General features: G+C 48.6%; 1 protein-coding gene across 1 annotated transcript; it reads right to left on the minus strand.

Moving 5' to 3' along the window:
- Positions 1-9,404: 9,404 nt before the first annotated feature.
- Positions 9,405-47,899, minus strand: LOC309584639 (uncharacterized protein; the record flags this gene model as incomplete). Its single annotated transcript, XM_082300780.1, is given in 7 exon segments — positions 9,405-9,742; positions 10,573-10,677; positions 12,157-12,195; positions 12,197-12,578; positions 13,585-13,610; positions 13,678-13,773; positions 47,768-47,899. Coding segments are annotated over 7 exon segments (945 nt in total). The 3' UTR covers positions 9,405-9,577.
- Between the last annotated feature and the right edge of the window lie 24,190 nt (positions 47,900-72,089).

Genomic DNA, 72,089 nt, shown 5'->3' on the forward strand with positions numbered 1-72,089 from the left:
TACACACAGATTATTTTTCATGCAAGCTTAAATCTCCTTGAAGAACACACCTGGTATCCCCATCCTTCTGTGTTACCCACCAAGTATACCCTGGTCCTTGGGCAAAGGCAATCCCATTAATAGGTTTGCCTTTTCCCATGGGAGGAGAAATCCACACCGACTTCCCCAGCCACTTCCCTGTGTGTAGTATGGGGACCTTATCTCCTCCCACAGTATGTAGTGGTTTTGCTTGGGCAGGACCAGGGTGGTTAGGAGATCCTCTGGTGTTAACCCAGCAAGTGGCTTCTGCTAAATTTGCATCCCAAAACTTCCATGCCCCATTGCCTAGCACTCTTAAAATAATTAGCAGTCCATTATAACTCTCAGTCTTTCCAGAGGCTTGTGGGAGACAGGGGATGTGATATATCTATTCAATGCCATGTTTCTTTGCCCAAGACTTTAAGAAGTTGTTTAAAAAATGAGATTCTTTGTCTGATTCCATTCTTTCTGGGTGTAGCAGGATGGGCTTGCAACCAGGTGGAAACACCAAATTAGTGTAGTGGTTTGGTCCAAGATACTCATTACTGTTTATCTTCTGTGAGATAAGAATTAAGAGAAATGCAAAGCAGGCACCAAACTTGAAAGAATATAAAGAAGTTTATTAACAGACCTAAAAGAAGAAGAAAAAAAAAAATACTACACCTTCAGAACTCTCCTCCTCCCCCCACCTTTCTCCCTTCTCCCACTGACAATGTGAAAAGACAACCCTTAAGATGTTCAGTCTCTTTACCACTTCCATAATAACCTTGTTCAGTCCACTTAGGAAGAGGAGTCTCTCTTGTCCATGCTATGAACACATTATCACAACGAGACAGCCGCCCACTTCCAAACAACTTTGTTCAGTCCATTTAGGAAGAGGAGTCTCTCTGCTCGCATGCGAGTCCCGTCCCCCGACTTGCAGCTTTTCCCACAACTGCTTTCGAGGGTCCACTCTTGAAGGTTTTTGGGGTACAATTTTAAGGTTGAACCGTTCAGAAACAAAAGTTCTCTTCACCCATCTCTGGGAGCATTTCATCTCTAAGAACAGAGGCCTTTCTCCTTCCCTGGGAGCAAAGGGTCTTCCTCATCTTCGTCTTTAGGACTATCTCTGGGAGCATCTCTAGGAACTGAGGTTTTCTCCTTTCCCATTTGGAGCAAAAGTCCTCATCGCTTCCATCTCTCCCTGTCCAAAGTTCTCATGAAATTACAGCTGCATCAGCATCTGCCTATCTCAGCACAGGTGCTTTTGCTAACAAGCACGAGTTGAACCCTCCACCCCCCCATATCTTCATGAAATTACAATGGGTACTCTGACATATCATAGCTTCACAACAGAATTTCAGCTTTAAGCATCTCCTCTTTCTCTTCCCTCAGGTTTTCAGCTCTTCACAGCACTAAAAGCGTTAATCTCACCCAGGCCTTACAGCTGGAATGTGGCTTATTGCAGTGGGGGTGGGGGGAGCCGAGCTGCTCCGGCTGCCCACAGCAGGGCTTTGGGGGGGTTCCGCAGGTGGAACAGGTCCATCGGCTCCAGGATGGCCGTGGCCCGGCCCAGCCTGGTCGGAGCAGGGCCTGGGCCGGGCCCGCTGGCCCCCCCACGGGTCCCGCAGCCACCTGTCCCAGCACCGGAAACGAGACAGAGAGGCTCTGCCTCGGAGTTTCCTATTCTTAAGTGTGCATCACAGAGGCGGTCACAACTTTAAGTGGCTTAAAGAATTAGGAAGCTGTAAGCACCCCTTTGCACTTCTGGGACTATGCTTTGCCAACCCATGACACTGGGGTACCATGTCACCACAAACTGTGCCGCTCAAGACCTAAGATGGTGTTTCGAGCAGTGGCATGGTATAAAGGGTATGTTTCCAGCCAAGCAGTGGTTGCCTCCACCATGATAAGTATGTAGATCTTGGCTTTAGCATGTTCATGGCAGCGATCCAATATAGTCAATTTGCCAGGCCTCAACATATGGAAAACCCAGCCACGGCCCTCTATTCCAAGGAGACTTTACTCATGTGGCTCCCTTGATTGCAGCATGTTTCACATTCATGAGTGACCAATGTGATACCCTCCATGGTCAGTTCCACCCCTCAATCATTAGTATAGTGGGCCATCTGATCCTCTTGTCTTGGGAATAGTTTTTATCCCATATCCATTTTTTGGTTTTGGTTTTTGTTTATTGTCTGGAAATGGTCACTACTCCCCCCCCCCGCCAACTCGGGGAGTATGGCAACGGGTGAGACCCTCGTGGAATTCCTGTGAGAGTTGGGGGCAAGGGGGAGTTGCTTCCTTCCAGTGGGGCGATCGTCTCCACGGCCACATAGTGCGGTGTTTCTGGCTAGAGATACTGTTGCCTTGTGGTTTTTGCCCATTTCTTTTTTTTTCTTCTTCTTCCCGTCAGCACTGTGACTGGAGCTTACTGGCTTGCTTCTCTGCTCCTTTGCTTGCTTGGGAGCCCAGAGCCAGCTCGTGCTGTGCTGGGAATCCGCTGTCACCCCGCCGGGGCTGACCCCTCTGTGTAGCGCAACCCTGGGACCAGCCATTGCCAGTGAGCTATCCAGGAGAGCGACTCCCCGCCCAGCCCTGCTGTTCTTTGCTGCTGTTTCAGGGCTTCTTGCTACACTTTAACCCAATACCTGGACACCCTGTGGATTCTGGCACGCCCCAGAGTTTCTGCTACATTTTGTTTGCCACCCTTGGGTGTGCCTGCTTCTGCCATTCCAGCTTGCTGCTTCTGAGGTTTCCTGCTGCAGTCCATTCAGTTTCCTGAGTGGCACTGAGACCGGCTGCTTCCCATGAATTTGCAAAGGAAAGCCCCTTCTCTCCCTCTTGCCAGTTCGCCTGCCATTACTACGTGAAGGGAGACAGCTGAGCTCATGCCACAGTGCCCTCTGCAGCCATGGGGGAATCATCGCACCTGCCTTGCCCAGCCAGGAGTCAACAGTGCCCCTGCCGGCTGTGACCATAACTATACCATCAGGGAAAGTGACAGCTGAGAGAAGGCCGTTGTTGGGTTTCTGTTTTTGTTTGTCGTTGCTGCCGTTGTTGTTGTTTGTTTGCCTTGTTATATACTAGTATATATACTAGTAAAGAACTGTTATTCCTTTTTCCATATCTTTGTCTGAAAGCCCCATAGTTTCAAAGTTACAATATCTTGGAGGGGAGGAGGTCACATTTTCCATTCCAAGGGAGGTTCCCGTCTTCCTTGGTAGACACCTGTCTTTCAAACCAAGACATCTTGATAACCCTGGCTCCAAAACCCTAATGGTCAACCTTGGATTTCTCCTGATGTTCTTTGCCAGAAGCTCCAAGTGAGACCATACTACCCAGCTGCAGTGTAGAGAATATTTTGCAGGGCCAGTCCAGCCTGAACAGGCCCAAGAGCTACTGCACAAGCTATTTCCTGTTTGATCTGCTCAAAGGCCTTTTGTTCTTCAAGGCCCCATTCAAAATGGTTCTTCTTCTGGGTCACTCGATAGAGAGGCCTCACAAGCTGACTATAACCTGGAATATGCATTCTCCAGAACCCCAAAAGGCCTGCAAACGCTTGTGTTTCCTTCTTTTTAGCTGCTGGAGACACAGTTGCTATCTTGTTAACCACATCCATAGGCACATGATGACATCCATCCTGCCATTTGACACCCAAGAACTGAATGTCCTGTGCAGGTCCCTTGACCTTATGTTGGTGTGACCCAGCCCACTGCAGGGCTGGGGCAGCATGATGTCAATCAATCCCAGCCCCTCCCCTGGATCGAGTTTCCCAAAGAGGCAGACTCAGAGGGTGGGTCGATGGGCAGCTCAGAAGCCTAAGCCGCACCCCTCCTGGGTGGTGCCCGGGTACAAGCCGCCTCCCCCGGTTCGGGAAAATTCTCGGTTACTCGGTTGTTCACTGGTTCTCTGTTATAACTCCCGCCTCTCGGTTTCCCCCAGTGGCTGTTGTTACATTGTATCCTCCCCCTGGCTTGTAACTCATTGGTTGTTTTCCCCTTTCACCGCGGTTTTCAAATTCCCTATAAAACTGAGGACGAGCCTCGGGGAGGGATCCCATCACATACCTTTCCATCGGATTCCATCCCTCCGAGCTTGTTTGGATTGCGAAACTTCTAACAATAAACCTGTTAGAAGCCAGACCAGAACAGCCTCTCTCTTCCTTTGTCTCCGAGCTAACGTGAGCCGATCCCATCGGCTCCTGCCATTTCCCTCTGCAAAGAAGCCAGCTAGCTAGCCCAGCCAGCAGCTCCTTTCCTGATGCCGAAGTCGCTTCAGCGACGCCCAGAAGAACGCAGCTGGACTGCCTCTGAACTGGGGCACGCCAGAGCTCGTGCCTCGAGCACCAAGAACTGCATTAACCTTACTTTTCTTTATGGCAAACACAGCTTTCAGAACATTCTGAACTATTCTTTTTCCCTTCTCAAACACTTCTTCTGCCTCACTGCCCCACACAATGAAATCATCAATGTATTGTAAATGTTCAGGGATGTCACCCATTTCGAGTACACTTTGGATCCGACCATGAGAGATGGTAGGGCTGTGTTTCCACCCCTGAGGCAGTCAATTCCAGGTGTATTGGACACCGCTCCACGTGAAAGCAAACTGTGGTCTGCACTCTGCTGCCAAAGGAATTGAGAAAAATGCATTGACAATGCCAAGTGCAGCATACCACCTGGCTGCCTTTGACTCCAGTTCATATTAGAGCTCGAATATGTCCTGTACAGCAGCACTCAGTGAGGGCATTACTTCCTTCAGGCCACGATGGTGTACTGTTAACCTCCACCCTCCATCAGACTTTTGCACTGGCCATATGGGACTATTAAAAGGCGAGTGAGTCTTGCTGATCGCTCCTTGGCTCTCCTTATCTGCCTTTTCTTTGTCACTTCTGGGGGCAATTACTGTAGTTGTTGTTGTTGTTTGGGTCCCTGCCTCAGCCACAGTCTTCTGACAGTACTGAACTGTGGCTCTATAGGCACAGGCCAGGCCCCAGTACAGGACGAGAAGCTGCTGGGTTTCATTGGGGTAGGCAAGGCACACTTTTATCAGGTGACGTGTCAGTTTGCCAGGGTTCATTGCCTGTTCAGGTGTAAAGTCCCAGGCAATGGGAGATGATAACCACTCTAGGAACCTACCCAAATCCTTCCACACACACTGCCACCCAGGGACCAACCGCTTCAAGGCACATTTCAGTATCTCCTCACCTAGAGTTTGTTTTGTCTTACACCAGGATGACACCAGATTCCACAAACCCCATAGTGTACCAACAGTATTAGTTAATAGTATTAATGGTATTCAACAGCTTACATAAGGATGAACAAGGAACGCGGGAGCCTGCATTCTAAAACCATCCACATCAATCCCAGGTAGGGAGAGGGAGAGGTATTCCCTCATTGTCCCCAGAAAACAGATTCACTTGCATGACAAAGCCATTAATGTCACAGCAAAGCACAGAGCCATTGTTTGTATTAACATGTTCCCAAACTCAATAAAACAAAGAGATAAACGGTGCACCTGACAAACTCCATGTCCCGCACAGGAGCTTGCTACTCAATACCTCCTATTACTCTACCATGCAAGACATATAAGTGCTATTGTCTCAGCCCACATTGGGTTCCAAAAAGGACTGTGGTGGGTTGACCTTGTCTGGATGCCAGGTGCCCACCAAGCTGCACCATCACTCCCCTTCTCAGCTGAACAGGGGAGAGAAAATAAGATGGAAAACAATTCAAAGGTTGAGATAAGGCAGTTTACTAAAGTAAAAGCAAAAGTTTGCACACAAACAAGCAAAGAGGTGAAAGGGAAAAAAAAAATTATTCTTTACTTCCCTTTACTTTCCATCAGCAATCACTTTCCGGCCACTTTCTGATAAGTGGGGTTTCTCTGGAAGGCAAACACTGTAAATAAGAAATGCCCCCGCTTCCTCCTCCTTTTCTTAGCTTTTATATCTGACCTGATGTCATATGGTATGGAAAATCCCTCCAGATAGTTTGGGTCAGCTGTCCTGGTTGGGTCTCCTCCCAAGATCTCGCCCACCCACAGCCTACTGATGGGGGGCAGAATGTTGGAGAGACAGCGCTGATGCTGTGCCAACACTGCTCAGCAGTAGCCAAAACACTGGGGTGTTATCAACACCTTTCTAGCAACCAATGCAAAGCATGGCACTGAGAGAGCTCCTGTGGGGAAACGAGCTCCATCTCAGCCACACCCAATGCAGCACCATTGGTGCCTGATCCTCAGCTTTGGGTATCCTTTGCTGCTGAAGTTGCAGTTATAGAAGACGGATTGGTGCCTGCGCTTCAGTCAAACCAACGTTCTGTCCTAATCCCTCCCGACAAAAGGGTTGGGAATGACATTGTCAGCCTTACTTATTGTCCTTTTACCCTTCACATCCTCAAGGCATTGCCTTCCCTAAGGCCCTGTCTTAATCAAGGTTAGCCAGACCACCCTCACATATCCTCCATGGCATCTTTATAGCTGGTCCTGGGTTTCCAACACACACACACACACACAAACACAAACACACAAAGAGCACCCAACGGGCTCTGCTCAGTGGCATCCCTTTCAATGCAGGAGTTCCAGATCTTTGCCACTTGTATTACCAAGTGCAAAAAATGGAGACTAGATCCTTTTTCTCACAAGAACCTCTTATTGCTCAGAAAGAAGGCTTTTTCCATTGAAACTTTCCCCCTCTCAAAGTGACTGGATCCCCAGATATTGATGGACTTTGCTACTCCCAAAACGTCCTGTTCCTACCCCGATCACTATCAGTCTCTAAGCCACCAACCCCCTTCTACTTCTACCTTGACAAATCTGCTTTTAAGGCTTTCTGATGCCAGATCTTGGCTGACTGCCAGGGGCCCAACCAGCTGTTCTCTCACTGCCCCTCCCCAAAAGGACAGGGGAAGAGAATAGGATGAAAAAGTTCCTTCAGGACATAGCCACCTGCCAGATCTAAGGGCAGCAGGGAAATATCTGCCCCGGACAGTGTTTTGCCCTTTCTTAAATATGCTTACACAGGGACACCACCAGCTTTGTTGAGTTGCTTAGCTTTGGCCCTCAGGGAGTCCAGTGCCTAGCTGGCAGGAACTAGCTGTGTCCTTCGCAGGGCAGACCCTGGCCTCTTCTCAGAGGCCACCTCCTCAGGCTGCATCTGGAGCACTGTGTCCAGTTCTGGTCCCTACAATTCAAAAAAAGAGAGACAGACTGGAGAGGGTCCCAAGGAGGGCCATGAAGATGATCAAAGGGCTGGAGAACCTGCCCTATGAGGAAATCCTGAAGCAGTTGGGTTTTTTCTCCCTTGGAAAAGAGAAGGTTCAGGAGGAACGTCATCACAGTATTCTGGGTCTCAAAAGGCAGCTGCAAAGAGGACAGAGGCTGTCTCTTAACAGGGAGCCACGTGGAGAAGACACAGCGGGGGTGTATTCCTTATTTTTTTTTATACTTACCCTTTCCTCCCTCACCCCAACCCAGCTGCCACATAGATAATTTGTGAGTTGATTTTGGTTTTAGATTGATTGATTTTAGACTTTAGTTTAATTTTTCTGTGTGTGCCTTAAGCATTTTGTAGTAGTAAAATGAACCATGCCAACAAACTTTGTTGAGCTTTCACCTTTATACAAAACCTGCTTTTGCTGATACCTTTGCCGGTGATTCTTTAAGCGACCTAAAACACCTATTTGCACAAATTGGCATAGTTGGCAGGATGGCAAGCGATGGCTACTTACAGAAGCATGGAATAAGCCCGAGTCGTAAGTTCTTGGAAAAATGGGTTAGGCATGATCGGAAAGCTGTGGAGGAGCATCTAAAAGCAGCTATGGGCTGCATGAAGGCGAGCAAAGAGAAAGGAATTCGTTGCAAACTGTTAGGCACCTGCCTAGGCTCAGAGGGAACCTCATCACAGTATTCCAGTACTTAAAAGAGGCTACAAAGAGGACACAGGCTGTCTCTTCACAAGGAGCCACATGGAGAAGACAAGGGACAATGGGCAGAGGTTGCACTAGTCCCCATCGCTGAAGGTTTTCAAGATACTATTGGAAAGGGTGCTAGACAATCTAATCTAGGCTCCCTTTCCAAGAAAAGGCTGGACCAGATGATCTTCTGAGGTCCCTTCACACCTGGGCTGCTCTTGGATCCTACAATTCTCCAGTGGATCTCGGTTTCATAATGCTTGGCTCTCTTCAGTTCGGAGCAAAGTATCAAAAACCTTGCCTGTGAGGCGGGGCATAAAATTCCACAAGGCACCACAAATTTCTAAAGAGTATGGCAATCACCCAGTCTCTCGGAATGTATAAGCCTTACCTAGCTTTTCCAAAATTCCCCCACCCCCCTGAAAGCAGGAACACCTTCTAGGTACATAGACAGAACAATAGGCGTTACCTACCTCAGCCATTCAGTAAGCAAACACTGCACCAGTGCAGTTTCCATCTACTTCCGGTAAATCATTTCAATCTCCGCCCTGGGACGATTAAATAAAGGTGAAGTCCTTGGGTTATTTACACAACCGCGTCACCAAACTTCACCCAATTTCTTGAGGATCTTGAAGAAATGAAGATGCCTTTCAGTGAGTGCCTAACATGCCTCTGTAACATAGAATTCAAGGGCAATGAGGGACCGCCCTCCTTTCCAATGCCCATCTCCCTTTTTTAATAGCTGTTAAAGCAAGCTGAAATTTGCCATCTCCCTGCAATGTAGTTTTTGTTAGGGTCTGGCTTGAGATGGAGGTAACTTTCCCCATAGAAGTCCTCATAGTGCTCTGCTTTGCAGTTGTAAATAGAAGGGTGTTGATAACACATCAGTGTTTCAGCTACTGTGGAGCACTTCTCCCACAGCATGGAGGCTGCCACTCCAACCATCCCCACCCACAGAGTCAAGTAAGCTGGGCGTGGGGAAGAGGTTGGGAGGGGACAGAGCCAGGACAGCTGCCCCAAATTGACAAAAGAGAGATTCCACTGTGCTATGGAAGCACCACAGCTGCCAGTCAGACCCATTGCTTTCTCCTACCATATCCCTCCTCACCAAAAAAGGGATATCAGTGGGACCTTATCACACAGCTATTCATAAAGTAGGAGGTGAATGCTTCCAACACATTGCACCATGCTGAAAAACCACTTGGACGGCATGCCTGTAGCCTCACATACAGTATCTTCTACAGTGTTAGCAGCAGCCTGCATGGGCTTTCCGTACGTTGGTGTACCACTGCCAAAGAGCTAAGACTCTGCTTCCTACAAGACCTGGGAGACTGCTAAGCGCTTTCAGCATCATGCTCTAAATGACCGGACAAATCACTATCTATCAATGAAATGCTGTTACCAGGCTGAAACATTCCACATACTTGCACTCCGGGGAGACACTGTTTGAACTTGAAGAACTATTTCCCTTCAGTAAGACGCGCAAGACGGAGATGATATCCCCATGACAAATCTTTATTGTGCAACTGCTGCTCAAGGCTTTTATTACCTTCCACAGACACATCACAAAAAATTACACATCGACAGCGGCTAGATTGATGGGCAACAGACGAAATCCATTCAGTGGCAATTTGTACACGTGCAGCAACTCTTGCGATGCCAAAATCTTAGCCAGGTGGCCAGCCCAACTGACGGCCACCCAGAATAGGTAGATGTATACGATAGACAGACTGCCCACCCTCGGGCCCTTCATCCACAACCATCCGGAATCCATTGGTCAGGCCCAGGTGAGCAACACACTTCTCGCCAACAATCATTACATGCCCAAGAAGCTGGAGAAGGAAGTACAAACCCATAAATAAGTAAAAAAAAAAAACAACAAAAAAACTAAAAAAAAAAAGTAAAACACAAAGAGGGGAGAGGGCAGGAAGGGAAGGAATGAGAGCAGAGAAGAACCACCCAGAGAAAGCAGCTAGGCAATTCCTAGCAATTCAACCATTGCACGTCAAATCAATGTCCATCTGACCGCCGGCAACTGAAGCTTTCCAAGCAAAGCTACAAAGACCAATTATGCACACTACAGGGGGAAAAGAGAGCTAAGCAATTTTTTTCAAGCTAGACAGCAACAAGCAAAAAAGCAGCCACTGAAGCTGACTTTGTCTCCGGGTTAAAGCCCCCATTGTGTATTCAGGCAACATAAGCAATCCTGGTGGAAAATAAACTTTAGGCTGCCTTTTGCGTGGGTTTACAAAGTCTTTGAACTTGACTTTCATAGTTAAAAGCAAAGCATTCAGCACCTCTCAACAAGCTTTGTCCTTCCTCACCCCTGACGTGCCAAAAACCCCAAGCCCTCTTCTCCGTGTTAGAAGTACTACTACTCTTACTCTAAACCATGACAATAAGCACCAGACTGCGCTCCAAAACAACACTGCATTTTGCACCAGAAGTACATACCCAGGGATGAGCATTGGTTTATATCACTGCTTTTAGTCAAAAAGCTCAACTCCATTACAAGCTAGAGGCAAAAGATTATAGTGCCACAAAACCCAAAGTAGCCTACTGTGCCCTATTGAGAAGGAAAGGGGGAGTGGGAAAGAGTCTAGTAAACGAGAAACTAATTACAAGTACAGTTTAGTGTACAGACAGCTTCCACAGTACTTACAGATTCACCAGAATTTCCTGCTTCAGACAACCCGATAATCGGCTCCTTAGGCACGACTAGGAAAAGCATCCCAGCTTGCGGTGAAAGATCATGGAACGCACGGCACTGGAGGAAGAGTAAACAGTTAAAACATAATCGGCTTCAGAGAAAAGTAATAGTCTAAGGAAATCCATCTGCCCCACTGAACTCCTACAGAAGCAGATTACCAGATACCCCAAACACAGGCCAGAACATTGATTTTTCTTGTGTGATAGTAATTCTTTCTATACCCAAAACACAAGATATTTACAGAGCCCCCTGAAGAAGTGGGATACAGCATGGAAGACGATGGGTGAAGGAGATGGGACACTATTTGCCATTAACAACCTTCAGTATGTTTTAGTTTGGGCTGATTTGTTTCCTCAGCAGTTCTTCTATTGGATGTGGTCCACACAGAGGCAGGAGACAAATGGCTTAACCGAATCAGCAAAGAGGTTAGTGAAGTGGAAGAGCAGTAGCCATTCACTTTCCACGGTACAGGGAGCTCAAGCATTGAACAAACATATAATCACAGGAAGCCTGCAAGTGCATAGGACCAGTCTGTCTTCTACATTGCATGCAAACACTACCTTCTAAAGCAGAAGGCATCCTTAACTGTTAACCTTCAGCATTTTAATAACTAAATCATACGGGATATTACCTTAAAGTTAACATCGCATAGGCAACGGCTGCATTGTTTTCCCCCCCGGTCATAAGCAGCTCACTCTCGTTCCCAGCACCAGCACCCGTGACCCTCGCAAGCATGCTGTTATCACGGTCTTACTTCCCCACAGAAGGAAGATCAGGGAAGCTTTTGCAGCCTGCAGGATGACCCCTTTCTAAACTTTTTTTTAAAGCAAAACCGGAAAAAGCTGTAATTCCTTGCCCTAATTATCCAGTTTGGGGATTCAGAACCAAAGCCTAGCACAGCGCAGCTGTGAAACCTCTTCAGTGTTATTACATAACACATCAAGACCTGCATTTCTCCTAAGAAGAGCCAACTCATTACGGTCACTACTCAGACATTCACTGTTCACACACACGCGCGCGCGCGCGGAATCCCCGGGAGACTGACTGCGTGTGCCTAAAATAAGCTTTCAAAACTATCATCCTACACGAGGTAGGACCACTACCATTCCTCGGCAGCAAACTTTGCACGACTTGCAGTGCCAAAGGGACATCACGCGGCAAACACCAAACGCGTTAGCGTTGGAGGCCCTTCTCTACGCGCGCACGACACGGGGGGGGGGGGGAATCCGGGATGGGATCCGAGGCGAGCCCGGACAGCACCTGACAACCACGACGCGCCGCGGCAGCTGGAGGGGTGGGGGTGGGGGGCGGGCACGGAAGAAGCTTTGGGGTGGTGCAGTAGAGAGCGCCACAACCCAGAGAGGCCCCGTCTGTCCCCCGTCCATCCACCCACCCGCAGCAGCAGCGTCGCCACCCGCCCTGACGCGCTCCCGGGCACCGCACACCGGGTCCTCGGCTCAGGGTGCCCACGAAAGCGGGAGGAGGGGGAGAGGGAGGAGGGAAAAGGAACCGCGAACAGAGCAAAGCCGCGGCTACCTCCTCGCTCTCGTCGCTGACGGTACCGCTGAACCGCCTTGCCGATGATCTTTCCAAAGACAATAGTGGCGCCAACAGACCGGACGGACCGCACCCCGATACTCTCGTCAACCAAGGACAACGCCCGTTGTCGCCCCCGCGCTTCCTCCACTCGGTCAGGCCCTCCGCGACGCCCATTGGGCGGCCGGATCGCCGCCAGCCGATCCCGCGTCTCGATTGGCTGTCTTGTCTGTCGTTTTCGTTTGTCTCCGCCTCGTCTGCGTGTCCGCCCTCGTCGAGCTGGTGTCCTCGGGGCCGCGGAGGGATCCGACCTTGTCGAGTCCGCGGAGGGATCTTCCCCGTGTAGTGCTGCGACCCTGAGGGCGGGCAACAAGGTTGCAGAAGTTGTTGCAGTTACAAGTACTATTTCTTGTAATTTGTCACTGCATCAAGTCCACCCCAAAGGTGCCGGTGCCTGTGCCTTTTTGGTGCTGCTACCTCCAGTTAAACGACTGCTTTGGCCAGGGCAGGGCAGGCCTGGCCTTAACTTCTCAGGACATTTTGCAGAACCAACAGAAGTTTCTCTACATTGTTCCCTGAAAGCCCCACTACAATTGCAGACGTTTCTAAGGTGCACACCTCCTGGGAGAAAATACAATACAAAATGTGCGTTCGGCGCTGCTGCCTTGAGGGCTCAAGATAGTAGCATTTGGGCTAAGCTGGGTAGGAGGCTTTTAGAAAAATAGGCAGTGCCGCCAAAGCTGCCCAAGGGTGGTCTGTGGTGCCCTGCACCCCCAGGGACAGTGAGCACTTTGAGTGGTCCACACAACTGTCTTGTAACATATATAAACCCTGCTTTCCTCTATATTAGGCTAAGTATATCCTTTGCCACCTTTGCAGCAAGGGCACATTGTCTAATTTTGCAAAGCTGCTTTCCAGCCGATGGGCCTCCAGCATGTACTGGTGCATGGGGTTGTTCCTCCCCAGGTGCAGGACTGATGTACGTACAGGTTCCTCAAGTGGTGTCAAACCGGATTGTTTCCTATGACGGGAAGGACTTTGTTCCCCCAGTGCCTGCCTTGAGGTTCAGGGTCTCGAGAGATGTGGGAACAGCGATTGCCAGTGAAAACAGAGGAAAATAAATTGCCAAGTACCACAGCCTTCCCCATGTGTCTTGTCACTAAACTTTCTGGCTTATTTATTGGTGGGGAAAGGAACGGGGGGGGGGGGGGGAGGGGGAGGGGGGGGGGGCATGTGGCATATGGGTGGCGTACACTTTCTTTAGTCTTCCTTTTTTTACCAATGCACCCATGGAAGCCCATCTTATGATTCTTCACATCTCTTGCCGAATTCAGCTCCAGGTGTTCCTCAGCTTTCCTGATCCCATCCCTACAGACCCGGGAGACATCTTTAGATTCTTCCCAGGATGCATGTCCCTGCTTCCACTACCTATGCATTTCCACTTTGCGCTTCAGCTCGACCAGAAGAGAAGGCCCTTACTCAGCAACGCTGGGCTCCTGCCTCTCTTGCCTGGTTTCTTACGTTGACCTCCTCCTCCTCCTCTTGATTGGGCAGCCTATAGTAGACACAAACCACAAGGTTTCCTTTGTTGGCTTGTGTAGTGTTACAGTGGGGATACTGTAACACACATATATCAAATCAGGAGGCCCGTAGAAAGAAGTATATATATATGGACGGATTCTTGGTAGATGTTTCAGAGATGTTTATTTCTCCAGCCGCATGGCCGGAGCTCTGCCGAGGAACTCTCACAGTCTGGACCAAGGGTCCTTGCCCGCGCAGGGAAACACAAACCAACCAATGGGGAACGAGGCTGACCAGGGGCTCGGGAAACCACGTGCCTCCCCTCAGGGCCCCTCTCCCAGGGCTACATGGCAGCGGGGAGGAGACCCCGACAGTGTAGGATGATGACCATGGAGCCAGGAAAGGGCCTACGGCCTACACTGTGTATCCTCCACATTATCTTTGTGGATGGAGATCTGCATAGCTGATGTCAAGAAAGGACAAGTTGGCCGAAGGAGGAGGTCCCAGGCAGCTAGGATAGTCCTCTTTTAGCTCTGATGAATGGCACAGAATGGAACAAAATCTTATGACCAGAATTTGAAGGACACTGTCAGGAAAATTAATCCACAAACACCAGAGGTTTATGTCCAAGAAGGAGACAGAGGAGTCCTGTTACTTTATTTGAATAAAGGGAGAGATCGTGGGCATTTCCCCTGGGGTCTCTCAAATTGTTAGAGGACGCAGCCTCCTTTTTATCCTAATTTCCTGGCCGCATTTCCCTCTCTCTTTCCCCATTGGCTGAGGTATTTGAGAGGTACAGACTTCCTGAATCGCCTAATACAGACCCCCTTCTAATGTACACTCCCCCTTTTTCTTTTCCTTGTGTCAATCAGTGGAATTCTTATGGAATTTATGGTTCCTCCCATTGCTTCTTTCATCTCTCAGTATCTGGCTTTATCTACCAGCGGACCCACAGTTTGTTTGCAAAGAGAAATCCCTCTCTTTCCTTTCATCAATCAGTGTAATTCCTATGGAATTTATGGTTGTGGCAGGGCATATCACCCCTCTCCCCGCCACAGCTGGCTGGTGCAGATAGGAGAGATAACCCAGGCGGGCAAGGCCCAACAGGTATAATCTCCTGGCGCCAAAAGGTCTGCCATCTTAACAGATGTGGGAAGAGATAAAAAAACATAGGTGACCAAAAGGCCTGTTTTACACTATAAAAGTACAACAGATTGTCACAGAGGCAGAAGTCTCTTACACGCTCCCTGGGAACATGTGAGACGACTTCTCTCCGAAGCTTGGACGCAACTTCGCGGTTACTTTTCCGGAAATTGAGGGAAAGGATTTCAATGTGTGCCCCTTCAACAATTTGGTGGTAAGATACATTGAATCTGAATCTATACTATTTCTTCACTAGCCGTATTAAAAAATGGTACCTTATTGTGCACCGTATATTTAGCTATTAATAGCTTCTTTTGTGTTTTTTTCCTGTGTAGTAATAGCCTGATTTAAGTCTTATGTCTGTTAGTTTTGTGTCTATTAAATACTTCGTTCTATAATAGACTGAATCAGCCATTATTAAAGAACTTGCGGACAAGAGTGGGTTTTGGGGTGCTGGCCATCCCTATAAAGCTACTGCCTGCTGCCAGAGGCCTGGGCAAAAGGCAGGGATTTATCTAAACCCCTCACATCTAATTCATAACAACGGTTCCTCCCACTGTTTCTTTCATCTCTCAGTATCTGGCCTTATCTAGCAGACCCACAGTTTGTTTGTAAAGACAAATCCCTCTCATTCCTTTCAACACTACAGCCAAAAAAGTAACCTTTGCCTGATTAAGGGTCATTTAAGTATTAAGATGCAGACCCCTGAGTATGCCAATAAGCTTAATGAAGTACATGCTACCACATATGTGACTGTATTACTCCACTGTCCTCTTAGATCATGCTATATATAAGGAGGGTAGAAATTTCACCTAGTTAGGAGGACTTCCCAAAAGACCGCAGAGACAGTTGACGGGCTGCTGTCTTCTCCCAAGCAGGGACACTGTCTTGGGGTGACTTTATGATGTGTATCCCCTATCGCTGCTCTATGCCCAGAAATCAATCCTGTGCCTTTCTGTGCCTTTAAACTGAGCCCGAGAGGGGGGAGAGAAAAAACTGAGCAAACTTTTCAAAACAGTTGTTCAAGGACACAGATACACACTCCTCTGCATTCTGCTGCAGCAGCGAGAAGAGCGGAGGAAGCACCCTTCTTGCTTTTCAGCCAGCTTTCAGCTTTGTAGCGGGTTCAGTTCATAACCGGGCAGAAACACCAACTTAGTGCAGTGGTTTGGTCCAAAATACTCATTACTGTTTACCTTCTGTGAGATAAGAATTAGGAGAAAAACAAAGCAGGCACAAGACTTGAAAGAACATATAGAAGTTTATTAATAGACCTAAAAGGAGGGAAAGAAAAAAAATAAAATCATACCACACCTTCAGAACACTTCTCCTCCCCCCACCTTTCTCCCTTCTCCCACTGTAAAAAGAGAACCCTTGAGATGTTCAGTCTGTTTACCACTTCCATAATAACCTTGTTCAGTTCATTTAGGAAGAGGAGTCCCTCTTGCTCATGCTATGGAGACATCTCCACAAGAGATTCTCTCATGGCTTCAGTATCACGAGACAGCCGCCCGAGTTGGTTCTCTGCTCGCGTGTGAGTCCCTTCCCCCAACTTGCAGCTTTTCCCACAACTGCTTTCGAGGGTCCAATATTGAGCTACCGGGGTGCAATTTTAAGGTTGAGCCGTTCAGAAACAAAAGTTCTCTTCACCCATCTCTGGGACCATTTCCATCTCTGAGAATAGAGGCCCTCCTCCTTTCCTGGGAGAAAAAAAGCATCTTCATCTCTAAGACTATCTCCGGGAGTATCTCTAGGAACAGAGGTCTTCTCCTTCCAATTCGAGCAAGAGTCCTCATCGCTTCCATCTCTCCCTGTTCAAATTTCTCTTCAAATCACAGCTGCTTCAGCATTTGCTGGTTTCAGCATACCCATTGTAATTTCATGAAAGCATGGGGGGTGGAGCGTTCAACTTGTACTTGTGAGCAAAAGTACCTGTGCTGAAACAAGCAAATTGCACATGATCTTTGCCGGGAAGCAGGAAACTTCATCTGAATCTTCAGTGGGAGAAGGGAGAAAGGTGGGGGGAGGAGAAGTGCTCTCCCTGGTTCAAGATTACAACGGGTACTCTGATATATCATAGTCCATCACCACCATAGCTTTACAACGGAATTTCAGCTTTAAGCATCTCCTCTTTCTCCTCCCTCAGGATTTCAGCTCTTCTTTCTTTACTTAATGTCTGCAGGCTCCATCTGTTCTGGAGGAAGCTTACAGCACTAAAAGGGTTAATCTCACCCGGCTTTGCAGCTGGAATTTCGTTTATCGCTGTTGGTCACATGATCTTTGCCGGACAGCAGGGCAGCGTCAGCTGAATCTTCGGCCGTACTGGAGAGGGCGGGCCGCGCTGTCTGCATGGAGCAGGGTTGGGGGGGGGAGGGGTCGTGGGTGGAACAGAGCCCATTGGCTCCAGGATGGCTGTGGCTCGACCCGGGCCTGGCCCGAGCAGGTCCCGACAGGGCCCAGAAGGCCCCGCATGGGCCCAGCCCAGTTACCTGTCCCGAGGCCGGAAGCAAGAGAGGTAGCTTCCCGGGGTTTGTCCATTCTTAAATGTGGACCACAGAGGCGGTCAAAATTCTAAGTGGCTTAAAAAATTTGTCAATATTCAAACTAGCCAGCTGATAGGTTCTGTCAGGTCACAGAGGAAGCTGTAAGCACCTCTTTGCAGGAAAATCCAGAGGTATGCTTGCTAACCCATGACAGGCTCCTTTTCTCTGGAGGGAGAGTTGAATTTCGTTTTCCTGGGACTTCGGTTTCTCCCTTCTCTTTTGGACTCTTTCAACATCAGAACGCACCGGGAGTATTTTCCGCCGAGGCCCCGGAGGTGGGCCCACACCGACCCAGCTCCGAGGAGGAGGAGAGAGACCACACCTACAGAAGGACTCTGAAATCTTCCCAGGTTTCTCTCCACAGCGAGAGGTTTTATTATTCAGCATTATTATTCTTTTCCTGTGTGTTTGTTAAATAAATAGGGGTTTTTTCCACTTCGCTTTCCTCCGAGGAAAATTTTTTCTTCCCGAACCTGGTGGGGGAGGGATGGTTGTAACCTGCCTTCTATCAGAGGATATTTTCCTCCAAATTTGTCTCAAACCGGCACAAATAATTAGTGGCACCCAATGTGAGGCTCGAAGGAAAGTGAAAAAACCTGTACTAATTACATTTTGATTTGGTTTTAATTACTTTGTATTGGGGTAAAGTAGTCACCATGTTGTTGAGTTCATAATGTCTCTCTGGTTTGAGGTACTAATGTCTTTCTGGTCCCTAGGCCTGTTTGAGGTACTGATGCCTTTCTGGTCCGTAGGCCTGTTTCCACAAATTGCTCCGGTTTTGTCCCTGATATGTAACTTTTACCGAGCAGGGCCACGAATCCGGATTTCTATTTTGCTGTGCTCGGTGATAAGGATTTATAAGAAGTTAACAGAGGTACTGGCAGTTGTTCGAAGTGTGTATGATATGTGGTTTCTCCATCCTAACCCCAGTCCTAGCTTCAGTAGCCTGTTTTGGGAGTTTATTAGTAATTGCACCCAGTTTGTTAGAGGAGGAGGGGATGGGGTTTCCCAGCCTTTTATCTCCTTCCCCTTTAAATTTGATAGGTTATCTTTTGAGAATGTTCAGTTTCCCCTGGATGTTAAAGAGACCACCTTCCTGGTATTTTATCTAGTAAGCTTCCTCTATATGGTTTGCAGTTTGTCTAGGATGAGGACTCAGATTTCCAAGGTGACTGATGAGACACCTGACCCAGGCGTGGAAAATCCTGAGTGGTGTGGGGAATGGGAGGATGTGGGCCAAACCCTGAAGGAATTGTCTGACCCAATAGCTTGGAATTGCCCCCCTGAACAAATTCAGAACCCAGCTGAGGTAGGAAAATATCTGAAAGAGGAATGCAATGAGAATTCGAATGAGAAAAAGCTCATTGCAATATGCTGGGCCTTGGCATAAGCTTATCGCACTCTGCTGGTTACTGTAGGGCAGCAGATAAAGGCAGAGGGGCAGGAAGATAAATCAGCAGACACCTTAGTCACTCAGGCTGCAGCCAAACCAGACAGCAAGCCTAAGCCATTGACAGTTGCTCCTGTCACGAGAAAAATACACACAACCAAAACCGATCGTCCAGCAAAAGATGATGATGATGATGCGGGGGAAGGAACCTCAAAGCCACCAGCTGACTCAGGCGCAGAAATCATTACTGAGTCCATGTCCATGAGGACCTTCGTAGCCTAAGAAAGGACTACACCTGACGGTCTGATGAATCCATAATAAGTTGGATGGTCCATATTTGGGACGCTGCAGGTGATGATATAATGCCAGGCGGTGCTGAAGTGAGGCATTTGGGATCCCTGCCACGTGATCCGGCTATCGACCAAGTGATGATAAGGAGGGCTGACTCCGTCAGTCTCCGGACACAGGTCTTGAATGGCGCAAGGGAAAGATACCTGTGAGCAGACGATTTCTATATGCAGCAAACCCAGTGGAAGACCATACAACAAGGGATCCAATGCTTGAGAGAACTAGTGGTGGTAGAGGTTGTCTACACACACAACCCAGGATTAAGGAGTCCAGACAGGGTCCCAGTTGACCCAGTGATGTGACGAAAACTCATACGACTTGGGCCACAAGAATACGCTTCTGCTTTAGCAATAATGAAACCGGATGACGGTGGGAATGAGACCGTGCGGGATATGGCGATGAAGCTCCGAGCATGTGCAGATGCCGTGCATGGCCCAACACATGCAAGAATCTGTGCCGGTTTGGTCAAATTTAGAAATATATCCTCTGATAGAAGGCACAACCACCCCTCCCCCACCAGGTTCAGGAAAAAATGAATTTTCCTCGAAGGAAAGTGAAAGAGATAAAAACTATTCACTTAACAAACACACCGGAAAAGGATAATAATGCTAAATAATAAAATCCCTTGCCCTGCTGAGAGTAACCTGGGAAAATTTCAGAGTCCTTCTGTAGATCTCTCTCTCCCCCTCCTTGGAGCTGGGACGGGGTGGTGGGCCCACCTCCAGGGCCAAGGCCTTGGTGGAAAGTCCTCCCAATGTATTCTGATGTTGAAACCATCCAGCAGAGAGAAAAGGGAAAAAACGAAGTCCCAGGAAAACAACTCTCCGAAGGAAAAGGAGCTGAGGAAAAAAAAAACTGCCGAAAGCTGACTGGAAAGAAAAGCAAGCCAGGTGCTTCCCTTTCCTCCTGCGCTCCTGCCACAGCTGAAAAAAAGTCTCTATCTCTGTGTGACCTTGAACAAGCTGCAAACTGCTTTGAAAAAGTTTTGCTCAGTTTTTCCTCCCCCCTCTCAGGCTCAGTTTAAAGGCATAGAAAGGCACAAGAATTAATTTCTGGGCATAGGGCAGCGATATGGGATACACATCATAAAGTCACCCCAAGACAGAATCTCAGCTGTGGAAACACGTCTGCAGAAAGTGGAAGATAAAATAGAGAAGAATCACCAGGAACTCAAGAAGGAGATTAAAGAGGGCCTTCTCCAAATCTCGGTGGTACAGATCAGAGATTCTGTTACCAAATGCAGACGTCCCCCAGCTAGAGCGAGAAGGTACATCCCACAAGGTGAGCTGTGGGTCTTCCTGTGTGATAGTGGGGAAAACATGAGGAGGTGGGATGGAAAATCCACTGCTGCTCCGGCACAACAAGTGTGTGAATTGAAGGACGGCAAGACGCAGAGAGGAAGTTCCACCAAAAAGGAAGCAGCTCCAGTTGCCCATAGCCGAACTGCCAGATATGATGGAAGAGAAGATGACATGTCCAATCCCCTTGAAGGAACCTCTAAAATGTATGCCCAGGGAAAGAAGGATAACTAGGACTAGAGGGGCCCTACCTCTAGCCAGGTAGAGGCCAGGGAAAACCGTGGTTTTTTGACTGTGTGGATTCGTTGGCCTGGTACATCAAAACCACAAAAATATGATGCCTTGGCCGACACTGGTGCGCAGTGTATAGTAATCCCATCACAACATGTGGGGGTAGAATCTGTTTCTATTGCTGGCGTGACAGGTGGATCACAGGACTTGACCCTGGTGGAAGCTGAGGTGAGCCTGACTGGAAATGAGTGGAAGAAACATCCCATTGTGACTGGCCCAGAGGCCCTGTGCATTTTGGGCATAGACTTCCTCCGAAGCAGGTATTTCAGCGACTCAGAGGGACTCAGGTGGGCTGTGGAGACAGAGGGCATTAAGCAATTGAACACTTTGCCTGGGCTATCAGAGAACCCATCTGCAGTAGGCCTTCTGAAGGTGGAAGAACAAAGAGTACCAATTACCACCTCGACAGTGCATCGCCGACAGTACTGGACAACTGGAGATACTGTGATCCCCATCCACAAGATGAGATGGAGGAGATGCAAGCTTTCTTAGGTGCCATAGGCTTTTGGAGAATGCATATTCCTGAGTACAGCCAGATTGTGAGTCCTCTCTACCTGGTAACCCACAAAAAGAACAATTTTCATTGGGGCTCTTAACAGACATAAGCCTTTACCCAGATCAAGCAGGAGATTACTCACACGGTAGCCCTTGGCCCAGTCAGGACAGGACCAGAAGTGAAGAACGTGCTCTACTCTGCAGCCGGGAGCCATGGTCTGTCCTGAAGTCTTTGGCAGAAAGTGCTTGGTGAGACTCGAGGTCGACCACTAGGATTCTAGAGTCGAAGCTACAGAAGGTCCGAAGCCAACTACACCCCAACAGAGAGGGAATCTTGGCAGCCTATGAAGGAATCCAAGCCGCCTCCGAGGTAATCGGCACAGAAGCACAACTCCTCCTGGCACCCCGACTACCGGTGCTGGGGTGGATGTTCAAAGCAAAGGTTCTCTCTACCCACCATGCCACCAATGCCACATGGAGCAAATGGATTGCTCTCATCACACAACGTGCCCATATCGGAAAACTGAATCGCCCTGGGATTTTGGAAATAATCACAAATTGGCCCGAAGGTGAAAACTTTGGTCTCATTGACGAAGCGGAACAATAACAAGTGACACATGCTGAAGGAGCTCCACCGTACAACCAACTGCCAGCAGAAGACACACACTATGCTCTTTTCACTGACGGTTCCTGTCGCATCGTAGGGATGAAACGAAAGTGGAAAGCAGCCGTATGGGGTCCCACACGATGGGCTGCAGAAGCTACTGAAGGAGAAGGTGGATCGAGCCAACTCGCTGAACTCAAAGCCGTTCAGCTGGCTCTGGACATTGCTGAAAGAGAGAAGTGGCCAAAGCTCTACCTCTACACTGATTCATGGATGGTAGCCAATGCTGTGTGGGGATGGCTGGAAAAGTGGGAAAAGGCTAATTGGCAGCGTTGGGGAAAGCCAATCTGGGCTGCTGAAGAGTGGAAAGACATTGCTGCCCGGATAAAAAAGCTAGTTGTGAAAGTCCGCCATGTAGATGCCCATGTCCCCAAGAGTAGGGCTAATTGGAGCACCGAAACAACAAGCAGATAGATCATGGCTGATTCGGTCTATTATAAAATGAATTATTTATTAATAGACACAAAACTAACAGACATAAGACTTAAAACAGACTACTACTGTTGTAACCGCTGGACTCTGTCTAGCAGGCTGCTGCTGCCTGAAAGCTAAGCGAGGGTTTCCTAGGGCCACGCGATTAATCGCATTCCAGAGTCCATTTTGGACAGCCCTGCGATCTGGCTCCAGCAGCTAGCAGCGTTACAACGCAGTGGATGGTAATGAAGGCAGAGAAAGGTCTCTCATGAGGGTTTGAGATGGTTTTAATCACATCTTTTCCCTGCGATGTTCAGAGGTAGAGAGACAGCATGGTCTGAGTGTGGGGTGGTTTTGTCAGGGGCCCAGGGGCAGTCCCTGGGCGGGGTTGGGGTACAGAAGTAAATAGGGAGAAACCGAGGGAGTGGCCAAGGCTAGGGAGGGAGCAAGGGGAACATACAGAATCACAGGGTTAACAGGCCACCACATATTACTACACAGGGATAAAACAAAAGAAGATTATACTAGTATATACACGCAGAACTAAAGGTACCATTAAAATTACAGCTAGCTAAGAAATAGTATAACTTAGGATTCCATGTTTCTTACCATCCAATTCTTGATGGGGTACACATCGAAGTCCTTTCCCACATTTTCCAGAAAAGTAGCCTCAAAACTGCGTCCAGCTTTGGGGAGAAATCTTCTCACACGTTCCAGGGGAGTGTGTAAGAGACTTCTGCCTCTGTGATAATCGTGTGGGCTTTTATAGACATAAGAACAGTGTCCTTGGGTCAAGAATATTTCTTTCATCTCTTCCCACATTTGCTTTCCAGACTAAGATGTTGATTCTTAGCTGGGGGCGTGAGCCTTTTGGTGCCAGAGATACCCCATGCTGGGTCTGTGACCCGCCCGAGTTATCTCTTGCATATGTACCAACCATCTGTGGTAGAGAGGGGGTAGACATGTCCTGCCACAACACCTGAGGTTCCACCAATCGAGCTGGTTTAGCCAAATCTGAGCCCCTGCATACAGTAGACAGAGATAAGGTCCCAGTAGTGCATGTCAGAGGACTGTTAGGAAAGACTGTTTGGGTTAATTCTGCCTCGAGTACAGACAAACCCATTAGTGGGGTTGTCTTTGCTCAGGGACCTGGTTGCACATGGTGGGTAATGCAGAGAGATGGAACAACACGTTGTGTACCACAGGGAGATCTGCTTGTTGGGTGAAAACCATCTGTAATGTGGAATGCCTGTATACCACTGCTTGCTGAGTGTCACTGTCACTGTCACTGTGCATAGCTGTATATATGTATGTATTAATGTGTGTGCGTAGAGTTAGAATATATTAGTTTGGGCATGAGCCGACAATATGGGATAAGGGATGGAATGTCTTGGGGTGACTTTATGATGTGTATCCCCTATCGCTGCTGCATGCCCAGAAATCAGTCCTGTGCCTTTCTGTGTCTTTAAACTGAGCCCGAGAGGGGGGAGAGGAAAAGCAAAGCAAACTTTTCAAAACAGTTGTTCAAGGACACAGATACAAGAGCAGAGGAAGCACCCTTCTTGCTTTTCAGCCAGCTTTCGGCTCCTTTTCTCTGGAGGGAGATGGAGAGTTGAACTTTGTTTTCCTGGGACTTCAGTTTCTCCCTTTTTCTTCTGGACTCTTTCAACATCAGAACGCACCGGGAGTATTTTCCACCAAGGCCCCGGAGGTGGGCCCACACCGACCCAGCTCCGAGGAGGAGGAGAGAGACCACACCTACAGAAGGACTCTGAAATCTTCCCAGGTTTCTCTCCACAGCGAGAGGTTTTATTATTCAGCATTATTATTCTTTTCCTGTGTGTTTGTTAAATAAATAGGTTTTTTTCCACTTCGCTTTCCTCTGAGGAAAATTTTTTCTTCCCGAACCTGGTGGGGGAGGGGTGGTTGTAACCTGCCTTCTATCAGAGGATATTTTCCTCCAAATATGTCTCAAACCAGCACAGACACCTTCTTGGGAAGCTTCTGCATGTGATTGTTGTTATTCTTATTATTACCTGGGTTAGCACAATGTTATTAGAGCTCTATCACAGCTAGTGCATTTCTATTTCTGTAGCTCCAATACACCGCACTATTGGTGAATCTATGCTCATGAAGGTTCTTAGAGAACACAACCAGACTTATAGTGCCGAATTGGTTGTAATGGGAAATTAAGCCTAACCACACCCAGTCTTTCTGATCTCTGAGGACCAGCTGGAACGCAAGGGGCTTTATTTTCTGCCAAATTTCTTACTCTTAATGCAACAGCTTGGCCTCTAATTTTCACCCATGAGTTCTCAACCTGTTCATCACTGTCTTTCAAAGACAGCTCTATGCAGTCAATCCCTCTTGAGGCGAAGCAGCTGGGCTGAAGTCTCGGTGTTTTTTTCTCTCCTAGCTCGGCTCGCAAGGGCTTTGGACTGGAGAGGGGTCGCTCCGCTCTTGCCAGTGTGGTGTCCCCGATCTCCGAAGAAGCAGCTGCTCAGTTTGCCTCAAGGAAGTCCAAAGATCGCGACTACAGCTTCTCCAAGCCAAGGAAAGCTTTTTCTTGCCTGGGCCAAAAATCCCAAGCCAGCCAGGCAAAAAAAAAAATCATGCTGCACGGACCCGCAGAAAATCTGGGCAGCGAGAGTTTAAAAACACCCGCGCAGCAACAGAAGCTTCCCCGCCCCAGCCCCATACACATCCAGTCCCTGGGCCTTAAAGATACAGCAACCATTTTTGGGCACAAAGCAGAGGATCATGGAATATACATTCATAATAACTCACTCCAAGACACTGACTATTGACCGCCAATCCATCTATACTTATTAAAAATTTTACATACATAAATTTACTGACTAGAACTAAATAAACTAACTGCTAGATCAGATCTATCCGAGTGATCACCGACCCTTCTCCCGCAACACCTGGATGGCATCAAAAGCATCTGTGGTGGCTTGACCTTGGCTGGATGCCAGGTACCCACCAAGCTGCACCATCACTCCTACTCCTCAGCTGGACAGGGGAGAGAAAATGAGATGGAAAACAACTCACAAGTTGAGATAAGGCAGTTTACTAAAACAAAAGCAAAAGTGTTTGGGTGAACAAGCAAAGTGGAAAAAGAAAATAATTCTATCCTCTAATTCCCATCAGCAAGCACTTTATGGCCACTTTCTGGGAAGCAGGGCTTCAGCACTCATAGCGGTTGCTCTGAAAGGCAAACATTGTGAATAACGAATGTGCCCCCTCCCCCTCCTTTACTTAGCTCTTATATCTGAGCTGACATCATATGGTACGAAATATCCCTCTGGCCAATTTGGGTCAGCTGTGCTGGTTGTGTCCCCTCCCAGGATCTTGCCTGCCAACAGCCTACTGATGATTGGACAGAATGTTGGAGAGACAGCATTCATGTGTTGACAACACTGCTCAGCAGTAGCCAAAATACTGGGGTGTTATCAACAGCTTTCTAGCAACCAATGCAAAGCATGGCACTGATGGCCCCTATGGGGAAAATGAACTTCATCTCAGCCATGCTCAATACAATCTCCACCCCTTACTCCATACCATTTGTATCATAGATCCCACAGAACTATCTATCTATCTATCTTCTAACTATTCCACTGTATTTATTTGTCATGACCGAAATCCCTTCTTGCCAATGTTTACAACTTAAACTCCATCATTAAACCATCTTTATATCCAACGCATAGATGCATACATTTTCATTAACTACTGTCCCTCGTCTATTCACAGATAGTTATTATTTTCCCATTTCATGGGCTTCCTCCACTCCTACAGATGTTCAAAAAGAGGTTGTGACTTGGGCTCCATTCCATCAAGATGGGTGCTCAGGACAGGACAAGCAGCATGCTCGATCATTGGGTCCCAACACCGGCCCTGCCTGGGTCATCATCGCACTCTCCTCTCTCCTCATAAAATTTACTCATCGTCAGTTCATGTCACTCCTGCTACTTTACTTCCAGCAACAGACAATTTACACACAGATTATTTTTCATGCAAGCTTAAATCTCCTTGAAGAACACACCTGGTATCCCCATCCTTCTGTGTTACCCACCAAGTATACCCTGGTCCTTGGGCAAAGGCAATCCCATTAATAGGTTTGCCTTTTCCCATGGGAGGAGAAATCCACACCGACTTCCCCAGCCACTTCCCTGTGTGTAGTATGGGGACCTTATCTCCTCCCACAGTATGTAGTGGTTTTGCTTGGGCAGGACCAGGGTGGTTAGGAGATCCTCTGGTGTTAACCCACTGTTCCGGTTTGGCCAAATTTAGAAATATACCTCTGAGAGAAGGTACAAACCCCTTCCCCCCCCCCCCCTCCCCCCCCCCCCCCCGGGTTCAGGAAAAAATAAATTTTCCTCGAAGGAAAGTGAAGGAAATAAAACTATTTATTTACCAAACACATGGGAAAAGGAAAATAACGCTAAATAATAGAATGTTTTGCTGTGGAGGAAAAACCTGGGAAAGTGTTAGAGTCCTCCCTTTGGTCTCCTCGGAGCTGGGGCTTGGGCCAGGGCCAGGCCCTCTGTGCCGATTGGAAAGTCCTCCCGATGTGCTCTGAGGTTGAAAGCAGTCCAGTAGAAAAGGGAGAAAATCCCGAATTCCAGAGAAGGAAAAGCAAAATCCAACTCTCAGTCACTCTCCGGAGAACAAGAAACTGAAAAACAACTGGCCAAAATCTGACTGGAAAGCAGCAAGCTGGGTGCTTCCTTGCTCCCTTGCCGCAGCTGGGGGGGGGGGGAAGTCACTATCTCTACTTGACCTTGAACAAGCCGCAAACTGCTTTGAAAAAGTTTTGCTCAGTTTTTCCTTCCCCCTCTCAGGCTCAGTTTAGAGGCACAGAAAAGCACAAAAATTAATTTCTGGCATAAGCAGCAATATGGGATACACATCATAAGGTCACCCCAAGACATTCCACCCCTTATCTCATACTGTTGACTCAATGCCCAAACTAATATATTCTAATCCTACACACACATTAATACATCTATATATATATATATATATATATATATACACAGCTATGTACGAACAGTGACAGTGACACTCAGCAAGCAGTGGTATACAGGCATTTAACATTACAGGTGGTTTTCACCCAACAATCAGATCTCCCTGTGGTACACAACGTGTTGTTCCATCTTTCTGCATTACCCACCATGTGCAACCAGGTCCCTGAGCAAAGACAACCCCACGGATGGGTTGGTCTGTACTCGAGGCAGAATTTATCCACACAGTCTTTCCCAACAGACCTCTGACCTGCACTACTGGGACCTTATTTCCATCTGCTGTATGCAGGGATTCAGATTGGGCCGGACCCGCTCTATTGGTGGAACCTCGGGTGTTAACTAACCAGGTGGCCTTTGCTAGATTCTGTTCCCAATTTTTGAAAGTTCCCCCACCCAGTGCCTTCAAAGTGGTTTTCAACAATCCATTGCACCGTTCCACTTTGCCTGCAGCTGGTGCATGGTAAGGGATATGGTACACCCACACAATGCTATGTTCTCTAGCCCAGGTGTTAATAAGGCTGTTCTTAAAATGAGTCCCATTGTCAGACTCGATTCTCTCAGGAGTGCCATGCCTCCAAAGAACTTGCTTTTCAAGGCCCAGGATGGTGTTCCGGGCAGTAGCGTGAGGCACAGGGTAGGTATCCAGCCATCCAGTGGTGGCTTCTACCATTGTGAGCACATAGCGCTTGCCTTGGCGTGTTTGAGGCAGTGTGATGTAATCAATCTGCCAGGCTTCCCCATACTTGTATTTGGACCACCGCCCACCATACCACAGGGGCTTCACCCGCTTGGCCTGCTTGATCGCAGCGCATGTCTCACAATCATGGATCACCTGGGAGATACTGTCCATGGTCAGATGCACCCCTCGATCTCGTGCCCACTTATAGGTGGCATCTCTGCCCTGATGACCTGAGGCGTCATGGGCCCATCGAGCTAGGAACATCTCTCCCTTGTGTTTCCAGTCCATCTGTGACACTTCTATCTTTGCAGCCTGATCTATCTACCTGCTTGTTGTTTGCGTGTTCTTCATTAGCCCTACTCTTGGGGACATGGGCATCTACATGGTGGACTTTCACAACCAGCTTTCTTACTCGGGCAGCGATGTCTTTCCACTCTTCAGCAGCCCAGATTGGTTTTCCCCTACGCTGCCAATTAGCTTTTTCCCACTTTTCTAACCATCCCCACAGAGCATTGGCTACCATCCATGAATCAGTGTAGAGGTAGAGCTTTGGCCACTTCTCTCTTTCAGCAATGTCCAGAGCCAGCTGAACGGCTTTGAGTTCAGCGAGTTGGCTCGATCCACCTTCTCCTTCAGTAGCTTCTGCAACCCATCGTGTGGGACCCCATACGGCTGCTTTCCACTTTCGTTTCATCCCTACGATGCGACAAGAACCGTCGGTGAAAAGAGCGTAGCGTGTCTTCTGCTGGCAGTTGGTTGTACGGTGGAGCTTCTTCAGCACGTATCACCTGTTCTTCTTCATCAGTGAGACCAAAGTTTTCACCTTCAGGCCAGTTTGTAATTATTTCCAAAATCCCAGGGCGATTCAGTTTTCCGATATGGGCACGTTGTGTGATGAGAGCAATCCATTTGCTCCATGTGGCATTGGTGGCGTGGTGGGTAGAGGGAACCTCTGCTTTGAACATCCACCCTAGCACTGGTAGTCGGGGTGCCAGGAGGAGTTGTGCCTCAGTGCCAATTACCTCTGAGACGGCTTGGATTCCTTCATAGGCTGCCAAGATTTCCTTCTCTGTTGGGGTGTAGTTGGCTTCAGACCCTCTGTAGCTTCGGCTCCAAAATCCCAGTGGTCGACCTCGAGTGTCACCAGACACCTTCTGCCAAAGGCTCCAGGACAGGCCATGGCTCCCGGCTGCAGAGTAGAGCACGTTCTTCACTTTGGGTCCTGTCCTGACTGGGCCAAGGGCTACAGCATGAGCGATTTCCTGCTTGATTTGGGCAAAAGCTTGTTGCTGTTCAGGGCCCCAATGGAAATTGTTCTTCTTGCAGGTAACCAGGTAAAGAGGACTCACAATCTGGCTGTACTCAGGAATACGCATCCTCCAAAAGCCTATGGCACCTAGGAAAGCTTGTGTTTCCTTCTTGTTGGTTGGTGGAGACATTGCTGTGATCTTATTGATGACCTCAGTGGGAATCTGACGCCGTCCATTTTGCCATTTCACTCCCAGGAACTGGATCTCTCGGGCAGGTCCCTTGACTTTGCTCTTCTTAATGGCGAAACCAGCTTCCAGGAGAATCCGGATAACTTTCTCTCCTTTCTCAAACACTTCTGTTGCGGTGTTCCCCCACACAATGATGTCATCAATGTACTGCAAATGTTCTGGAGCCTCACCCTTTTCTAGTGCAGTCTGGATCATTCCATGGCAGATGGTGGGACTGTGCTTCCACCCCTGGGGCAGTCGGTTCCAGGTGTACTGCACACCCCTCCAGGTGAAAGCAAACTGGGGCCTGCACTCTGCTGCCAGAGGAATGGAGAAAAATGCATTGGCACTGTGTCATAGGTTAGCAAGCATAGTCCCGGAAGGGATGTCCTTGCTAAGGGGTGCTTACAGTTTCCTCTGGGAACTGATAGAACCTATCAGCTGGCCAGTTTGAATATGGACAATTCTCTAAGCCACTTAAAGTTGTGACCACCTCTGTGATCCACATTTAAGAATAGGCAAACTCTCCCTCCAAGCTCTCTCTTGTTTCCGGCGCTGGGACAGGTGGCTGCGGGCCCCGTGCGGGGGCCGGCGGCCCTGGCCAGGCCCTGCTTGGGCCGGGCCGGGCCGGGCCACGGCCATCCTGGAGTCGATGGACCTGTTCCAGCCATGGAACTCCCCCCACTGCCTTGCCGTGGGCAGCCGGAGCCGCTCGGCTCTCCCCCCTCTCCACTGCGATAAGAAAAATTCAACATTCCAGCTGCAAAGCTGCAAGGCCGAGGTGAGATTAACCCTTTTACTGCTGTGAAGAGCTGAAAACCTGAGGGAAGAGAGAGAGGAGATGCTTAAAGCTGAAATTCTGTTGTGAAGCTATGATAGAGTATCCTGTTGTAATTTCATGAAGATATGGGGGGTGGAGTGTTCAACTCGTAAGCAAAAGCACCTGCGCTGAGATAGGCAGATGCTGACGCAGCTGTAATTTCATGAGAAGTTTGGACAGGGAGAGATGAACCAGATGAGGACTTTTGCTCCAAACGGGAAAGGAGAAAACCTCAGTCCCTAGAGATGCTCCCAGAGATAGTCCTAATGATGAAGATGATGAAGACCCTTTGCTCCCAGGGAAGGAGAAGGGCCTCTGTTTTTGTTTCTGAATGGCTTAACCTTAAAATTGTACCCCAAAAACCTTCAAGAGTGGACCCTCGAAAGCAGTTGCGGGAAAAGCTGCAAGTCGGGGGAAAGGACTCACACGCAGGCAGAGAGACTCCTCTTCCTAAATGGACTGAACGATATTTGGAAGTGGGCGGCTGTCTCGTTGTGATAATGTTTTCATAGCATGAGCAAGAAGAGACTTCTCTTTCGAAATGGACTGAACAAGGTTATTATGGAAGTGGTAAACAGACTGAACATCTTAAGGGTTGTCTTTTTACATTGTCAGTGGGAGAAGGGAGGAAGGTGGGGGAAGGAGGAGAGTTCTGAAGGTGGTATAATTTTTTTTTCCTTCTTTTAGGTCTGTTAATAACCTTCTTTATATTCTTTCAAGTTTGGTGCCTGCTTTGCATTTCTCCTAATTCTTATCTCACAGAAGATAAACAGTAATGAGTATTTTGGACCAAACCACTCCACAATGTCAGTAGTGGCATACCACTTCGCTGCTTTGGACTCCAGCTCGTACTGGAGCTTCAACATGTTCGGCACAGCAGCGCTCAGTGGTGGAGTCACTTCATTCAGGGCACGATAGTCCACAGTCAATCTCCATTCTCCTTCTGATTTGCACACAGGCCAAATGGGGCTGTTCAAGGGTGAGTGGGTCTTGCTGACCACCCCTTGGCTCTCCAGCTCACGGATCATCTTGTGGATGGGAATCACAGCATCTCGAGTTGTCCGGTACTCTCGGCGATGCACTGTCTAGGTAGCAATTGGTACTCTTTGTTCTTCCACCTTCAGAAGGCCGACTGCAGATGGGTTCTCTGATAGCCCAGGCAAAGTGTTCAATTGCTTAATGCCCTCTGTCCCCACGGCAGCTATTCCAAAAGCCCACCTGAGTCCCTTTGGGTCTCTAAAATACCCGTTCTGGAGGAAGTCTATGCCCAAAATGCACGGGGCCTCTGGGCCAGTCACAATGAGATGTCTCTTCCACTCATTTCCAGTCAGGCTCACCTCATCTTCCACCAAGGTCAAATTTTGTGATCCACCTGTCACACCAGAAATAGAAACAGATTCTACCCCCACATGCTGCGATGGAATTATTGTACACTGCGCACCAGTGTCAACCAAGGCATCATATCTTTGTGGTTCTGATGTACCTGGCCAACGAATCCACACAGTCCAAAAAACACGGTTTTCTCTGACCTCCACCTGGCTAGAGGCAGGGCCCCTCTATGCCTGGTTATCCTTCTTTCCCTGGGCCTGTATCTTAGAGGTTCCTTCATGGGAATTGGACATGCCATTGTCTTTTCCATCATTTCCGGCAATTTGGCTACAGGCAACTGGAGCTACTTCCTTTTTGGTAGATCCTCCTTTCTGAGACTTGCGCTCCTTCAATTCACTCACTCGTGCTGCCAGAGCAGAAGTGGGTTGTCCACCCACTTCCTCATGTTTTCCCCACTGTCACACAGGAAATTCCACAGCTCACTTCGTGGGATGTACCTTCTCTCTGGGGAACGTCCACGGAGAAGGCACTCTTTAATCTCCTGGTGATTCCTTTCCATCTTATCTTCCATTTTCTGCATACATGTTTCCACAGCTGCGATTCTTGCATGTGTTGGGCCATGCACAGAGTCTGCATATGCTCGGAGCTTCACTGCCATATCCTGCACGGTCTCATTTGCACCGTAGTCCGGTTTCATTATTGCTAAAGCAGAAGCGTATTCTGGTGGCCCAAGTTGTATGAGTTTTCGCCACATGTATGGAATAACTCTGGCCCGGTCTGGACTTCTCAATCCTGGGTCATTTCCGAAGATAACCTCTACCACCCCTAGTTCTCTCAGGCGCTGGATCCCTTGTTCTATGGTCTTCCACTGGGTTTGCTGCATGTAGAGATCATCTCCGCACATATATCTTTCAGCCACGCCTGTCAAAACCCGCCTCCAAAGACTGGTAGAGTCAGCCCCCCTTTTCATCACTTGGTCGATCACGGGATCATGTGACAGGGATCCCAAATGCCTCGCTTCAGCACCATCCAGCATCACATCATCACCTGCCGCATCCCAAATACGGACCATCCAACTTATTATGGATTCATCGGACCGTCGGGTGTAATCCTTTCTTAGGCTGTGAAGGTCCTTTATGGACATGGACTCAGTAATGGTTTCTGTGCCTGAGTCAGTTGGTGGTTTTGAGGTTCCTTCCCCTGCATCTTTTGAGGTTCCTTCCCCTGCATTATCCTCATCTTTCACTGGACAATCAGTTTTGGTTGTGTGCTTTCTTCTCGTGACAGGAGCCACTGTCAGTGGCTTAGACTCTCCATCTGGTTTGGGCTTGCTGTCTGGTTTATCTGCAGCCTGAGTGACTGGGGTATCTGCAGGCTTTGCTGATTGATCTTCCTGCCTCTCTACCATTACCTGCTGCAATGTGCGATAGGCATATGCCAAAGCCCAACATATTGCAAGGAGCTTGTTCTCATTGGAATTGTCATTGTATTTCTCTTTCAGATATTTTGCCACCTCAGCTGGTTTCTGAACTTGTTCAGGGGGAAACTTGCAAACCATTGGGTCAGAGAATTTCTTTAAGATTTGGCCTATATCCTCCCATTCCCCACACCACTCAGGATTTTCCACCTCTGGGTCAGGTGTCTCATCAGTCACCCTGGAAATCTGAGCTCTTATTCTAGACAAGCTGCGAGACATACAGAGCACATAGAGGAAGCTTACCAGATTAAATACCAGGAGGGTGGTCTCTTTAACATCCAGGGGAAACTGAACATTCTCAAAAGATGACCTATCAAATTTAAAGGGAAGGGAAACCCCATCTCCTCCTCCTCTAACAATCTGGGTGCAATTACTAATAAATTCTCAAAACAGGCTACTGAAGCTAGGACTGGGGTTAGGACAGAGAAACCACTTATACACACTTCGAACAGCTGCCTGTACCTCTGTCAACTTCTTATAAATCATTATCACCGAGCACAAGAAGATAGAAATCCTGATTCATCTCCCTGCTCTGTAAAATTTACATATCAGGGACAAGATTGGAGCAAGTTGTGGATAGGCAAACAACCCTAGGGACCAAAAAAAATCAGTACCTCAAACAAGCCTAAGGACCAAAAAGACATGAGTACATCAAGGCAGAGAGACATTATGAACTCAACCAACATGGTGATTACTTTACTCCAACACAGAATAAGTAAGTTCAAACCAAAATGTAATTAGCACAGGGTTTTTTTTTTTTTCACTTTCCTTCGAGCCACACAGTTGGGCGCCACTAAATTTGTTCTGGTTTGGCCAAATTTAGAAATATACCTCTGAGAGAAGGTACAAACCCCTTCCCCCCCCCCCCCAGGTTCGGGAAAAAATAAATTTTCCTCTAAGGAAAGTGAAGGAGATAAAACTATTTATTTACCAAACACACGGGAAAAGGAAAATAACGCTAAATAATAGAATGTTTCGCTGTGGAGGAAAAACCTGGGAAAGTGTTAGAGTCCTCCCTTTGGTCTCCTCGGAGCTGGGGCTTGGGCCAGGGCCAGGCCCTCTGTGCCCGATGGAAAGTCCTCCCGACGTGCTCTGAGGTTGAAAGCAGTCCAGTAGAAAAGGGAGAAAATCCGGAATTCCAGAGAAGGAAAAGCAAAGTCCAACTCTCAGTCTCTCTCTGGAGAACAAGAAACTGAAAAACAACTGGCCAAAAACTAACTGGGAAACAGCAAGCCGGGTGCTTCCTCGCTCCCCTGCTCCAGCTGGGGAAAAAAAACCTGCTATCTTTTTGTGACCTTGAACAAGCAAAAACTGCTTTGAGAAAGTTTTGCTCAGTTTTTTTCCTTCCCCCTCTCAGGCTCAGTTTAGAGGCACAGAAAAGCACAAAAATTAATTTCTGGGCATAAGCAGCAATATGGGATACACATCATAAGGTCACCCCAAGTGACTTCTGCTAAATTTGCATCCCAAAACTTCCATGCCCCATTGCCTAGCACTCTTAAAATAGTTGTTAGCAGTCCATTATAACTCTCAGTCTTTCCAGAGGCTTGTGGGAGACAGGGGATGTGATATATCTACTCAATGCCATGTTTCTTTGCCCAAGACTTTAAGAAGTTGTTTAAAAAATGAGATTCTTTGTCTGATTCCATTCTTTCTGGGTGTAGCAGGTTGGGCTTGCAACCAGGTGGAAACACCAAATTAGTGTAGTGGTTTGGTCCAAGATACTCATTACTGTTTATCTTCTGTGAGATAAGAATTAAGAGAAATGCAAAGCAGGCACCAAACTTGAAAGAATATAAAGAAGTTTATTAACAGACCTAAAAGAAGAAGAAAAAAAAAAAAATACTACACCTTCAGAACTCTCCTCCTCCCCCCACCTTTCTCCCTTCTCCCACTGACAATGTAAAAAGACAACCCTTAAGATGTTCAGTCTGTTTCCCACTTCCATAATAACCTTGTTCAGTCCACTTAGGAAGAGGAGTCTCTCTTGTCCATGCTACGAACACATTATCACAACGAGACAGCCGCCCACTTCCAAACAACTTTGTTCAGTCCATTTAGGAAGAGGAGTCTCTCTGCTCGCATGCGAGTCCCGTCCCCCGACTTGCAGCTTTTCCCACAACTGCTTTCGAGGGTCCACTCTTGAAGGTTTTTGGGGTACAATTTTAAGGTTGAACCGTTCAGAAACAAAAGTTCTCTTCACCCATCTCTGGGAGCATTTCATCTCTAAGAACAGAGGCCTTTCTCCTTCCCTGGGAGCAAAGGGTCTTCCTCATCTTCGTCTTTAGGACTATCTCTGGGAGCATCTCTAGGAACTGAGGTTTTCTCCTTTCCCATTTGGAGCAAAAGTCCTCATCGCTTCCATCTCTCCCTGTCCAAACTTCTCATGAAATAATGCTTGGCTCTCTTCAGTTCGGAGCAAAGTATCAAAAACCTTGCCTGTGAGGCGGGGCATAAAATTCCACAAGGCACCACAAATTTCTAAAGAGTATGGCAATCACCCAGTCTCTCGGAATGTATAAGCCTTACCTAGCTTTTCCAAAATTCCCCCACCCCCCTGAAAGCAGGAACACCTTCTAGGTACATAGACAGAACAATAGGCGTTACCTACCTCAGCCATTCAGTAAGCAAACACTGCACCAGTGCAGTTTCCATCTACTTCCGGTAAATCATTTCAATCTCCGCCCTGGGACGATTAAATAAAGGTGAAGTCCTTGGGTTATTTACACAACCGCGTCACCAAACTTCACCCAATTTCTTGGGGATCTTGAAGAAATGAAGATGCCTTTCAGTGAGTGCCTAACATGCCTCTGTAACATAGAATTCAAGGGCAATGAGGGACCACCCTCCTTTCCAATGCCCATCTCCCTTTTTTAATAGCTGTTAAAGCAAGCTGAAATTTGCCATCTCCCTGCAATGTAGTTTTTGTTAGGGTCTGGCTTGAGATGGAGGTAACTTTCCCCATAGAAGTCCTCATAGTGCTCTGCTTTGCAGTTTGTTCTGGTTTGGCCAAATTTAGAAATATATCCTCTGAGAGAAGGCACAACCACCCCTCCCCCACCAGGTTCAGGAAAAAAGAAATTTTCCTCGAAGGAAAGTTAAGGAGATAAAACTATTTATTTAACAAACACACAGGAACGGAAAATAATGCTAAATAATAAAATCTTTCGCTGAGGAGGAAAAACCTGGGAAAGTGTTAGAGTCCTCCCTTTGGTCTCCTCGGAGCTGGGGCTTGGGCTAGGGCCATGCCCTCTGTGCCCGGTGGAAAGTCCTCCTGATGTGCTCTGAGGTTGAAAGCAGTCCAGTGGAAAAGGGAGAAAATCCAAAATTCCAGGGAAGGAAAAACAAAGTTCAAGTCTCAGTCTCTCTCTGGAGAACAAGAAACTGAAACAACTGGCCAAAAGCTGACTGGAAAGCAGGAGGCCGGGTGCTTCCTCGCTCCCCCTGCCGCAGCTGGGAAAAAAACTGCTATCTCTGTGTGACCTTGAACAAGCTGCAAACTGCTTTGAAAAAGTTTTGCTCAGTTTTTCCAGTTTTTCCTTCCCCCTCTCAGGCTCAGTTTAGAGGCACAGAAAGGCACAAAGTTAATTTCTGGGCACGGGCAGCGATATGGGATACACATCATAAAGTCACCCCAAGACATTCCACCCCTTATCCCATATCGTTGGCTCAATGCCCAAATTAATATATTCTAGCTCTACACACACACACATCAATACATACATATAAATACACATCTATGTACAAACAGTGACAGTGACAATCAGCAAGCAGGGGTATACAAGCATTTCACACTACAGGTGGTTTTCACCCAACAATCAGATCTCCCTGTGGTACACAACGTGTTGTTCCATCTCTCTGCATTACCCACCATGTGCAACCAGGTCCCTGAGCAAAGACAACCCCACAGATGGGTTTGTCTGTACTTGAGGCAAAATTTATCCACACAGTCTTTCCTAACAGACCTCTGACATGCACTACTGGGACCTTATTTCCATCTACTGTATGCAGGGATTCAGATGGGGCTGGACCAGCTCTATTGGTGGAACCTCGGGTGTTAACTAACCAGGTGGCCTTTGCTAGATGCTGTTCCCAATTTTTGAAAGTTCCCCCACCCAGTGCCTTCAAGGTGGTTTTAAGCAATCCATTACATCGCTCAACCTTCCCAGCTGCTGGTGCATGGTAAGGGATATGGTACACCCACACAATGCCATGTTCTCTAGCCCAGGTGTTTATAAGGCTGTTCTTGAAATGAGTCCCATTGTCAGATTCAATCCTCTCAGGGGTGCCATTCCTCCAAAGAACTTGCTTTTCAAGGCCCAGGATGGTGTTCCGGGCAGTAGCGTGAGGCACAGGGTAGGTATCCAGCCATCCAGTGGTGGCTTCTCCCATTGTGAGCACATAGCGCTTTCCTTGGCGTGTTTGAGGCAGTGTGATGTAATCAATCTGCCAGGCCTCCCCATACTTGTATTTGGACCACCACCCACCATACCACCGGGGCTTCACGCGTTTTGCCTGCTTGATCGCAGCGCATGTCTCACAGTCATGGATAACCTGGGAGATACTGTCCGTGGTTAGATCCACCCCTTGATCTCGTGCCCACCTATAGGTGACACCTCTGCCTCGATGACCAGAGGCATCATGGGCCAATCGAGCGAAGAACAACTCTCCTTTATGTTTCCAATCTATCTGTGACACTTCTATCTTTGCAGCCTGATCTACCTGCTTGTTGTTTTGGTGTTCCTCATTAGCCCTACTCTTGGGGACATGGGCATCTACATGGTGGACTTTCACAACTAACTTTCTTACTTGGGCAGCGATGTCTTTCCACTGTTCAGCAGCCCAGATTGGTTTTCCCCTATGCTGCCAATTAGCTTTTTCCCACTTTTCCAGCCATCCCCAGAGAGCATTGGCTACCATCCATGAATCAGTGTAGAGGTAGAGCTTTGGCCACTTCTCTCTTTCAGCAATGTCCAGGGCTAGTTGAACAGCTTTGAGTTCAGCGAGTTGGCTTGATCCACCTTCTCCTTCAGTAGCTTCTGCAACCTGTCGTGTGGGACTCCATACAGCTGCTTTCCACTTTGGTTTCATCCCTACGATTCAACAAGAACCGTTGGTGAAAAGAGCATAGCGTGTGTCTTCTGCTGGCAGTTGGTTGTACGGTGGAGCTTCTTCAGCACGTATCACTTGTTCTTCTTCATCAGTGAGACCAAAGTTTTCACCTTCAGGCCAGTTTGTGATTATTTCCAAAATCCCAGGGCAATTCAGTTTTCCAATACAGGCGTGCTGTGTGATGAGAGCAATCCATTTGCTCCATGTGGCATTGGTGGCGTGGTGGGTAGAGGGAACCTCTGCTTTGAACATCCACCCCAGCACCGGTAGTCAGGGTGCCAGGAGGAGTTGTGCCTCTGTGCCAATTACCTCTGAGACGGCTTGGATTCCTTCATAGGCTGCCAAGATTTCCTTCACTGTTGGGGTGTAGTTGGCTTCGGACCCTCTGTAGCTTCGGCTCCAAAATCCCAGTGGTCAACCACGAGTCTCACCAGACACCTTAAGCCAAAGGCTCCAGGACAGACCATGGCTCCCAGCTGCAGAGTAGAGCACGTTCTTCACTTTGGGTCCTGTCGTGACTGGGCCAAGGGCTACTGCATGAGCGATTTCCTGCTTGATTTGGGCAAAAGCTTGTTGCTGTTCAGGGCCCCAATGGAAATCATTCTTCTTGCGGGTAATCAGGTAAAGAGGACTCACAATCTGGCTGTACTGAGGAATATGCATCCTCCAAAAGCCTATGGCACCTAAGAAAGCTTGTGTTCCTGTCGCGGGTTCGGTTTGTAACCAGGTGGAAACACCAAATTAGTGTAGTGGTTTGGCCCAAAATACTCATTACTGTTTATCTTCTGTGGAATAAGAATTAGGAGAAAAGCAAAGCAGGTACCAATCTTGAAAGAATAAAAAAAAGTTTAATAACAGACCTAAAAGAAGGAAAAGAGAAAAAAATTATACCACACCTTCAGAACTCTCCTCCTCCCCCCACCTTCCTCCCTTCTCCCACTGACAATGTAAAAAGACAACCCTTAAGATGGTCAGTCTGTTTACCACTTCCATAATAACCTTGTTCAGTCCATTTAGAAAGAGAAGTCTCTTCTTGCACGTGCTATGAAAACATTATCACAACGAGACAGCCGCCCACTTCTAAATATTGTTCAGTCCATTTAGGAAGAGGTCTCTCTGCTCGCATGTGAGTCCCTTCCCCCGACTTGCAGCTTTTCCCGCAACTGCTTTCGAGGGTCCACTCTTGAAGTTTTTTGGGGTGCAATTTTAAGGTTGAGCTGTTCAGAAACAAAAGTTCTCTTCACCCATCTCTGGGAGCATTTCATCTCTAAGAACGGAGGCCCTTCTCCTTCCCTGGGAGCAAAGGGTCTTCCTCATCTTCATCGTTAGGACTATCTCTGGGAGCATCTCTAGGAACTGAGGTTTTCTCCTTTCCCATTTGGAGACAAAGTCCTCATCGCTTCCATCTCTCCCTGTCCAAACTTCTCATGAAATTACAGCTGCGTCAGCATCTGCTTATCTCAGCGCAGCAGCTTTGCTTACGAGTTGAACCCTCCACCCCCCCATATCTTCATGAAATTACAATGGGATACTCTGATATATCATAGCTTCACAACAGAATTTCAGCTTTAAGCATCTCCTCTTTCTCTTCCCTCAGGTTTTCAGCGCGTCACAGCAATGAAAGGGTTAATCTCACCTCGGCCTTGCAGCTGGAATGTAGCTTATCGAAGTGGAGAGGGGGGAGAGCCAAGCCGCTCCGGCTGCCCGCAGCAGCGCTGTGGGGGAAGTTCCACGGGTGGAACAGGCCTATGGCTCCAGGATGGCCGTGGCCTGGCCCGGCCTGGCCCGAGCAGGGCCTGGCTGGGCCCGCTGGCCCCCACACGGGGCCCGCAGCCACCTGTCCCAGCGCCGGAAAACGAGAGAGCTTGGAGGGGGAGTTTGCCTATTCTTAAATGTGGATCACAGAGGTGTTCACAACTTTAAGTGGCTTAGAGAATTGTCCATATTCAAACTGGCCAGCTGATAGGTTCTACCAGTTCCCAGAGGAAACTGTAAGCACCCCTTAGCAAGGACGTCCCTTCCGGGACTATGCTTGCTAACCTATGACAGCAGGTCCCTTGACTTTGCTCTTCTTGATGGCGAAACCAGCTTCCAGGAGAATCCGGATAATTTTCTCTCCTTTCTCAAACACTTCTGTTGCGGTGTTCTCCCACACAATGATGTCATCAATGTACTGCAAATGTTCTGGAGCCTCACCCTTTTCTAGTGCAGTCTGGATCAGTCCATGGCAGATGGTGGGACTGTGCTTCCATCCCTGGGGCAGTCGGTTCCAGGGGTACTGCACAGCTCTCCAGGTGAAGGCAAACTGAGGCCTGCACTCTGCTGCCAGAGGAATGGAGAAAAATGCATTAGAAATGTCAATAGTGGCATACCACTTTGCTGCTTTGGACTCCAGCTCGTACTGGAGCTTCAACATGTCCGCCACAGCAGCGCTCAATGGTGGATTCACTTCATTCAAGGCATGATAGTCCACAGTCAATCTCCATTCTCCTTCTGATTTGCACACAGGCCAAATGGGGCTATTGAAGGGTGAGTGGGTCTTGCTGACCACCCCTTGGCTCTCCAGCTCACGGATCATCTTGTGGATGGGAATCACAGCATCTCGAGTTATCCGGTACTCTCGGCGATGCACTGTCCAGGTAGCAGTTGGTACTCTTTGTTCTTCCACCTTCAGAAGACCTACTGCAGACGGGTTCTCTGATAGCCCAGGCAAAGTGTTCAATTGCTTAATGCCCTCTGTCTCCACAGCAGCTATTCCAAAAGCCCACCTGAGTCCCTTTGGGTCTCTGAAATACCCGTTCTGGAGGAAGTCTATGCCCAAAATGCACGGGGCCTCTGGGCCAGTCACAATGAGATGTCTCTTCCACTCATTTCCAGTCAGGCTCACCTCATCTTCCACCAGGGTCAAGTCCTGTGATCCACCTGTCATGCCAGCAATAGAAACAGATTCTACCCCCACATGTTGTGATGGGATTATTGTACACTGCGCACCAGTGTCGGCCAAGGCATCATATTTTTGTGGTTTTGATGTACCAGGCCAACGAAGCCACACAGTCCAAAAAACACGGTTTTCCCTGGCCTCTACCTGGCTAGAGGCAGGGGCCCTCTATGCCTGGTTATCCTTCTTTCCCTGGGCCTGCATCTTAGAGTTTCCTTGATGGGAATTGGACATGCCATCGTCTTTTCAATCATTTCCAGCAGTTTGGCTACAGGCAACTGGAGCTACTTCCTTTTTGGTAGAACTTCCTTTCTGAGACTTGCACTCCTTCAATTCACGCACTCGTGCTGCCAGAGCAGAAGTGGGTTGTCCACCTGTCATGATCCGCTAATGCAAGCGGGGGTCGTGATGGTTCGTTTATAGATCTCAGAGTGCAAAAGGACACAAAAGATTTCAGTTTTAATCAAAACAGTGCACCTTTATTAAGTCCCCACAACACAGTAATGCAGTAGAGAAGAGAAAGAGAGAGAGAGAAAAACAAAGTAGAGAGGAAGAAAAAGGGGGGGGCAATAGCTACCAACGGATGAGACGAAGTCCTCATGGTCTTCTGCCAATAGATTCGTCTGTCCGTGGGGAGATCTTGGGCTCAGTTATTTCAGAAAGTCCCTTTATAGTCCTTTTCAGAAGAGAGGGGCAACTGGCCAAGAGGTGGGGAAATCTACAGCCGTTGTTATGGGGCCCGTTGCTTTGGGAAACAGGTACAGGACAGGTGTACAGGACAGGTCATTCCTTTCCGCTTCAGCGCAGTCCTTCCCACCTGGGCAGCAAGAACAGCGCAGTCCATTGCGACCTGCACTCATTTTCCTCAGGAATGCGTACCAGTTCCCAGTGGGCACACCCGTAGGCAACACTTGGCAGACATCCAACCTCAGCCAGGCCAGGACTGCTGTGTTCAGTCTCTGTCCTCAGCGATGATCGTGAGGCAGATGAGGGATCTTCGGACCGTCTCTTACACCACCCCACCTCCTCATGTCTTCTCCACTGTCACACAGGAAATTCCACAGCTCACTTTGTGGGATGTTCCTTCTCTCTGGGGAATGTCCGCGGAGAAGGCATGCTTTAATCTCCTGCTGATTCTTCTTTATTTCATTTTCCATTTTCTGCATACATGTTTCCACAGCTGGGATTCTTGCATGTGTTGGGCCATGCACAGAGTCTGCATATGCTTGGAGCTTCACTGCCATATCCTTCACAGTCTCATTCGCACCGTAGTTCAGTTTCATTATTGCTAAAGCAGAAGCGTATTCTGGTGGCCCAAGTTGTATGAGTTTTCGCCACATGTATGGAATAACTCTGGCCCGGTCTGGACTCCTCAATCCTGGGTCATTTGTGAAGACAACCTCTACCACCCCTAGTTCTCTCAGGTGTTGGATCCCTTGTTCTATGGTCTTCCACGGGGTTTGCTGCATGTAAAGATCATCTCCACACATATATCTTTCACCCACGCCTGTCAAGACCCATCTCCAGACACTAGCAGAGTCAGCCCCCCTTTTCATCACTTGGTCGATCACTGGATCATGTGACAGGGATCCCAAATGCCTCGCTTCAGCACCGTCCAGCATCACATCATCACCTGCCGCATCCCAAATATGGACCATCCAACTTATTATGGATTCATCAAACCGTCGGGTGTAATCCTTTCTTAGGCTGTGAAGGTCCTTTATGGACATGGACTCAGTAATGGTTTCTGTGCCTGAGTCAGTTGGTGGTTTTGAGGTTCCTTCCCCTGCATCTTTTGAGGTTCCTTCCCCTGCATTATCCTCATCTTTCACTGGACAATCAGTTTTGGTTGTGTGCTTTCTTCTCGTGACAGGAGCCACTGTCAGTGGCTTAGACTCTCCATCTGGTTTGGGCTTGCTGTCTGGTGTGGCTGCAGTCTGAGTGACTGCAGGGGTGTCTCCAGGCTTTGCTGATTTATCTTCCTGTCCCTCTACCATTACCTGCTGCAGTGTGCGATAGGCATATGCCAAAGCCCAACATATTGCAAAGATCTTTTTCTCAGAATTTTCATTGTATTTCTCTTTCAGATATTTCCCCACCTCAGCTGGGTTCTGAATTCATTCAGATGGGAAATCCCAAACTATTGGGTCAGAGAATTTCTTTAGGGTTTGGCCGATGTTCTCCCATTCCCCACACCACTCAGGATTTTCCACCTCTGGGCCAGGTGTCTCATCAGTCACGCTGGAAATCTGAGCTCTCATTCTAGACAAGCTGCGAGACATATGGAAGAAGATTACCAGATTAAATACCAGGAGGGTGGTCTCTTTAACATCCAGGGGATACTGAACTGTAGATACAAAAATGCTGCTAGCAAGGATTTTCTTGCTATTTTCTAAGTCCGTGAGAGACTTTTCTCTCATGCAGAAGAGGTAGCAGGGAATCTAAACAACCAAGCCACCTGCAACCTTGAAAAGTCTTGTTTATGGTATAGTAGAAAAATATTTTGACAATGGATGTTTTAGGATTTTGGCCAATCACCCCCAAGGGGTGGCTGGTCCTTTGTCCAATTAGACTATGAAGAAAAAAGTCTATAAAAGAGTTTGTAAAATAATTAAATCAATCAATCTTGCTGCAGAATTCCTGCCTGCTGGATCTTCTCTCCTCCTCCTCCCTATGGCTGCGGGACACGGTGATATACCCTAGGGCCCAGGCCTGCGGTAATATTTGGTGCTGCCCAACGTGATCTGCACTCTCTGACGTCCTGCACGCTGCGAGCCAAGCCGAATTCCTCTAGGGGTACGCTGCTCCCCTTCCCCCCTGGGACCGGGAGGTCCAACGTGACTGAGAAATGGCGAACAGCAGCTCACAAACTGACGCTGTGCTAATGGTCTGGAAAGGTGTGTTTAGTATAATGCATACCTCCATTTCTGAAAATTCAGTTCGGGAATTATTAGATTGGACTACCTTAAAAGGGATTTCCATGGACAGAGATACTGCCCTGGACTTTGCCTTATGGCAGGAACTTGGCTGTGCTGTCCGACACGAGCTCCCATCTGGGGAGCCAGCAGTGTTAGAATTATATCAAACCAGGCGTTTGTTATTTTTTCTGCTGACAGACCTTGACTGTAGCAGCCTAGCTGGCTCGTCTATTTCGGTGGAGTGACAGAGGAATGTCCAAGGGGGACCGCGCTGACTTGTCTTCCGGGGCAAATGATGGTGGATTCGGAAAAACCCCCCCGGCTCCACAGGCAGAGCCTGTGCCGCCTCACCCTGCACAATCGCAGGACTCCGCGGCCCCCAGGGACCCCGCGCCAGCAGAGGCAGGGGGGGTCAGGGCAGCGGGAGGGCGCACAGCCTGCCTTACCGCTCAGCTTGGCGGTGGCCACGGCTTATCCAGGGCCGCAAATTAGCGGCTTAGCGAATTGGATCCCCAGAGCAGCTCCTAGCCCGGTTGCGTATGCACCTGGAAATAACTTCTTAGCTGGCGTAGCGCCGGGCAAGACTGCACCGAGACTGCCTGGGTGTGGCCCGCTGCCCTCCTTGGCGCTGGACTGTTCTGCACAGTCACAGAACCAAGCCATCGACCTTTTAATTCAGCATCTGCCTTTGCTGACAGAGTTACCGAACATATCCCGAAGGTTAGAGGACCTGTTCAGCTTGCTAGAGCGGCTGCTGCTGATGCCAGAGCCACCCTGCCGTGCAGGGCGCCCCGAGCCCGCGCTGCCAGCACCACTTGCGCCGCCCGCGGGAGCCGTGGCTCCAAACCAGGAAGCGGCATGGCCAGTGGCGAACCCAGAAGTAGTGCTGCCGTGGGAAAACCCGGAAGCGGTGGCGTCTGCGGAGCGGCGGCCGGAGGTGGCAGCGCTGAGCGCGGCCGGGGAGCAAGAAACAGCAGCGGGGGGAGCGGTGCCGAGCGCGGATGCGGAACGAGGGCCAAGCGCGGCGCAGGGTGCGGCTCTAGCCCCAGAGATGGCGGCAGTGGCTCCAGTACCGGTTCGGTTGGAACTGGCCGAGACGGCCTCCCATAAATAAGCTGTTGTTCAAACTGCAGCGCAGACAACTGCAGTCTGTACTGTCTGTTCTGGCTCTAGCGAACTTAGCCAAAGTGCCCCTCTCCGTCCATCTCTGTTCACTCCCAGCATCTCTGAGTTGCCTTTGCCTGATGACTCATCGTCGGGCAGTGAGGCAGATGAGGTTCTGGCCCCAGGTCGTCAGGCGGCTGTAGCCGCGCGGCGAAGAAAAAGGTTGCGCCGGTCTCACCCCTGGACCTTTCAGGACTGCACGGTAACAGTGCGTCCAACCCACTACAGTCGCTTCTTAGAGTCAGTAAGGATGCGAGCATTGGAGGAGGGTGACTGGAGGTTATTGGAAACACTTGGAATGCCAAATAGATTTGAGGATTCTGGGCGTAACCGAGAAGCTCTTAAACTTCATCCACAGGTTGTGCCAGAAGTTCAGGATGGTAGGGATTCCCCAAAAGGGGAGATCCAAGCTTTCCCAGTGTATAAGGCTCTCCCAAATTCAGGCGAGCATGATAAGCATGAGGTGATTGCTTGGAAAGTTGCCCAGGACCTGCAATCCAAGGTGGCACAATATGGGCTAGGTTCTGCTGAGGTTATGCAGATAATAAGGGTGATAAATACAGATTTGCTTTCTCCATTTGATATCAGACACTTAGGTCAAATTCTATTTCAACCTGTACAATTTACAGTTTTTGAGAAAACCTGGAGAAAGCTGGCCGACAAGGCTGCATTAGCAAATATGCAGCTCCCTGCTGCCGATCCTAGACAGACAGCAGGAATGGATGCTTTGATGGGGACTGGTCCCTTCTCTGATCCCAGTCTAGAGGGTACCTTGTCCTCTAGCATCCTGCAGCAAGCTCAACAGGTCGGCATGGCTGCCCTGCTGAAAACCATAGAGTTGTCTGTGCCTAGAAAACGATATACTGAAATAGTTCAAGGGAGATCACTCTCTCGAGAAGCAGGTTGAGGATGACGGGTTAAGACAGATGTTATTAAGGCAGTTAGTGAGAGATAACGCAAACGAGGAGTGCAGAAAAATCATAGATGCCTTACCAGGGGATCCTGAGGTAACAGACATGGTCGAAGCCTGCTCTAAGGTGGGATCTGGGAACCCGAAAAGGTCTGCTTTGGCTGTGTTCCTGCAGCCTGTTCACACATCTTCTGGTCGTGAACCAAAGCAACCAAAACAGGCAAAAAAACGGAAGCGGCCTAAGCCAAACCAAAAAGAGAACACACCAATCCCCCAGTGCAAGAGGTGTGGCAGGCCAGGGCATTGCTCAGACTATTGTAGATCCCAGACCCATGCCGATGGTCGGCCATTGTACGGAAACTTCCGCCGGGGTGCAAGGAGGGGGAATTGCTCTCCAATGCAGTCACTCCCCCAGAGAGTGGCACAGGTACAGACACAGGCCTACTCAGCCACCCTAGAGATGGCACCCAGGGATCAGATGGGTTTGACGTCCACACTGTTGCAGTAAGGATACTGCAACATGCATATATCAAACCAGGAGTCCCGTGGAAAGGAAATATATATGGACAGACAGATTCTTGATAGATGTTTCAGAGATCTTTATTTCCCCAGCCGCATGGCCGGGGCTCTGCCGAGGAACTGTTACAGTCACGGGACCAAGGGTCCTTCTGCCCGCGCAGGGGAACACAAACCAACCAATGGGAACGAGGCTGAGCAGGGGCAGGGGAACCCCGTGTCTGTCCCCTCAGGGCCCCTCTCCCAGGGCTACATGGCAGGGGAGGAGACCCCAACACCTCACCCGTTTTATTTTAATAAAAGGAGAATGAAAACAACTGGATAAACATAACAAGAACAGTTTCAAAACAAAACAAGCCACGCTCCTGAGTCTTTAAATGTCCAAACAGGTTCTCTGGAACATCTTAGGGCTGACAGAAGGGAGACAGAACTCTCTGAGCATGCTTTGTGGGGAAACTGAGGCAGGAGAGGGTTTAACTTCTTCCCTCCCCCTTTTCATCCCCCACTAGGCATTGGAAAGGGATTTTTGGGGAAACAATTGGCAAAAGCATGGTTTTGTGAGGGAAACCATGGATGAAAAAACAGATTAGGAATACACTGGGGGTAATAGGACATAGGGTAAAAGGGAAAGGTGGGATTAGGAAAGGGAGACTGTAGGGGGGACTTACAGTGGAGATACTGTCTAACATGACTACGATTTTTTGCATATATACTGCCTTTTACAGGAACACCATCAGGCCCAGTGACCTGCGATGCTTGTAACCCTTTTCTCCCTAGCGCAATTTTGAATTCTACCACGTCTCCATCTCCCAAGCTTGGGATGCATTTTTCAGGGTTATTCTTTTTAATAGCAGTTCTATGCACGAATATGTCTTGCTGGTTGTCACACCTTGTTATAAAACCATAATTTTGCTTAACATTATACCATTTTACTATCCCTAAGATCTTAGTTACTATGATCTTTTCCTTTTTCCGAGTGGCTGCTGTTTTCTGTCTCGCTGCGTCTTTGCTCTCTCTTTCGGTGGCTCCTGTGTTGGAATTGTCGGGGCTGCTCGTGCCTGCGCGCTCTTCCCGGGGTCGCGTTCGGGGCTGCGCGGGCCGGGCCTGGCTGCACCGCTCAGTTCTCCGTGCGTCACCTCCTCTGGTCGCCGCTTCGCTGCCGATGCCAGGCGCTGTACCCACATCTCGGCCGGGCCCCCGAGCGACGACTCCCCCGCGCTCCGCTCCAGCACGCGTCTCGGCTGGGCGCGGCTCCGTTCTACCACCATCGCCGCCAGCCGCCGCCCGCGCGCCGCCCCTCTCGGTCGGGCGTTCACGGGGCTCGCTCCACCACGCGCTGCGCAGGGCCGTGCGGGCACCGCCGGGTCCCGCTGCTCCCGCCGCGCCTCGCTCCGCCACCGGCACTGCGGCTCGCTTGGCTCCGCCCGCACGTGGGAACTGCCTCGCTGCTGCTCGCAGAGCACTCGGTGCACGTGGCCTGGGCCGCACGGTCCCTGAGCCAGGCTTCCCTTCGCCAAGACACAGCTGACATTGCTCAACAGTCTCGGTAATTAAATAATATTCACGAAAATATTCTTCCATCGGCATATATTTTGACTCCAATATTAACTGTGTCCAAACGGTTTTCCAAAAGCCCTTGGTAAGAATTAAATCCCAAGAAACATAGAAAAAGTTCTTAAACAACCATGCCAGGAAGTGTTTCAGTTCTTTTTGAGCTTGAATCAAGCTAAAATTTACAAATCGTTTTTCAAGAATCTTTTCAAGTTTAAGATAAATGTCCATATGCGGCTCTGAGAGCCAAGAGTCTTCCCACCGTTCCTCCATAGTTTAGATATGGAATAGCAAAGCAAAAACAATAAGAGGAATCCAAAGTTTCCAGGGTTTACTCACACAAATCAGTCGCTTAGGGATTGGGGATCGTTCTGCTCACAAATCGCCACCATTTATTGCAGTGGGGATACTGCAACATGCATATATCAAACCAGGAGTCCCGTGGAAAGGAAATATATATGGACAGACAGATTCTTGATAGATGTTTCAGAGATCTTTATTTCCCCAGCCGCATGGCCGGGGCTCTGCCGAGGAACTGTTACAGTCACGGGACCAAGGGTCCTTCTGCCCGCGCAGGGGAAACACAAACCAACCAATGGGAACGAGGCTGAGCAGGGGCAGGGGAACCCCGTGTCTGTCCCCTCAGGGCCCCTCTCCCAGGGCTACATGGCAGGGGAGGAGACCCCAACACACACCACAGCCACAGTCGTCTTAGACTCTAGCGGTATTTATGAGGTGCCCTTGGATGCATATGGACCCTTAGCCCAGGGATCCAGTGCAATGCTTTGTGGGAAAACCTGATGTTGCCCATCAAGGAATCTTAGTTCACTCAGGAGTTATTGATGCTGACTTTAAAGGTCAGATTTGTGCTATGGTCTCCACGCAAAAACCCCCTGTAACTATTCCTGAAAAGACCTGCCTTGCTAAATTAGTGCCTTTTAAGTCTTGTGTCCCCAGGATAGAACAACAAACTCACGAAGATAACGGCAGTGGATCTACGGGACTTCCACAGGCCTTCTGGACTGCAGATATCTCTGACCAAAGGCCACAGATGATATGTACCCTGGTCCTGCCGAACCCTGGATTCAGCTTCGAGGTTTGATTGATATGGGTGCTGATGTAACTATCATCTCCTTCTCTGCGTGGCCTCCCTCATGGCCTTTAGCCCCGGTGGGATCGGCCATCGCAGGAGTAGGAGGAACCACACAAAGCTATTTAAGCGAACGGCCTGTGGTGGTGAAGGACTCAGAGGGGCACACAGCTATGATTAGGCCTTATGTTGCTACCACATCCCTTAACCTTTGGGGACGGGATGTGTTAGCAGCTTGGGGTGTATGGATTGGGACAAATTTTTAGCAGGGGTCACTGTGCGTAAGGACGCACAGTATCCTACACAGCCTTTGCGGTGGTTGACTAACACACCAATCTTTGAGCCACAATGGCCCCTACCAAAAGAGAAGGTAGACGCCCTTCATCAGCTGGTTCAGGAACAGTTACAACAGGGGCACCTTGAGCCTTCTACTAGCCCCTGGAACACTCCTGTTTTCGTAATTAAGAAGAAATCAGGGAAATGGAGATTATTGCAGGACCTCCGGAAAGTTAATGCAGTAATGGAAGGTGTGGGGGCATTGCAGCCAGGCATGCCCTCTCCCACCATGATTCCTATGGGGTGGGACATCCTGATAATTGATTTAAAGGATTGTTTTTTCACAATTCCTTTGCATCCTGATGACAAACCAAATTTTGCCTTTACTGTGCCTGCCATTAACAATGCTGAACCTGCTAAGAGATACCAATGGAAGGTCCTCCCTCAAGGGATGAGGAACAGCCCAATTATCTGTAGCGGGGGGGGGTCCCGGGAGCAGGAGAATCCAGCCAGAGTCACGATACGAACACCCATACAATTTGAGCATCGTGCTCCAGTTTTATTATTCGGTTACACCAAGTTATACTTTTTCCCAAAGTTCACACCCCTTTCCCATGAGAAAGCCTCTAAGCAGCGGGGGAGCTGACCAGTGTATACCTTTCCCAAGGCTGTTCAAGGCTGCCAGCTAGCAGGTGCCTTGCAAGCCTGCTTTCAGCCTGAGGCCCCATCAGGGGTACTTCTGCAACAGCCCTGGGATGCCCAAGCCCTCCTGGGGTATCCTATATTCCACAAGGAATCCCTCTACACATCCCCCATTTTCTTTTTGGGCAACCCAGGTCTGGTCGATGATCTATCGCAGCCCCGCTTTAAGGCAAAAAAAAATACACCCAAGTATTATTAAACCTAATATAACTACAAATAGCAATTGGCAGCCTTCTACTACCAAGGTACACAGCCATCTGGTGAAGCCCAGACCCTTAAGCCAATCTCCAATAGGGTCGTCTGTCTCCTGAAGGATGTGTAGGCCCCTCTGGAGGTCAGAGAGGTGCTTGTGAATTGGGACAGAGTGGTCAGAAAGATTCATACAGCACATACCCTGGAACTCTTCGCAGCCGTGGCTGTGAGCTAGTAGTAGAAAATCAATGGCTGCTCGATTTTGTAATACTGTATGTCTAACACTAGTAACATCTACGCTTAACTCATCAAGCATCTGCGAAGTTATGTTTAACTTATCCCTCTCCCAGCAAGCAAGTTTATGCAAAATAGCATGAGCCCTGGCTGCCGAAACACCAGGTAACAACATAGATGCTAGCCAAATTGACTGCCTTCACTTGATCTAAATGGGCAGACAGCTGATTGAAAATGTCCACTAATGCTCCTGTCTCAAGACAGTCAAAAACCAATTTCTCATTCTACCTCTGTGTTTGGTGCTATACCCCAAAATTTATGCAATTCTTTTTCTTAATTTTGTCTTTGAAGAAAGTTCCCCGACACCCACCACAAGTGACTAGCAGCCACCTAGGGCAGCTGTTACATTCACCCCAGAGTCTCACTGTTTCTCCTGCTATGGAGAGTGGTGGATCTGGCAAGTCCTCAGCTCCTTCACTCAGCCGCGTCTGCAGCCTCTCCCAAGGCTTCTCGGGACAGGTCTCAAGAGTCCCAGATGTTGAAGTAGTGGCGTCACTTTCCTCAGGAGCTGATGCTGACTGTGCTTTCTTGTTTCGGGGTCCTGTAGCATGGCACCACTTTGCTGGGCACAGCTCTGGGCAGTGATGCAGCGATGCCTTGTCCCTGTTGTTGCAGGACATTCTGTAGCATTGCAGTCCACGTTCGTTCCCAGAGCAGGAACTATGAAGGGGTTAATAACAACTGTATGATGCTGATGTAGTAAATTGAACACAGGACACCTGCTGTAAAGATAGACTGCAAAATGCTTTGTGTAGATAAGTCAGCAAGCTTTTTGATTACTTTTTGCGTTATTTGTTGGTACTTCTCCTTCTTTTGGGGCTGCTTCCGGACCGCCCCGGCCGGCTTTGGCTTTGCAGGAGACGAAACCGCAGAAGCCGCGCTGCTGCCGGACGTCCCGCTGTTCGGCGAGGGGGGTGAACTCTCTTCCGCTTTTGGCTGGGTTTTAGGACCTCTCTGTTGCTCTGCCGCTTTCGGCAGGACAGTAGGACTGCCTGTGTCTCCTTGGCCCGCCTGTGCCCCGCCCCCTGGGTCTGGCGGCTCAGCTTCCGCTTTCGCAGCCATTTCTCCCTCAGATGTTGGAGGGGTAACATCCTGCCCTGCTGAATTCAGCAACTCCCCCAGTGAGCGGACGGATGCTGCTGTGCCTTTAATCGGTCTTCTCGCAGCCAGCCCAAAGAACCGTGCTACCCTGGACTCCACCCTGGTCTCTGGCCGCTGCTCCATAAGACCCCTGTCTGTTCTTTTCCCTGAGCTGCTACTCCCTAAAGCCTCTATGGCAGCCTTAGCCACTGTCCTCTCTGAGTTCATCTCTGCGAGAGTGCTAGTTACTGCCCTCCAGGTTAAGCCGAGGGCTTTAGCTCCTTTAGCTGCCTTTCCTCCCTCAATCGTGGACAGCCACAATTTATATCCAACTTCCCCCCACGCCTCGGTTGAAAACAAAAGCGAAGTGTAACTCAATAATCCATGTTCCCGGGCCCACGTGACGAGGGCATTCAGATCTCGGTCTTTCACGATCTCGCCTCTCTTAGAGAGGATGCTAGCTAGGAGTCGAGGTCCTCTCCCGTAGTCCATAGCTTCTGTGCTGTGGGTATTCGCTCGGCCGCGCGAAAATATGGTCTCCGGCCACTCAGCTTTGAGGTTTAGCCCCTGGCTTTACTCAGCTTCGGGACTTATCCTCCGGCTGGCTATCCTGCTTTGAGACTGGGCCCTCAGCTTTACTCGGCTTCGGGGCCACCCGCTCTGGTTCCCCTGGCTCTGCCGCACCGATACGATGAAATACGGAGTCTTACCGCATTGAAGTGAACCTGCCTGAAGCAAAACTCACCCGGGTCCCTGTTCCGGCGCCACGTGTAGCGGCGGGGGGGTCCCGGGAGCAGGGGAATCCAGCCAGAGTCACGATACGAACACCGATACGATTTGAGCATCGTGCTCCAGTTTTATTATTCGGTTACACCAAGTTATACTTTTTCCCAAAGTTCACGTCCCTTTCCCATGAGAAAGCCTCTAAGCAGCAGGGGAGCTGACCAGTGTATACCTTTTCCCAAGGCTGTTCAAGGCTGCCAGCTAGCAGGTGCCTTGCAAGCCTGCTTTCAGCCTGAGGCCCCATCAGGGTTACTTCTGCAACAGCCCTGGGATGCCCAAGCCCCCCTGGGGTATCCTATATTCCACAAGGAATCCCTCTATAATTATTTGTCAGTGGTATGTCACCCAAGCTTTAGCTGGAGTTTGCAAGCAGTTTCCTTATGCGCGCTGCTACGATTACGTGGATGATATCCTGGTGGCAGCGTCCACCCAGGACGAGCTGCTGAGAATACAGCCTCAACTGCTCGCTGCTCTGCATGCCTATGGATTAGAGGTAGCTCCGGAGAAAGTTCAACAGCATCCTCCTTGGAAATATTTAGGAGTGAAAATTTTGGACCAAACTATCCAACGCCAGGAGGTGCAATTCCCGGATTCGATTAAAACCTTGAAAGATGTTCAGAAGCTGTTGGGTGTCATCAGTTGGTTACGACCTTATCTAGGTCTAACTGCAAAGCAACTTTCCCCGCTTTTTAATACATTAAAAGGGGATCCTGATCTGAATTCACCTCGGGAGTTGACTCCGGAAGCGCGACGAGCGCTGCAAGAGGTCCAATGGGCTGTTTCCGCTCGTCAGGTTTATCGAGTGGATCCCTCCATTGCTATCACTGTTTTCATTACTATTCCAGACCTCCATCCTACAAGTATCATTGGCCAGTGGAATGCTCAATGGCCTGATCCTTTGCATATCCTAGAATGGGTCTTTTTGCCTCACCAGCCGAAAAGGACTGTGACCACAGTGTTTGAATTGGTCGCTTCTCTGATAATCAAATGCCATCAATGGTGTTTGCAACTGATGGCTGCAGACCCTGCAGTAATTGTCATTCCAATCTCAAAGGAATACTTTGAGTGGAGCCTCATCCATAGTGCTTCTTTGCAAAGCGCGCTGCAAAACTTTTCAGGGCAGATCGCTTACCATTTGCCCAGCCATAAATTATTGCAGCTGGCAAAATCGACCGTACTTTCCTTGCGGCCGAGAAACAGCCGAGTGCCAGTGCAAGGACCCACCGTCTTTACGGATGGTTCAGGGAAAACTGGGAAAGCCATTGTTACCTGGAAGGAGGGATCGGAATGGCAGGTGCTGAAGGAACACAAGTCAGGCTCTGCTCAGTTAGTTGAATTAAGGGCTGTTACCATGGCTTTTCAACAATTCTCACAGGAGCCTTTGAATTTGGTTACTGACTCTGCTTATGTAGCAGATATCACTCAACGCTTAGATTGTTCATTTCTGAAGGAGGTGAACAATGCGGCTCTGCTTTCGTTGTTGCAAACCTTGTGGTCTGCAATTCAGGCTCGAGTGCATCCGTATTACATTCTGCACATTCGAAGCCACACCAATTTACCAGGGTTTCTAACAGAAGGCAATGCCAGGGCTGACATGCTGGCCAACCCTGCGTGGGTAGGGCCTCAGCCTGACAAAATTGTACAAGCCAAGGCATCGCACGGTTTCTTCCATCAAAGTGCACATACCCTGCAGAAGCAGTTTCATTTAACGCCAACCGAAGCACGCGACATTGTCAGCGCTTGTGCTGACTGTCACGGACTCGCTGTGCCTTTGCCAGCGGGGGTAAACCCCAGAGGGCTAAAAGCCTTGCAGATTTGGCAAACGGATATAACTCACATCCCAGAATTTGGTTGGCTGAAATATGTGCATGTCTATTGACACTTTCTCCTCGGCTATGTGGGCTACTGCTCACACTGGAGAGAAGGCCCGTGATGTCATTGCCCATTGGAAATTGGCTTTCTCAGTCCTGGGTGTGCCAGCTTCTGTGAAAACCAATAATGGTCCTGCCTACGCCTCGGAGAAGACGCGGCAGTTTTTACACCTATGGGGTGTAGACCATACCTTTGGTATCCCACATTCTCCTATTGGCCAAGCCATTGTTGAACATGCTCATGGTACCTTGAAGCGTGTTTTGGAGAAACAAAAAGGGGGAATGCATGGAGAAACTCCACAGAGCCGACTAGCAAAAGCTTTGTATACAATTAATCACCTTACAGTACCAACAAATTAAAATAATCCTGTTATTCTGAATCATTTTCTCTCATTGCAATCTGCAGGCAAGAGACAACTGCCCCGGGCAAAAGTCTGGGTACGGAATTTACTCACTAACTAGTGGGAAGGCCCTCATGAGCTTATCGTTTGGGGTCATGGGTATGCTTGTGCTTCCACAGATACTGAGGTATGGTGGCTACCTTCAAAATGCGTTTGCCCTGACCTACAGCACCAGAGGCAGAACAGGCAACCTCCCAATGATGACCAGAAGGCCAACCACCCAAATGGCGACCAGAATGTAGATCATCAGCCTAATGACTCTTCTGATGATGACCAGGATGTCAACCATCAGGCAGATGGTCCTTCTACAAGCAGAGACTGGGACGGTCCTTCCACAAGCAGAGACTGAACGTTAAATTTCTTGTTATGGAGTCAGATAGTTAAAGCCTTAAGGACATATTTAGAATTAATAACTGATGTAGATTTCTATTTAGGATTAATAGTAGAGTTGTTATCTTATAAAACAAAAAGGGGGAATTGTAGATACAAAAATGCTGCTAGCAAGGATTTTCTTGCTATTTTCTAAGTCCGTGAGAGATTTTTCTCTCTCACAGAAGAGGTAGCAGGGAATGTAAACAACCAAGCCACCTGCAACCTCAGAAAGTCTTGTTTATGGTATAGTAGAAAAATATTTTGACAATGGATGTTTTAGAATTTTAGCCAATCACCCCCAAGGGGTGGCTGGTCCTTTGTCCAATTAGGCTATGAAGAAAAAAGTCTATAAAGAGTTTGTAAAATAATTCAATCAATCAATCTTGCTGCAGAATTCCTGCCTGCTGGATCTTCTCTCCTCCTCCCTAAGGCTGCGGGACACGGTGATATACCCTAGGGCTCAGGACTACGGTAATACTGAACATTCTCAAAAGATAACCTATCAAATTTAAAGGGAAGGGAAACCCCGTCTCCTCCTCTTCTAACAATCTGGGTGCAATTACTAATAAATTCCCAAAACAGGCTACTGAAGCTAGGACTGGGGTTAGGACGGGGAAACCACATATCATACACACTTCGAACAGCTGCCTGTACCTCTGTTAACTTCTTATAAATCGTTATCACAGGGCAAAGCAAGATAGAAATCCTGATTCGTCTCCCTTCTCTGTAAAATCTACATATCAGGGACAAGATTGGAGCAAGTTGTGGGTCGGCAAACAACCCTAGGGACCAAAAAAACACCAGTACCTCAATGAAGCCTAAGGACCAGAAAGACATGAGTACATCAAGCCAGAGAGACATTATGAACTCAACCAACATGGTGACTACTTTCCCCCAACACAGAATAAGTAAATTCAAACCAAAATGTAATTACTACAAGTTTTTTCACTTTCCTTCAAGCCACGCAGTTGGGTGCCACTAAATTTGTTCCGGTTTGGCCAAATTTAGAAATATATCCTCTGAGAGAAGGCAGGTCACCACCCCTCCCCCCACCAGGTTTGGGGAAAATAAATTTTCCTCAAAGGAAAGTGAAGGAGATAAAAACTATTTATTTACCAAACACACGGGAAAAGGACAATAATGCTAAATAATAAAATCTCTCGCTGTGGAGAAAAAACCTGGGAAAGTGTTGGAGTCCTCCCTTTGGTCTCCTCGGAGCTGGGGCTTGGCCCAGGGCCAGGCCCTCTGCGCTCGATGGAAAGTCCTCCCGATGTGTTCTAATATTGAAGCAGTTCAGTGGAAAAGGGAAAAATCTAAAATTCCAGGGAAGGAAAAAATTCAACTCTCGGTCTCTCTCCGGAGAAAAAGAAGCTGAACAACTGGCCAAAAACCTGACTCGGGAAACAGCAAGCTGGGTGTTTCCTCCCTCCCCTGCTGCAGCTGGGCAAAAGTCGCTATCTCTGTGTGACCTTGAACGAGCTGCAAACTGCTTTGAAAAGGTTTTGCTCAGTTTTTCCTTCCCCCTCTTAGGCTCAGTTTAGAGGCATAGAAAGGCACCAAGTTAATTTCTGGGCATAGGGCAGCGATATGGGATATATGTCATAAAGTCACCCTAAGACACTCATCATATTTTTCCAGTCAGCAGGAGTGAGAATATAGGCAGAACTTAATGTCTGTAAATATGTAATGAGTTGCTCAGAAGTTGCACCCGTGTCTTGTGCCAGCCTGCGCAACTCCTTCAAGACAGAGTACTCTACATCTTTATAGGATGGAGGCCTGGCCTGCTCGTCGACAACTGGGTATGCAGTTAGATATGGGGGGACCCTGTCTCGATCATGTGTAGGGTGCAGTTGCTGCCTGGGCATTACAAGATGCCGTGTCTGAATAGCTATTCAAAGTAACAGTCTCCGGAGGGGCAGTGGAGCTGGCGGGCAACTCCTGGCATGGCCTAGGTGGGGGGGGCGGCTTGGCCCAGGGGTCCACATGGGAGAGGGGTAGCTGCAGCATTCTAGAGGCCCTGCAAGGGCGGGGGATTATTCGGAGAGGCCTTGATATTCACCACGGCTGTAGGGATGTCCACATCCAAGGCCGGGAGGCCACAGTTGGCGGCAGAGATTGGCAGAAGTGAAGTAGCCATGGAGGGGGCTGGTGAAGCAGCCGTAGGGGGGGCTGGTGACACAGCCGTAGGGGGGGCGTGTGCCAAGAGGGGGGGTGGCGAAAAAGGAGGCACCGGGGGAGAAGCCGTGGGCGGTGCGGAGGCCGTAGGAGAGGTGGGCGGTGCAGAGGCTGTAGGAGAGGTGGGTGGTGCAGAGGCGGGGCCAGGAGGGCTAGGCAGCACAGAGGCTGTGAGAGGAGTAGGCAGCACAGAGGTGGGGTTGGGTGGGGCGGAGGTGGGGAGGGCAGGCAGTGAGGGAGCTCTAGGACCCGGGGGAGACTGGAATGAGGGGGGGAGAGACAGGTTCCCAGGATAGCGGGGCTGCCAAACCTGCGTTGGATTCTGTAAGAGCTGACATTATAATTCCCCAAGTCGCGAGATGCCTGGATGCACAGACGTCACTCGCACTTGCAAGATAGAAAAGTTTTTGCCCAACCGTTTGCCAAGCATCTAAGTAACAAATTCTGGCTAGTGGGATATCTTTGATATGCGTAGAAAGCCAATCTAGGAAAGAAAGGAATTTAGCATCGGAAACATCTCTGTTCTGCCTTCGTAAAAGCTGCCGCACAGTCTCTAGGGTCTGTTTCTGCTCAAGAGACAGCTTAGTACCCATTATTAACTGCAGTTCACCTCAAAGTGTCGAATGCCAAGTTTGATAAGGTGAAGCTGAGAGTTTGCTTGGGCTGTCTAAGCGTGCTGCCTGGGTTTGCCGCTGGAGCTCGCTGCCAGAGTTCACCGTAGGGATGCGCTGCCTGGAGCCGCTGCCAGAGTCCTTTGCGTGGGCTTGGGCACTGCCTGGGGCCACTGTGGGGGGTCCGCGGGAACCGGTGCATGTTGCGGGCTGGGGCCGCTCCTGGGGCCCAGGGGCTTTGGTCCTGGGCGAGGTCCACTCTTCATCATAGGGTAGTTTTTTGCATTCAGGCGCCAGATGTAACAATATGGAGCGGCGAGGAGTCCCCAGGCAGGTGCAAAGGAGGAACTTTATTTACAAAAAACCTGGCCTTTTTATGCCGTTAGTCGGTTGTTAGTTTACATAGTTTTAAGGCACAACAAACCAAATTTAACCAACCACCATACACCACGGTGCGGGCACGAGGCATTCACGCAGCAAGCCTCACTTCCTCTATTCTAGCTGAGTCATTCTTCCACAGTCCATTTCTACTTAGGCTAAGTAACAGGCCGGAGCCATGATTTTACCAGGCCTTCCCTTTACAAAGCTTTACCTATCGGTCACAGGTAACACCATCCCTGAACTGGGAAATGCTATGGCAGACAAAACAGCAAAGGCAGTGGCTAGTGGGGTTCAGGTTCAAGCCCTAGTTTTAATCCCTTCTAGAATCCTTATGGGTGAAAAACCCCCACCATATGACACTGATGATTTAAATTGGATACAAGAAGAAAAGGGACAAATAGGAACAGACGGGTGGGCTAGAATAAAGGATCTCATAGTCATACCCAGAAAATTGTTAAAATTATTTATCCAAAACAAACATTCTAAGACACATTGAGGAGTTGATGCTTTACATAACCTCTTAAAGGACAAAGTGATAGCATTGAAATTAAAGGAGAATCGAGGACATAACTTCCACTTGTGAAATCTGTCTTAAAAAAAACCCCAATACCACTGGTAGGCTAAACACAGGTACTGTCCCTAAAGGAGTTTTACCAGGGGATGTGTGGCAAATTGACTTTTCTGAATTACCTAGAAAAGAGGTATACAAGTATATTTTAGTCCTCACAGACACTTTTTCAGGTTGGCCAGAAGCTTTCCCTTGTACAAGAAATAAAGCTAGAGAAGTTGTTAAAGCTTTAGTACAAGAAATTATTCCACAATTTGGGGTACCCAGTGTTATGAATGGATGATGTAGGTTTAAATCAGCTCTTGCCTTTGCCCAGGCCTCTGGCAGCAGGCAGTTGTGTTATTGAGCTGTCCAGCACCCCAAAGATCCACTCTTATTTGCAAGTTCTTTAATAATGGCTAATTTGGTCTATTATAAAATGAATTATTTATTAATAGATGCAAAACTAACAGACATAAGACTTAAAACAGACTATTACTACACAGGGATAAGACAAAAAGGGAATACTAATATTATACATGTGGAGTTAAAGGTACCATTAAATTTACAGCTAGCTAAGAAATAGTATAACTTAGGATCCAATTTTTCTTACCATCCAATCTTGATGGAGTACACATCGAAAAATCCTCTCTCTAAATTCCCAGGAAAGTGACCTCAGAGCTGCATCCAGCTTTGGGGAGAAATCTTCTCACACATTCCCAAAGAAGTGTGCAAGAGAGTTCTGCTCTATGATAATTTGAGTGGGCTTTTATAGACATAAGAACCATGTCTTTTGGTCTCCGATGTTTATTTTCCTTTATCTCTTTCCACATCTGCTCTCATACCAAGATGTGTACTGGGGCTTGGTCTCAGACTCAGGAGCCTGGAGATGACCTCCTGCTGGGCTCTCTGGCTTCTTGCTGGGCTATTAATCTGGACTGAGTTATCTCTCCCAAATGCCCCAGCCATGAGAGGGAGGACGTCCTGCCACACCCAGGGAAATTAATTCTGATAGGGGATCACACTTTGTAGCCCAGGAAGTGCAGGGAGTTGTTGCTACCTGCCCGAAGGGCCGCCCGGCCCGGGGACCTGCCCAGGCATGTCCGGACTTGTCTCTGCCATGTGCTCTGAATCCCCTTTGTTCCAAGCGCAAGTAGAATCTGAAAGTAGCACGGACTCCCCCGAAACAGAGTCCGATTGTCTGGTTACCACGGGTCCACGCCCTGCTCTCCCCGTTGCCCTCCCCCAAATAAAGGTGGCTGATCGCAGCTGGCCCGTCCCCGTTTCTCCTGCTTCTCCCTTCTGTGAACAGATTCTCTCGTCCCTCCTGGGACAGGAGGAATAAAGAAAACGAATACAGGCATGGAGTCAGGGCTATATTTCTACCTCTTTGCTTCTGCTTATGACGATAGCCTAACAGCTATCACTTGCCGTGTTTCGGAGCCACCGAGCTGCCGGATCGCCTGTGCCGTCTCTCCAGGCAGTTTGAGGCATTCCAGGGCATAGAACGGTGAGTCTGCCGACTGAGCAAGAAGTGAATTCTCGTCAAATGGCACCCAACGTGCTATCTCGGAACCACGGTTCTAGAGAGACTTTTTAGGGTGTCCCGGCAAGCCACATGTCAGCCAGAGTGAACCCTGTGCATGCAGTGCCAGCACTTTGCAGCCCTGCTGTTGCTTTTTTCATGGTAGCGAGCTCAGAGCACCAGCCAAAGCCCCCCCCCCCCCGCCACATGGCATGGGAATGGCTGAACAGCAGAGGACCCACTTTGCTGTTTTTTTCCTCCGGATCTGCTTTCCTGTAGTAAATTCAAGGCTTTGGTGAGTATTTCCTCACTGGCTTAGGGGCTCGTGTCTTATACCTGGTTTTGGTGCATTTTTTTTTCTTTTTTTCCGTTTTTTCGCGATTTGGGGCTGAGGGAGTGGTGTTGCTTTTATAATGAGATCTGAAGTCTCTGCACACCACAAAGAAATATATTACCAAGTTCAGAGTTACCTTTCTTGTACTGGGCATAAATATCCTAAAAGTTTAGTTCAATCTTTTGTGCGCTGGCATTTTCAGTACTTTCCTCAGCTAACCTCCAAAGACATAAGGTCTTCTGAGTTTTGGGATGGTGTTGGGAGAAAGCTTTCCTCTCTCAGGCACTCAGGAGATGAAAGAGTTTCAAAATTTTTTCCTCTTCTGCTACTAACTTACACTTTGCCAAAGAAGAATGCAGTACAGGAAAAGCCACTGCAAAAACTCCCAGTCTACTCCCTTATACTTTCTCCTAAGCCCCGTGTCCCTGATCCCGCTTCCCCTACGCTGGAAAACGCGGCTGGAGCAGCCTGCTCTTTAGCACAGGAGAGCTGTCGACCTCCTGGCCCACCCATGTCTCCTCAGCACCCTGCCTTGGAGGGGATTCCGGAGCCTGTCCTGGGAACTTTCCAACCCCTTTTCTCCACTCCCTTGTCTCCAGTTTCTAGTCCCCATGTTGTAAGCGCGCGAAAAAAACCCTTTTCTTTAGTGGGGGGGGATTCCGAGCGCAGGGGAGCCGGCCAGAGTCACGATACGAACACCGATACGATTTGAGCATCGTGCTCCTCTTTATTGTTTACTTACACCAACTTATATCTACTTTACAAAGATTCACGCCCTATTCCCACAGGACCGCTTCTAAGCAGCGGAGGAGCCGACCAGTGTGTAACTTTGCCAAGTATTTTCAAGGCTGCCTGCTGCCAGGTGTCTTTCAAGCCTGTCTGCAGCATGAGGCCCCTTCAGGGGTTCTTCCCTAGCAACCCTGGGGTGCCCAGACTGTCCTGGGGTATCATATGGCCCTGTTCCACGAGGAATCCCTCTACACTTTTCCCCTGATCTCTTTGTTCCCAGGAACAGCAATAGCCATGTGCTTGTAGCGTGGGAAAAACCTCCCCCCACAAACCCCTTTTCCCTGAGTCTGTCTGTTTCCAACAATTGCGGAGGCCATGTAGCCTCATCTCCGAACTACACCTCCCACAATCCCTTTCACCTCCATCCCACAAATCCCTTCTTGTCTCCATCCCCTCCCATGCCTGCTTCGAAACCTATCCCCACCCTCAACCCCGCCCTCACAGTGTCGTGTTTCACCCCTCCCTCAGTTCCCGCCGAGGAAGCGGGAACTGTTCCCACCCCTGAGGGTAGCACCCCCCCCTCTGCCCACAACCCCACCCCAACCCCTCACTTCCTCCTGCTGCCTCCACTCCTCAGCTCTCTACCCACAACCCCGCCTCCCAACCCCTCCCCTCCTACTGCTGCCTCTGCCCCTGCACTCCCTGCCCCTGTCCCCCCTCCCCGCCCCTGTTTCCCACTGTCCAGCCCCATGATCCCACGGTCATGTGACTACCCCTTTACATCCAGGAACCCATGGCTACCAGGAAGTGCGTCCGGCTGCTACTACTCTCCCTCGTAGTAGCGCAGGAGCTAATCCTAGCTGGACTCCTTTCCCATATTCCAATACCAAAGATTTGTGCAAGGAAATTAAGGAGTTTGGGATGCATAGTCACTATTTTAAAAGCCTGTTAAGGGCTACCTTTTCAACGCATCTGTTTGTGCCTCATGATTTGATTACAGTAATGCAATCCCTTCTCACCCCTGGTGAATTTGTGTTGTGGAAACAACAGTGGAAGCTAATTTTATCTGATTTATTGCAAGTTCTGTGGCAAACTCTGGATAATTATCTGGATTTTGACAACAATTATCTGACATTAGACCATTTATCTGGTGACAATAATATGGCAAATGCTCAAGAACAAGCAATGTTTATTCCACGCCCAGTCCTTATTGAAATAACACGTGCTGCTGAAAAGGCCTTAACATTAATATCATCTCGAACTCCTGAATCTCATGATACCAACTTTAAACAATTGCGAACTGAAAATATTATACAGTTTTATAATCATTTGCGTGAAGCAATCTTTTCCCAGGTCCCGAATCCAGACCTGCAACAAGCATTCCTGCTTGAACTGCTCCAGGCCAATACAAATGAGGCTTGCAAGCAAGTGATCCTGAGTCTTCCCTTGCGTCCACCCGCAACTGTTGAAACCATCCTCAAAGTTTGTACAAAGAAGGTGCAGCTGAACACAACTGTTCCCTTTTCAAAAAAAGTGGGGATGGTGGGGAAGGCCGAGAGGACGCAGTGGGTACAGGGGAAACTCAATCTCGAGGTAACCTCGTGTGCTACCATTGTCACAAAAAGGGACATGTGACTCGGAATTGCAGAGCAATTATAAATGCTGCTAAAAATTCTTTAAAGACTTTTTCCCCAGGTCAATAGCAGGGAAACTAATGGCCCAGCATATCACAGCTCTGCGTTCGGACATAAATGGAGCCGCAGACAAAGTAACATGGACTCCGGGACTAAGGTTCAAGGTAACCTGTGATGTAGCACATCACTTCACCAGCAACAGACGGACTGTGATACCAATCACATTCCAAAATGTGGACCACATACTAGACTTTACATACCTTTTTGTTATTGGAGACACTCAGGAAACACCTGCTGAGATAGAGGTTACACCTACACTCATGAAAGTGGATCGGAATGGGGGTTCTATCCTAATGGCACACTGTATACGTCCACCATACTTTATGCCAAAGGGTCAGGTCACTGCACAAGCCATTCCACTGCCCAAATACCTGCCCACAGATGGTCATATGCCAGCCATCTGTTGGACTGAGGTTCTGGGAAACGATAAACCTATAGTGGAATGTAAGCTCCGTCATGGATCTCATAAAATCAATATCATGGGAATGATAGACACAGGTGCTGATGTGTCTGTCATTCCATTTGATAAGTGGCCTGCACAATGGGAATTGCAGTCTCAGGGTATCATACAAGGGATTGGAGGTTACCAAATTGCAAAGCAATCCAAAAACATCATTCAAATTGAAGGTCCTGAAGGACAAATAGTGACACTTCGTCCGTATGTCCTGGACACCAAATTCACCCTGTGGGGAACGGATGCCATGTCTCAGTGGGGAACAAAAATTTATATCACCCCTGGACATCAAAATTTTCCCTTGCGGCCACTGGAGCTGAGTGCCTTCCACAAAAATTGACTTGGAAAACTGATAAACCTGTGTGGATTGACCAGTGGACGCTAAAAAATGAAAAGTTAAAGGCACTCCACACATTAGTAAATGAACAATTAGCTAAAGGGAACATCGCGCCAACTAATAGGCCCTGGAACTCGCCAGTGTTTGTGATACTGTATTGGGTTGACCCTGAGTTGATGGACAGTCTTTAAGACCAATTACGCTTCTCACAATTTACATATTTAAACTGCACAGAAAGGCGGGACTTGCCCTTTGGTCGGAGCTCGCTTGCTGGGAGGTGGGGGCTCCGGAGCCTCCCGGCCCCGCCGGGCCGGGCCGGGGCCACTGCCCTTTTCCCCCTTTCCCCCTTTCCCAACGCTGCGGCACGGACCCTGGGTGGCTGGGGGGGACTGCCTCAGAGCCACAGGCAGCTAAACCCAGCCATGGACTGCCACAGCTAAACCCATCCAGCGCGGCTTCTGGGGACCGGCGGGTCCCTCTCCTGGCCATGCGGAGCCGGCGGAGTCAACGGGAGCCGGCAGAGCCTCCTGTCTGCAGCCAGCACACTTCGTGCTGAACTGAAGAAGACACCACGCAGCCAGCAGCACAAAGGGAGCGAGGCTTTCCCCACCGTAAAGCCCGAACAAAAACACCCTTCAGCATGGCGGCGTCAGAGTCAGAGAGAAAGAGAAGTGAGCCATGTGGGACGGAGCTGGAAATGGCTACGGGAGAAAAGAGGGCGGTGCCGCGATTCTGGCGGGCAGCTTAAAAGAAACCTTCTTGCATGCCGTGGTAAGAAACTGTAATACCACAAACTGTTTGTCTCTTTAATCCATTTGAAGAACATGGGGGGATGGAGTATCTTCGTGTGCCTGTGAAGATTGTGAAGAATGCTGATGCCAGGCTTTATAGTAGTAAGAGGCTGCTAGAGACTTGTGGCGAAGAAGAGCCTTTGTGTGCAGGCCAAAAGAACTTATCCTTAAAAAGATGAATAACCCCATGTGATGGCCCATGTTTTGCAGTGTGAAGGAACTGTGAGATTTTTCATGGGAGAGATGTTCTACACACAGCAGATTGTTTGTTTCCGGGCGGATCTGCTGTTGGTGGCAGTTTGGGAACCACGTGCAACTGAAGGAAAAACCCTTTTTTCCCTTAAGCATAAGAGAGAGACTTTTCAAGAACTGGAACACTGACTAACATCCCATGTTCTGTTATCCCTTGTGTGAGCTAGGTAAAAGGAGAGAAGTGCTGGCTGGAGGGGGGGGGGGGATTTGCTCTAATTTTGTTTTGTTATTGTCTCTTTACTTTTAATTCTATTAGTAATAAACCTCTTTCATTGTACTGCAACTGTTTAAGGTTTGTGCCTGCTTTGCTTTTCTCCTAATTCTTATCTCACAGAAGGAAAATAAGTAAGTAATGAATATTTTGAACCAAAACCACTACATTTAATTGGTGTTTCTGCCCGGTTTCGAACTCAACCCGCTACAGATACAAAAACCGGGAAAGAACAAATATAGGCTCCTCCAAGATCTTAGAGAAATCAATAAGGTTATTGAGGGCATGGGACCCCTTCACCAGGTATGCCATCACCTTCAATGCTCCCACAACATTGGAATTTGGCTGTCCTTGATATTAAAGATTGCTTCTTCCATATTCCACTCCACCCTGCAGATGCCCCTCGATTTGCATTTTCCGTGCCCTCTATTAATCGTGAGGCCCCCATGAAACGTTACCATTGGCTCGTGCTTCCCCAAGGTATGAAAAACTCCCTAACTCTCTGTCAAGAGTATATTGCTAAAATTCTATCTCTCATCCGTGCCAAAGCAGAGAAAGCCATCATCCTACATTACATGGATGATGTGCTGATATGTGCTCCCAACAACCAGTACCTTGAGTGGACACTTAACATGGTGATTGAGGCCCTAGAGTCCAAGGGCTTTAAATTACAACCAGAAAAAATGCAGAGAACAAGCCCTTGGAAATACCTTGGACTCAAAATCTCAGAAACCTCTATCACCCCAACACCCATCACCATTAATAACAATCCAAAAACATTAGAAGAAATGCAACAACTCTGTGGATCACTGACTTATATAAGACCCTGGTTGAGACTCACCACAGAGGACGTGGCTCCTATTATGAACCTACTGTCAGGGGGAGGTGGTCCAGCATCTCCTAGATCCCTGACAGAAGAGGCAAGGCAGTCCCTCAAAAGGGTGCAAGAGGCAATTTCCACCACGCGGGCACACAGGTATCAGCCCTTCCTACCCTTTAAGCTTGTCATTCTGGGGAAGGTACCATGCTTTCACGGCCTCATTTTTCAGTGGGACAAGGAGCAGAGGGAGCACCTCATCATAATTGAATGGGTGTTCCTCCCACTCCAACCATCCAAGACCATAACGCAGCCACAAGAACTGATGGCTAAAATTATCATGAAGGGTAGAGCAAGGCTCCGCACCCTGGCAGGATGTGACTTTGTGTGCATCTACTTACCTGTAACAGCAGACTCATTAGAACACCTGCTTCAAAATAATATGAACTTACAATTTGCATTAGACAGTTACTCAGGCCAAATATCAAATCATTACCCACAACATCAATTATTTAATCTGGCATTCTCTTTTATCCCTTGATGCTCTAACCATTTTTACCGATGGCTCAGGGAAACCTAAGAAGTCAGTTATGACTTGGAAAGATCCTAAGATGCAAAAGTGGGAATCTGACATCAGGGTAATCCAGGGGTCGCCACAAGTAGCTGAACTGGCAGCTGTTGTTAGAGCATTTGAGAGGTTCAAAGAACCCTTTAATTTGGTCACTGATTCAGCATATGTAGCTGGAGTAACTGTGAGAGCAGAACACGCTCTCCTAAAAGAAGTTTCAAACAAGAAAATTTATGATCTGCTCTCAAAGCTGATTTATCTGCTTTCCCACTGAGAGCATCCCTATTTTGTCATGCATGTGAGGTCACATACAAACCTGCCAGGATTTATTGCAGAGGGTGATCGTAGAGCTGATGCCCTGGCTATGCCAGTAGACCTAGTTTTATCAGCTGACTTACCAAAGCTCCCCCAAGTTTTTGAACAGGCAAAATTGAGCCATGCCATGTATCATCAAAATATTCCTGCTCTTATCCGCATGTTCCACTTATCGCGGACACAGGCAAAAGCAATAGTGGCAACATGTCCTAACTGCCAGAAGCTACAGCTTCCATCACTGGGCATTGGGATTAATCCCAGAGGCATTAAGAGCAGTGAAGTGTGCCAGATGGACATTACACATTTCCCTGAATTTGGGAGATTAAAATGCGTTCATGTTTCTATTGATACCTTCTCTGGTGCTATGTATGCCTCGACACATGCTGTTGAAAAGGCTAAGGACATTGAAAAACATCTTGTCCAAGCCTTCGCTGTGATCAGTGTACCTGAGGAGATAAAAACTGATAATGGGCCTGCTTACATCTCTCAGGAGTTCAAAAACTTTTGCCAGCAGTGGGGATTTTGACATGTCACAGGTATTCCTCACTCCCCAACTGGACCGGGCATTGTTGAACGTGCCCACCAAACTCTTAAATGAATGTTGCTGCAACAATCAGGAACTACCAAAATCAACTCACCTGTCTTCAGACTCAGCAAAGCATTGTTTACAATGTTTCCTGAACGGCACCTTTGAGGATCCGAACCCTCCGATCTGTCGTCATTTCCAGAACACCAGGAGACAGAAGCTGGAAGAAAATCAAGAGGTCCTGATCTGGGACCCAGAGACTCAAAAGATCCAGGGACTGTACAAACTTATAACTTGGGGATGTTGATACACTAGTGTATCCACCCCTCAGGTATTGAGGTGGATCCCCAGCAAATGGGTAAAACCCTATGTTACTTCCACAAAGGTCAAGGAGGTCAAAACTGCCTCCTGGAGGAGTGTTAGGGACCGAGTCTGGAGAGCTGGCCAGAGTAACGACATGTACACCGATACGATTTGAGCATCGTTCTCCCTTTATTGTTTAACTATGCAAGCTTATATCTACTTTTGCAAAGATTCACGCCCAGTCCCTCTAGACAGCCTCTAATCAGCAGGGGAGCCGACCAGTGTATAACTTTGCCAAGGATATTCAAGGCTGCCTGCAGCCAGGTGCTTTCCAGGCTTGCCTGCAGCCAGGGGCCAGTTCAGGGGTTTTTCCTCAGCAACCCTGGGTTGTCCAATCTTTCCAGGGGTATCATATGCCCCTGTTCCACAAGGAATCCCTCTACAGAGTAGACGCCATAAGGAAGATCCTGATTTTGCACCTCCATTTGAACCCTTTGCACTGGATTTCAATGTTGATCCCCTAAGTTAAGTTATGCTGCTTGCACTCACATTTTGTACTTTATTTTGTAGATCCTCCTCCTGATACCCCGTACCATAGATGTCCTGACTAACCTTCTGAGTCTTCTCCCCTATCTGATGTCCTAGAAAGCCATATCAATGGCCGTGTGGACTGTCCCACAGCCCAAAAACAAGCTTGAGGGGTTACGCTGCATGAACTTTTCATCTCGCAGTCAAATCATTCCACGTCTCCATAAGGAGATCAAGGACTAAATCAACCATCTGAAAGAAGAACTGGGGGACTGGTTTAGGGACATCCTGGGTAGTGTCGGGTTATAGGGACGGTGGATTTCAATTATGTTTTGCACTGTTGTTTTATTACTCTTTTGTACACTAAGTTACTCAGGGTTGTTGAGAGTCTTTCTGAAGAATGGCTAAAAAGCAAAGGTCATGATAACACAGCAGGCTTAGTAAAGATGCAGACACTGAGTCCTTGAGCAAGAGGTTGCATAGATAACAGAATGTGCATTCAGATAAGTAAGAAGACAGAAACCATATGGAAGAGGAAGATAAGACCACCGTGTTTGCAGATCCCACGGAATAGCTCCCACCAATGAGGAGCTCAACTTTTGCAATATGTATGAGCTAATTAAAGGTACTATAAGTAAGTGTAGTTTTGAAAAATAAATCGAGACTTGCTGAACATCATGCCTTGAGTGCTTGTCTCCCGCGACTCCACCCAACATCTGGCACCCGAACAGGAGAAGTTGCCCTTGCCTTATGCGATGGGGGAGTTGCGTTGGGGTCGGGTCCCGCAGCTAGACGGATGGCGAAAGAGGTCTCGTATACTGCAGCGATTTCCTCCGCGCCCGAGTGACCGCACAGGCGGGCTCGCCGATACGTGCTGCCGAAGCCTGGAGGGGCTAGCAACGGTACCGTCGTAAGTATGGAAAGGCAAGCAGCACAGGAACTTTTTAAGGCTTTTTTGCTTAAGCGTAATTTTAAAGGGATTGATCTTGATAAAGACCTCCCCGCTCTTTTAACGCATGCGCGCTCTTACGGTTTTCTCGCTGACCCCCACTCCATTCATGAATTAAGTCAGTGGCGCGCGTATAGTGACAAACTCTAGGATCTTGTCTTAGATGACGATAAGCCAGCTAAAAAGATGGCTAAACTATGTAGAGTTGTCTATAATGAACTTTTAATGGTACAAGCAGAGAAAAGGGCAGCAGAAAAAATTAAGGCAGCCCATGATAAAAACTGTAATTACGATTCTGCTGCTTCCCTTTACTCCGCTGCCCCTAACCCCCCCACCTTTGCTACAGTCGAGGTTCCGCCTGAGGCATTTGCCTCCGGCCCGGCTTCACACTCACCCTCTGCGCCCCCTGATCCTCCCCTGCAGTCCCCGCCCCCGTCCCTCTCGCAGCAGCCGCGGCAGCCGCAGCAGCCGCCGCCGCCGCAGCCGTCTGTTCCTCCGGATCGCTCTCGTTCGCAAAACCCTTTCCTAAGCCATGAGCCTGTCCCTGGGGCAGATTCTGACCTCGCGGAGGCCATGGCCAAGGGTCATAGAGAGCTGTGGGCAGCTCTCGCTCGTGACGGTTTGCATAAGGGCGATGCAGAGATGCTAGCGGCTGCCCAGGAAAGCTTGGCTTTCCCTGTTCTGTTTGTTCCTAATCCACAGGGAGGCAATACTGCGCAAGTTACTAACCTCGACTGGAAGCTGTGAGCTCAGCTACGAGCAACGGTGGGGAATTACGGTGTTACGAGCGAGCCCGTAAAACAGATGCTTGATTATATTTTTAATGCCTTTACTCTCCTTCCTGCTGACATTAAAGGCATCACTAAATTAACGTACACCCCGCACCAGCGATTACTCTTTGACGCTCGCTGGAGAGAAGAAGCAGCTGTGAGCGCAGATCTTAACAGACCCCAGGGGGACCCCTTGGCTGACATTACGGTTGATGAGTTACTAGGACAGGGTCAACATATGAGGGTTGAGGCTCAGGCTGCACTAGGCCCTGCTAAATTGCAGGAGGCCATGGCAGTTGCTAAGAGAGCCATGGACAAAGTTCGAGCCCCGGGTGGAATTCCTATGTATATGACCATTAAGCAAGGCAGAGAGGAATCTTTAGGCTCTTTTGTTGACAAAGTTATGGAAGCCATTTCAAAAGCCGGGTTGCAAGAGCACATGCATGACCCATTATTAAAACAATGTCTCCTACAAAATGGTAACCAAGCCACTCGTGCCCTTATTACCTCCACCCCAGGGGATTGGACTGTCCAGCAACTTTTAGAGAAAGCTGCGACCATGCCCACTGGCTCGCAACTATTCTTAGCACAAGCCTTAGCAAAATTAGATGAAGGGCTTAAAGAACAGGCTATTAGCTCTCAAAATCAGGTTATGGCAGCCCTTGCTCCTCTCCAAGCGGCAGCAGCACGTCCCCGCCCAGCTCCAGGTGGCCGCATGAAGTGTTATTGCTGTGGGACACCGGGTCATATTCGTCGCGAATGTACAGCCGCAGGAATTTGACTATTCCATTGCATCCAGATGACACCAAGCGCTTCGCCTTTACCTTACCTGCCCTGAATAAAGGAGAACCAGCTAGACGATTTGAATGGACTGTATTGCCGCAAGGGATGAAAAACTCACCTACTTTGTGCCAACTGTATGTTGATGCTGCCTTGCAACCCTTACGGAGACAGATGCCTGATGCCATTATTTATCACTACATGGATGACATTCTCTTTGCTCAAAGGGATCCCTTCACCCCTGCCCAGATGCAAATTATTGTTGCCTCCTTGGCTGCCTGGTCCCTTGTTGTGGCACCCAACAAAATACAAGTTTCTGCTCCATGGAAATATCTAGGATGGACTATTACCGCTCAGAGAATAAAGCCTCAGAAGTTACATATTCAAGCATCTATTTCAAACCTAAATGAGGCCCAGAAACTTCTAGAAGACCTACAATGGCTTAAACCCATTACAGGAATTCCCAACATGCTATTGGAACAGCTACGTCCTTTGTTAAAGGGCACAGACCCATGTACTCCTGTGACGCTTACGCTGCAACAGTCTAAAGTCTTGCAGCAAATTACATCCTGTATCTCCAGAGGCTTTGTTGACCGTCTAGACCCCGACACCCCCTTATCCTTAACTGTCTGGAACAGCGGAGAACATCTCTTAGGAGCCATTACTCAGCAAAAGAAAACGGGGGACATCTCCGTTCTAAAATAGATTTCGCCCCCCTTGCAGCAAAGAAAAACAGTCACTCCAAAGATTGAAAATTTAGCAACTCTTTTAAAGAAAGGACGTCTACGCACCTGGGAAATTAGTGGCCTTGAACCTGCAGTTATCTACCTCCCCATGGAAAAACCTACCTTAGACTGGTACCTACTCAACTCCTCGCAGCTCACTGAAGCATTGCTCTCTTCTGGAGCAGAAGTTCGCACCGGCCCATTAGCTCCAAAATTACTCAACTGGTTGGGAAGCTGGACCTGGATATCCAAACCGTTGCAGCACCGAGGGCCTATCCCTGATGCTCTGACAGTTTTTACTGATGCCAGACGCAGAACCAGGACAGCTGCCGTTGTTTGGCACTATAATCAACAATGGTGCCACCATAAGATCGCAGCTACCCCTACTGATACATTACAAACCTTAGAACTTGTAGCAGTACTGTGGGCCGCCCTTCATTTTTTGGAACCCCTCAATGTCATTTCAGACTCTCTTTATGTTGTAGGAATTGTTTCTAGAATCGAGGACGCTGTCATCAAGGAAG

Source organism: Coloeus monedula (genome assembly GCF_965178545.1).
Source record: "Coloeus monedula genome assembly, chromosome: W".
Taxonomy (NCBI): domain Eukaryota; kingdom Metazoa; phylum Chordata; class Aves; order Passeriformes; family Corvidae; genus Coloeus; species Coloeus monedula.